Below are 60,948 nucleotides of genomic sequence, written 5' to 3'. Positions count from 1 at the left end.
CAAATAATCTCCTAGAAGTCATATATCATAGTATTGAGCTATTAAAAGTGTTCTAAGCATCTTATACTATTCATCTTTTCAAAACATTTTTAACATTTTTTCACACACATTGAGCCAAATTTGTGTTTATCTTCATAAGGGTGTCTGCATCTCTCTTTAGGTTCTTACATTGTATTTCGTAATCTAAGAGAGAGTTTGCTTTGTTGTTACACTTTCATAATCATTTTCATTGTAATGAGGTGAGGTTGGTACCGGTATTGTAAACAACCCAGTAAATGTGAGATTGGCACTTCAACAATCCGAGTGAAGTTGATAGTCCTTGTGAGAGGTTTGGTTATGACCTTGGTGAAAATTCCCCGAATGTACAATGGATTGATCAAGTCCATAACTTGATTCGATAGTAGAACTCAAAGCTCGCTCTAGTTTTGAAGACCAAGGACGTAGGTGACTTTAGTTTCACCAATCCTTGTAAATTCGAGAGTTTGATATTTCAATCCCTTAACTCATTGCATTACAATTATCTACTTTGATTTTACATTTGCTTCTTTATTTACTTGTCCTAAATTTCAATATTTGCATAAATAGATAACTTGAGTTTTAAATTTCCAAAATTAGTTTAAATTTCCAATTCACCCCCTGTTGAAAACATATCTTGGGCTAACACTTATTTGGCTGTTTCTCTTATCATTGGCAAGTTAGGCTTCAACCCATCCTTAGTACACACATATTCAAAATCTTTTGATATGTTTGGTCACCTTTATCATTCTCATAATCAAATCATTGAATTCGAAAATAAAGAGTCTTAGTAGCTGCACTTTTGTTGTAGGGTTCACTTTTAAAACAACTAGCCATAGCAAACAAGAGCATTGGTGGTGGTGTAGTGGTTGTACTTGCTGAAAAAAACAAGGAAGAAATGGAGATGGATGTATCAAAGCTCGAATTTAATTTTATGGGGACATCTGTTATATGAAGAAGTGGTAGTCCTCTTATATTGGCTGATTTAAAAAAGGTGCATAGACTTTTTACTGCTACGTTGTCTCTTTACTTGCTGTCAGTTTATCTAAGTATGTTTCTGCTTGAAGACTTTGCAAGTCATGATTGGGAAAAATAGGAAAACTAGCCATTGAGAAGATTGTTAGATATCATATGTTTATAATTTTCGAATCTTTTTAAATTATCATGGTTAGATATATGACCTACATGATGTAGTAACAGTGATATTTGTTCATGTGTATTTGTTGATTGTAAATCATTAGCTAAACCAGCTACTTTTGTAACCTTCAGTAAATGTTTAATCAATTTTGTTCCAAGTGTTTCTCATGTTATTTATACTGGTTAGTGTAAGCTCTTGGTTAGTAGATTTTTTTGCAAATTATTTTTCTCTAAAGCCAGTCTTATGTTATTTTTACAGCTGCATCAACAAATGGAAAAATGCTAACTTTCATTTCGAGGTATCAATTTTTTAAGCAGAGGAGGCTCAAACTATGTTTCAGCTAATAATTTTTTATTGGAATGTTTAGTGCTTCAGCAGAACTTTCAAAATGTTTGTCCTAAGTACCTTTTTTACATATATGAAGAGAGGTAACACAAGTAACCGGTTACTTTAGTCAGGCTTGGAAAAAAAAGTACAATCTAAAAAAATAAAAAAAATATTTATAATAAATAAAAAAAATTAATAACCACAATTCATATTACAAAAATAAATAAACTTTGCAAAATAACCACAGCAAAATTTAATATAAAAATAGTTATATAATATTAATATAAACAAAATCAATTCAGCTAAAAAATAATAATCAAATTACAAAAATACCTTTCTAATTTAATAAAAATTAATTAAGAGTAAAACTATAACATAATCCAATTTTTATATAAAAATATGGAAAACTAAATCCATAAAATTGAAAATTCTTAAAAAAACCCATAAAATAAGTTTTATTTTTAAAAAGAAAAACCATATTTTTGTAAACTTGATTCAAAGCATGTAATTTCCACATATATAAAAGACTGCTTAATATATATAAAATAACATATCCTATTTATATATATTAAAGATTGCTAGCAAGTTTTAATTTACATGATCTCATACCAGCACAACACAAGTTCCATAACCATGCCCAGTACAGTAGGTGCTAGTTCAGTCAATTTCAGTTTCTTTCTTTGGCTTACTAGAACTAGCTCCATAATCACCTGCTAAACAATTAGAAGTTAAATTCATATTATGGTAACCAAGCAAATTACATTTAGTCACATGAACTGAACACATGTGCTGCATCACTACTAGAGTTGTACACATTCACAACTAACCTTCACACCATTGGAGACCTTCATAATTAGTGCGGTGGACAATGTGAACTTGAAATGAAATTTGAGTCCCATTACGAAGCTCGAAAATGCAGACGTCACCAACTTCTAAATTATTGCCATTCACAAATTTGTGCCAACCACTACAGAGTCTAGCCACAGAATACCCACAATTTTGAATACTCATTTTAAGTTGCACAGACCAAACTTTACCATTTGGAACCGAAAGAACAGCATCACCTTGATCTTTAATGTATCTATAAGCAAATTTTCGTGGTATACTCTGCTCAAAAAAGACAGTGATAATTAGATTTTTCTAATCAACTCCATAAGTATGGTGAGAAGTAAAGTAGATCATATAGCGAGGCGCTTACAAAAAACTCAGCTCTGACATATGTTGGTTGCATAACAGTCTTGAAAAAAGGCCTTTCAGATTCAAAGGAAACTCTTGCAAAAATTCTAGCTTTTTCAATGGAAGTTATGTAAGGACTTTTTCTTCCCTTGCGAGCTAAAAAAAAGTGTAAAAAAACAAGTGAGAAAACATGTAGTCATGAAGAAAAATAGAGCAATATGTAGCTCTCTAAGTGTTAGTTACCAGTAGGACTTGTTCTTCTTATTCTCTTGTTGTGAGGCTGAGAACAAGGTAGGAATGAAGATTTCTCCCTTTTTTTGAAATTGGAGGAAGGTGAAAAATCATACAAGGTTTCGACATAATCATCTTCAACAACTTCCTCCTTAGGTGCTCGGAGTTCCAAATCAATGTTTTTAGAAGGATAATCTATCTCAGCAGTACTAGTATCACATATGACAACATGAAACTCAGATTTCCCAACATATTTAAAAATTAGCATGCTGCCTCTTTTTATGGAGTAATGCTTTGCGAATTCTGGCCAACCCTTCTCTAACCAAATCTTGCCCTCCTTTTTTGTCAGCTTCATTTTCCATTTCGAACCACATGGAAGCTTTATAAACACCGAATCGGATAAAGTTTTCCCACATCTCCTTATAAATTTGTGAGGAATTTGCTGCAAGAAAAAATAATAAACAGACCCAGATCTCTAGTGAAGTACATTTCTCAATCCAAGCTTAAGCAAAGATAGGACTGATATTACACAAAGGACTTCCCAGTTACCACTAAACCAGTATAAGCCATGAGAAATGCATGCATGCATGTGTTATGTGTAGTAACCAATATCTTTTTGATCATACATACATAAAAAGTCTTTATAGAGTGATGATCTACAAACTTTTTAACACCCAACTGCCCAAGTCATATATAAAATATTTATTACAAATAATGTTAAAATAAGAAGGTCAATATATTCTCATATAATCTCTTCCAGTTTAAGTCTAAAACAACACAATCCTAAGTGTACCCTTATACCACTAATTTTTTTGGTTTTGAATGAATAATGACTTTCTTACTGTGGTATAGAAGCAAAGACAAACAGACTCAAACTACTAGTAAAATATATAATAAGCGTAGATAAGTGATATTACATAAGAGGACTTCTCAGTTACCACTAAACCAGAGCATAAGCCAAGAGAAATGCATACATGTGTATAACAAGACTTCATAAAGTAATGATCTACCAGCTTTTTAAGGCCCTACTGCTAAGTTATGCAGAAAATATTTATCACAAATAAAGTTAAAATGAGAAGGGTCATATATTTTCACATAAACATGTCCTAAGTGTACATAAACAAACACACTTCTACCACTATACCATAAAATTTTGGTTTAGAATGAATGGTGACTTTTTTACTAGTATAAATTTATATATAGAGAAACATGATGTGTTTATTAAGAGAAAAGGAGAGATGAGTGCTTACAAGCATGTTCCTTTGAAGAGTCTCTTCAAGAATTATGTTGAAAAAGTGGGGAGTCGCAGATGAATATGGTTGCTGGCTAGTGTTTCCAACAGGTCCGCGAGACATAGTAGATCGATTGTCAAAAGACTGGAAAAATGATGAGTGCCTGAGAGAACATGCAAGTCAAGTCAGAGTTTAAAACGACCCCATGAATGAAGAGCTTCATCAAAATTAAAACCAAAACCAAAACCAAAAACAAGATTAAGATATCTTTAGTAATGCTAAAAATTTCGTACCCTTTGTGCAGTTTTCTATGATTTTGCATGCAAAAGGAAAAAAGAGGAAAGAAAAACAGACCTTTATGTAGTAGTTCGTCAGGAAACACTATCCATATGTACAAGGAAAAAAAATCTGTCGTTTTTGGGGAAGATGGAAGAGAAGAAGCAGTCAAACCTCAAACTCAAACTTTATGAGAGGAAGAGAGTCCCGTCCCCGTTTACTCATTCCATGTCAGTGTGTTGTCGTGTAAAAGAATCTGCTGCACCATTCTACTACGTCAGTGTGCTGTGTAAAAGATTCCTGCACTAAAGCAAGATATGACTTGGGAAAAGACAAAAGTGAAGTACGATACAGATACATGGAATGGAAGATATTGGGATATGATAAATCTTTGTTTACTCAAAATAGATAAAATAAGATCTTTGCTTAGATTCGGTGTTGTTAATCACTAGCCATAGACTTTACCTCACAAATTATCTTGCTTTATTTATATATATACATATATGTGCGTGTATTGTGGCTCAGCAACCTCAATGACAACAAGGCATTCTTCCTCTGCCTCCTCAATCTGCTCTGGCCAATGGCGAGCAAGGCAGAGGAGGTGGTAACCGACGCCGCAGTCATGGTGGTGGTGGTCAGGGGCAAAGGCATGATGCTAATGTCCTTCGGCTACGTCAACCTGTTCTCCCGGATCTTCATGAAGCTGCACCTCGTCCAATACACCTAACCACTACATCACCAACTCCCGAGTTACGCGATCCTCTTGGCGTTGAACTTTACCCGGTGCCGAACATAAAGTATGTCTATTATGGTGCTGAAGGTTTGCCCACGATAGTTTCTGCCATCTACTCCTCTTATTCCACTGCTTCCAGTAGTTTCGCACAGAGTGTTTGAGAGTCGGCAATCGGTTACGACTGTGCCACATTGATTTGTAGCCGGATACTTTCGTTGCACATAAATAACGCTCTTGATGAGACTGGATGAGGTGCGGTGTGTGAAGCAAGTTGCTTCTTTACGGCTCTAGGCCCCTCTGATGTTTGCCCAATATCTTGGGTGGCTTCGGCAACACAAGGGCTCCTTATGGAAGAAATGATGGCATCCCTGGCTGGTTTGGCCGAGTTGGGAAAGACACAACTCAGCTTCTTCTTTATCAGAAGTACCCTCGTCTCGACTTCTACGTTGCTCGGATCTACGCATCCCTGTTCCAAGGAGATAATCGAGAAAGGTGGTGGTTGCCCGACGACGCTGCAATCATTCCTAATAATATACACGGCTCAGTAGATGGACCGTTTCTCTCTATGCTTGGTTATGGACCCCGGGAGAACTTGTACCCTCAGCAGACTGGTTTTCTCAATTCTTCTGGGATGGTTTATGATCAAGCCTTCGCTTCTTCCAACCCCTCTATCCCTTTAAAAATCTCTCTTTTGATGGCAGTCCACAATGAACTCAATGCTGTCAATATTATGGAGCTCAGTCCTGTTCCCACACAGGTCTTCTTGGTACTCATGCGTATCATTACTTCTCAAGACTAACTCGAAAAGAACCACCATCATCAGAGGCATATATATCTTAACATGATATTAGAACCTCCTGTACTACATCCCAATGAAGCCAACTACTACTTTGGTGATTTGTATTTGTTACCATTGTCTTCAATGAGGCCAACAACTACTTTCGTGAATTGTATTTGTATTTACTAGTTTAAATTGTTTCCCAATGGCATCTATTTATGGCGAGAAAGATGTCCCATTTGAAAATATTTCAGAAACATCCAAATATTAAATCTTAGTAATGACATCAATTTGATGAACTTTATAAGTTGTCACGACAAGATAACAAAACAATATATCTTACCAAACGACAAACATAACCTTACATGGGACAAATATATCAAACAACGACAATATTGATTTTACAGTATATACATCTAATATGAGAAACAGGTGTTCTTTATATCTAAGTAAGCTTACACATATATTCATTTCAAAGGTCAGTAGTTTCATTACATGTTCGCATCTCATGAATCTGTTCCAATTTTCACTCTCTCATCTTCCTTTGGCTTGTTCTCACCTTCTACAGAGTTACTGTCTGAACACAAAATAGCAGTTATATGCTTTAGTACTACAAGTTACAATAATACTCATAAACTAAACTAAATAGAGTACTACATCAATGTTTTAAAAAAGTTCATAACTGACCTTGAGACCTTTGGTGTTATAAATCATCAGAAACGCGGACAATCAAAACTTGAAGCCAAATTTCAGTTCCGTTAAGAAGCTCGAATATACAGACATCACCCACTTCCAAATTGTTGTCTGCCATGAATTCTTTCCAACCATTAAAGATAACAGCTGAGGAATTCCCAGTTATGTAGCTCTTCCTCTTCCTTAATTGAGCAGACCAATATTGTCTACTATTTGGAATTGAAAGAACGACATCACCTTCATTCCTAATGTGTTTCTCAACTATGTCGAATGGTACATGCTGCCAAGAAAAGACAAGAAGGAAGATAATTTGATGCAATGACAGATAGTTACAAGTTTCTTCTCAATTGGAGTATATAGCAAGTCATTTAGATTATACAAAACTTACCACATGACACTTATTTGATGGTTGTATAACAATCTTGAAGAAAGACTTTCCATGTTCAATAGCATCTTTCTCAAGAACTTTAACTCTTTCATCGAAAGTCAAGGGAAATTTCTTTTCAACCAGTCGCGGCTCTGTTCTCTGACTTGATTTGCTTATATGTTGATGCATTTCAGGAGAACTATTGAGAAAGCTGGGTATTCTAGCTTCATTATGAGATGAAAAGGAACACGGGGTATAAGAAAAAATGTTTTAATCATGGGAAGAAATAGAATAGTTGTTAAAAGAAAAGGGATCATAACTTACATGTGTTCACAGAACCTTTTGAGCTTTCTCCAGCACGAAAAATTACCACCTCAAATGAAACATTTGTCTCCTTAATCAAAACAAACACAAGGACATCACCTACTTCTAAATTATTGTCCTGAACAAATGTTTTCCAACCACCTAGGAGTCTGGGTTTTGCTCTCTTATGTTCTCTATAAGTGTACTTCACTGGCCAAGTTTTCTTCACAATTGGAACTTTGAGGGTTACATCATAACATCTGTTGTTGAGATATGTGTTTGCAAACATGCATGAAAATGTCTGAAACAAAACGAAATGAAATAAGGACGCTAAGCGATATGAGAAAACATTCTGGAGACAAAAAATATATAATTTGTTCTATTAATGGTATTTAGCAAATATTGTATTGGTATAGCACTTTAGCAAGTTTACAATGGGAGCTTACCAATTTCTTACCAACGAGATAGTATGGTTGCATGACCACCTTATAAAATGGGTGTTCAGATTTAAAACCACTAGCCCTCTGCAGAGCTGCAAGTCTTTCATTTTGATCCAATGCTTTAATAATTTTAGGAATCCCATATTTCATCTTTTTTGTGGTGGTAGTGGCAGATTTATCTCTATTACTTTTCGAAGGTGAATCGAATTTCCCTACATAGAATGAAACATTGAAATCATAACATAAATCACTTCACATAGAACTCTATAAATTATTATAAGAGTAATTTCCCAAGCCTTCTTGTCTATTTTAGAATTCTTTGAGCTCCCTTTGATCATTGAATTCTCAACTATTATAGCACTATAATTAGTCTACTACTTTCAAACAAGATATGTTGCTTTGAGTTTTACCTGTAGAACTAGTTTTCATTCTCTTAGGAGGCTGAGAACATGAGGATTTTAGTCCTGTTTTGTGGCATGGAGAGATATCATCCAAGTTATCAATGCTGTCATCAATAACTTCCCTCTTGGGAGCTCGGAGTTCACCATCGATGTTAGACTTACCAAAATGAATAGGGATAGGAGGATAATCTATCTCTACAGTATTTGTATCAAATATTACAGCATAAATCTCAGAATTCCCATCATATCTAAAAGTTAGCATATAGCCTCTTTTTATAGCATAATGCTTCATAAATTCTGGCCAACCCTTTTGTAGCCAAAATTTCCCATTGTAATTTTCTAACTTCATTGTCCATTTGGAACCACATGGAAGTTTAACAGACACTGATTCAGTTAAAGTTTCTCCACATTTTTTCACAAAATATTGTGGAACCTGCTGCAAAGAAAATAGAATTTCCTTGAATAGCTACTAAAATGATTTTCTAAATTGATCTTAAATGCGAGATAATTAATCACTATCATGTCAAAAAAAAATTTAGAAGTATGGGACAAGCTTGTTATATGTAAGTATTTGCTACCAGTATGAGTATTTAATAGCTTGATAACTTTTCTCTAACTAATTCTATCACAAACTACAATAGATTCTCCTCTGCATAAGATTCACATCCCTAAAATTTTCAAAAACATAAACGAAATGAAATTTACCACTATGAACAAACTGGACAATGTTGTTGACAAATAACTTCCTTTTGCTTGAACAAATAAAGACAATTCAGAAACATGAACAAATTCTAAGTCGTAGTGCTACTAACAGTTAATGTTCACTCGAATGTTCAGCACTCTATTTGGTCAAAAAAGTGGAAGTATCATGTATGCTTTTCTACGAGAAAGAAATATAGTGAGAGATGCATGCAAGCTTACAATTTTGTTCTCTTTCAGAGTTTCTGTCAGAATTATCTTGAAAAAATGTGGATTCCCGGATGAAAACATGGGCTTTTGACTTAGCATCTGTTGACGGTGAGAACTCGTCAACGAAGTTAAGTTGGAAAAATTATCAAATTAAGATCGCTAATCGGAAAGCTGTAAAAACTTGAACAAAAACTGAGGAACAATGATGGATCAATAATGGAGAACTTAGTCTTTCATTCACACTTAAGCTTCTGCTACAGTAAAATTTCCAACCCCCCTTCAGGTGGCCTTGGAGTTCATTTTATAGTAAGCTCTAATGGCCTTAGGTACATAGTGGTCCAGGGGACCAAGTGGTACATCCGTACTGTATTAGGGGAGTGGCTTCAGAGGTTGTGGTTGTACATCCCGTACAGGAGCAGGTGTCAGGAGGATGTCTCCACTACTTGTCTGTACCCATGTCTGATGCGTGGTGGCAGGCGTATTGGCGCAGGAGGTAGTGGTGTCGGCTCTGACCTATGGCCGTAGACGTACGGACCATGATCCTTACCCCAGCAATCTCACTGGCACTGGTATCCGTACTTAGTACTTGGTCGTACAAATATGTCTCATTCGACTCGTACTGGATCTCCTAAGCATAGGGATCTCGAGGTGTAAGGAATGGGACCCTTGGTGCCTGTACCGGCCGTGGCGTTGAGTAGGAATCTTGGGTCCTTAGCACGAGATGCCCGAAGCACCCTAAGGTCACCCACGGGCGCGGGCGATAAGCGCGTGGCCTCGCTCTACGTCTTAGCGTGCGAGGCAAGATGCCTTTGGGCCCATACGTGTCAAGTGACGGGGTGTCGGCCTCCTGAGAAGATGGTGGGCTGATGGACCTCCCAGGGCGCGCGCGCGTGGGACCTTGCGCGGCCTCGCGCATGGGGCGCCGTTGACGGCCTCGCAGCCTCCCTCGGCCTCGCATGGTGGGAGTGGTCCAAGGGCCTCGCAGCCTCCCTCGGCCTCGCATGGTGGGAGTGGCCCAAGGGCCTCGCAGCCTCCCTCGGCCTCGCATGGTGGGAGTGGCCCAAGGGCCTCGCGAGACGGGGTGGCTTCGCCCATGTGATGGCCTCGCGAGACGGGTGGCTTTGCTCATGTGATGGCCTCGCGAGATGGGATGGCTTCGCCCATGTGATGGCCTCGCGGAATGGTGGCCTCGCGAGTCGGGGTGGCTTCGCCCATGATTGGCCTCGCCCATGTGGTGGCCTCGCGAGACGGGGTGGCTTCGCCCATGGTTGGCCTCGCCCATGTGGCGGTCTCGCGAGATGGTGGCCTCGCGAGATGGGGGTTCACGAGGCTACTGAGTCTTGGCACCCGTGCCTTGCCAATGTGGGCCACCTGGCATCGACTCCACGAGGAGCGTACCCAGACTCGTGTCGGGATGGTGCGATGGCTTGCCGAGACGACGGTGGCCTTAGGGCCCTGCCTCGGCCTTACATTTTCTCTTGATGAGATTATGAGCATCAACACTTGCCCCCTAGTCTAGGAGAGGGCCTTTAGGTGCTCTTGTAGACTATTCATCTTGGTTCCTATAAATAGGCCTTCATGCATGGCTTAATATTTACACCTTACTTCCTTGGCTTAGTGGTAGTTAGACCCTTGCTCCTTTCAAGAGGTAAAGGGTTCAATCCCCCACAACCACACTTTTTCCATAGTTTCATCACTTTTTCATTTTTTCATTTTTTTTTTTTTTACATATGAGCTAATTTCTTGGTGTGTATATTTTAGGACTAACACACGTTTCTGGTTAATTCTTGCAGACGCGCATTTTCGACGCTTTGGTGCTTTTCGCTTCCCGACCTTCTTTGGACCCCGACCTCGTTCTTTTAATCGCTTGAGGTATATTTTCTTTCCTCCTCCTTTTTAATTATTTATTACTTTTTTTTTTTTTTTACATCGGGTCCAAACTAGCAGTACTCGGGGTGGGGTACATTAGTCCGAGCTTGTAGTGAGTTTGACCATATGCACGCCCCTCCTCCCTTTTTTTTTATATATACCCTGTAGTAGTCCATTTAGAGCGTTTGCATCTAGAGGTATTAAGCCTATTCCTTTGTGTTTTGTAACCTTCCCCTCGTTTATACGTGAGCCCCTTTTTGCTGTTGGGACATGGTTTCATGGCCAGTGACGGCCCGTCCGACATACCCCCAAGGGTTGAGTTTATTGACCTGTCCTCAGACTCAGAGTCCCCTGAGGGCAACCCTTACCAGGACTATGATTCTTTGAGGCAAGCCCGCATCCGCCACCTTGAGTGCATGGCTGATCTTAGGCGTAAAATTTGGGTGGTAGAGAGCGAAATTGATTCGGTGTCGAGGGGAGATGGAGGACCTTCACCCCTGGGCCTTAGTGACCATATAGCGCGTCTTAGGACGACCCTTTTCGAATTGCGGTGGGAGTTAGAATTTATGGAGGGACACATTCCGCCAGAACCTCCCACTCCTTCCTCGTCTAATGACAGTCATGGGGCCGCTAGCTCCTGTCCCCAGCCCCTAGTTTCAGTTTATCCTAGCTTAGCGCTTCCGCCATCGCTCCCTCGATGGAAAACTCTTGCTAGGAAGAAAAAATGGAGGGTTAAGTGTTCTGCCTCTTCCTCACATATTTCTTTTGATTTTGCAGATATGCCGAGAGCACGCAGACAGGTGTCTGTCCAGGAAGAGGACGACACCCCTCTACTGGCATCCAGCCTAGTGTCCCATGTGTCTTCGAACAAACTGAAGGGGATAGTGAAGCACTATCGCATTGCTCCGGAATACGCCCTATACGCTCCTAAGGAGACCTGCCGGGCCGACCGCCCTGAGATGGGTTTTGTGGCTTTGAGCGAGAAAATTTTGAAGGCGGGTGGCACCATTCATTTGCACCCGTTCTTTGTGGCGGTTCTTAACTACTTCGACTTGGCCTTTCTTCAACTGTCACCCAACAGTTGGTTGACTTTAAGTTGTCTTTTCATATGGTTCAAGCAGAATGTCGACCGCGCCCCGACGGCGCAAGAGGTGCATACCCTGTACAACCTCATGGCGGTGCACAAGTCCAAGGGCTTCTTCTACCTGCAGAAGGCCAACAACGATCTCCCCTTGATAGAGGGCTCAGTGTCCAACCCAGGGCTTTGGAAGCAAGACTTTTTCTGGGTAAAGGGCCCTCTCTCAGTTCATGAGGACTTTCGCTCCGGCCCTAGTAAGTACCTTGGTCCTTCTTTTTTTTTTTTCTTATTAGAACTTACTGTTTCGTACCTTTGCTTGTGCTGACATTGGCGTGGATCATGCAGAGCAATTCGCTAATCCTTCGGTCATTGGGACAGAGGCGGCGGCTATAAGCAACCTTATAGATGCAGATGCCGCCCTGAAGAAGGCGGCGGTCCTATTTACTGTGACGAACCTTACCCTCCACCAGCTGTCCCCGGTTTTTGACCCCAAGTTCCTGTGGTCAATTACTGTGCCTAAGAAGGCTACGGCTACGCCGGTTGAGCCGTCCCTACACGATGGTGAGGCCGAGGAGGAGATGGAGGATGCCCCCCCGTTCCCCGGGGGATGCCCTCCCTATGGCCCACATGACCAGGGCATGGCTTTTCAATCTCTGGACCCGCAGGCCGCAGCGGGATGTTACGCCCCTCCTGGCCTTGATGACATGGACGTCTTCCCTCAGGTCCCTCATGATATTGGCATACCAGACGCTGATTATGTCGACCTCGCGGAGCCCCCTTCTAAAGCACCAGAGTCCCAGTTTTTTCCCTTCTCTGCGCCTCCTCCTGCTTCGGCGAGTGGGTCATCCGTTCCTGTCCAACCAGATGTTCCTAGCGTGGAGGCAGAGCCTTGGGTGACTAGGATGGCCTCAGTTTATGGGCAGCGTTTCGTTCCAATAGCCGCGAGTCTCCCTGTCTCCGACTGGAGGGGCCTAGGGAACGTGACTCAACCAGACCTCGGGGAGATGCTAAGGCGCGTCGCAGCTTGGTTGAGACCTTGCACCTTGCGTTGATTAGTATTATGCATAGATGCACATGTGTTTTTCTTTTTGTTACTTATCGCTGATGCCATTAATTTTCTTGTGCAGGTCTACATCGTGTCTCTTCGGCATGCTGACTCGTCCGGCGTCCTCTCCGCATCTACCACTGAGAGGGACGACCTCATAGTCCAGGTCCAGGAGCTCGAAAATGAGCTTAGCGCAACCAAGGTCCAATTGTCAAAGGCCCGGACTAAGTATGCCAAGTTGGACTCGAAGAATGAGAAGCTGAAGGCCAAGATCAAGGAGCTGAAGGGCAAAGCTAAATGCTTGGAGCGCGAGCTCCGGGGGGCCAAGGCCGCTGCGTCCGGGTCGCAGGAGATGGTTACTCAAATGGGGACTGAAGTTGAGGCCCTTAGGGCTGAACTACAGTCGGCTCAGGAGAAGGTCGCTTCCTTGGAGGCGGAGAGGGTCATAACCAAGCGCAAGTCTATAGACCGGGCTCTTTACAATGTGTGGAAGCAGGATCCCAACTTCGACTTCTCCTCTTTTGGCGAGCAGGCCGTTGCCCGAGCGGCCTGGTGGAGTGCCCACTACGGGAGGCCTTGAAATAGTCTCGCTCCTATTTGTATGAGACCGTTTATTATGAATATGATGAATGGAACTACATGTTGTGGGTAAAACTGTTCAACCTCATGTATTATTTTCCTTCACTACGTGGGCATCAGCCAAAGTGCCTGCCGAAATAAATTTTACTAGACACTTGGGGGGCAGGATAGGAGACGACAGCAGGCAGCTAGCAAAGGGAACCTAAAAAGGGCCCTATATCAAAGGATCCTAAAAAGGGACCCCTTGCCCTCCTAAAAACGAGGCCCCTAAAAGGGACCCCCTACCAAGAAGATCCCTTGCCCTCCTAAAAACGAGGCCCCTAAAAGGGACCCTCTACCAAGAGGACCCCTGGCCTTCCTAAAAAAAAAAAGGGGCCCTCTATCAAGAGGAAGTGACCCAAAACCAAAAAGACCCCCTATACTAGGGCCTTCAACGAAGTCCTTACAAGGCACCCCTTGGGATCGTAAGGATTAGCTACCCTTATGAACACCAAGGGAGGCCATAGAGACTTACAAAAAAAAACGCATGGTGACGACAATAATAATAAGTCTAGAGCAGCCACCAAGCTGCCTAGCCAAAAAGGGTCCCAAAGGAGACCCTTGCAAAAATAGTACTATGAATAACGACGAGAAGGACGCTTCTCGCAAAGAAATAATAAGCGCGCGCAAGAAAAACATAAAAGGATAACTACGACCCAAGGGGTCAAAATATCCTTATGAAAGCAACTAAGAGGCACCAAAAGAAGTCCCAGTGAACCCTTTCACATGGGCTCCAAATGACCTCCAGCCTGATAGATAAAAGAGGGGAACCAACTAAACCCCGGGCTTAAAAGGGCCTCGAATGCAATAGAACAAGAGATAAACAGCAACATATGTATTTATACATTAAAAAAAAAAAAGAGTTATCGAGATAATACAAGAGTTACTAACAGAAAAGTAGCACTGGTAATGATGTTACAAAATAAAAAGAAAAAGAAAACAAAAAAGGAGCGAGACTATTTCAAGGCCTCCCGTAGTGGGCACTCCACCAGGCCGCTCGGGCAACGGCCTGCTCGCCAAAAGAGGAGAAGTCGAAGTTGGGATCCTGCTTCCACACATTGTAAAGAGCCCGGTCTATAGACTTGCGCTTGGTTATGACCCTCTCCGCCTCCAAGGAAGCGACCTTCTCCTGAGCCGACTGTAGTTCAGCCCTAAGGGCCTCAACTTCAGTCCCCATTTGAGTAACCATCTCCTGCGACCCGGACGCAGCGGCCTTGGCCCCCCGGAGCTCGCGCTCCAAGCATTTAGCTTTGTCCTTCAGCTCCTTGATCTTGGCCTTCAGCTTCTCATTCTTCTAGTCCAACTTGGCATACTTAGTCCGGGCCTTTGACAATTGGACCTTGGTTGCGCTAAGCTCATTTTCAAGCTCCTGGACCTGGACTATGAGGTCGTCCCTCTCAGTGGTAGATGCGGAGAGGACGCCGGACGAGTCAGCATGCCGAAGAGACACGATGTAGACCTGCACAAGAAAATCAATGGCATCAGCGATAAGTAACAAAAAGAAAAACACATGTGCATCTATGCATAATACTAATCAACGCAAGGTGCAAGGTCTCACCCAAGCTGCGGCGCGCCTTAGCATCTCCCCGAGGTCTGGTTGAGTCACGTTCCCTAGGCCCCTCCAGTCGGAGACAGGGAGACTCGCGGCTATTGGAACGAAACGCTGCCCATAAACTGAGGCCATCCTAGTCACCCAAGGCTCTGCCTCCACGCTAGGAACATCTGGTTGGACAGGAACGGATGACCCACTCGCCGAAGCAGGAGGAGGCGCAGAGAAGGGAAAAAACTGGGACTCTGGTGCTTTAGAAGGGGGCTCCGCGAGGTCGACATAATCAGCGTCTGGTATGCCAATATCATGAGGGACCTGAGGGAAGATGTCCATGCCATCAAGGCCAGGAGGGGCGTAACATCCCGCTGCGGCCTGCGGGTCCAGAGATTGAAAAGCCATGCCCTGGTCATGTGGGCCATAGGGAGGGCATCCCCCGGGGAACGGGGGGGCATCCTCCATCTCCTCCTCGGTCTCACCATCGTGTAGGGACGACTCAACCGGCGTAGCCGTAGCCTTCTTAGGCACAGTAATTGACCACAGGAACTTGGGGTCAGAAACCGGGGACAGCTGGTGGAGGGTAAGGTTCGTCACAGTAAATAGGACCGCCGCCTTCTTCAGGGCGGCATCTGCATCTATAAGGTTGTTTATAGCCGCCGCCTCTGTCCCAATGACCGAAGGATTAGCGAATTGCTCTGCATGATCCACGCCAATGTCAGCACAAGCAAAGGTACGAAACAGTAAGTTCTAATAAGAAAAAAAAAAAAAAAGGACCAAGGTACTTACTAGGGCCGGAGCGAAAGTCCTCATGAACTGAGAGAGGGCCCTTTACCCAGAAAAAGTCTTGCTTCCAAAGCCCTGGGTTGGACACTGAGCCCTCTATCAAGGGGAGATCGTTGTTGGCCTTCTGCAGGTAGAAGAAGCCCTTGGACTTGTGCACCGCCATGAGGTTGTACAGGGTATGCACCTCTTGCGCCGTCGGGGCGCGGTCGACATTCTGCCTGAACCATATGAAAAGACAACTTAAAGTCAACCAACTGTTGGGTGACAGTTGAAGAGGGGCCAAGTCGAAGTAGTTAAGAACCGCCACAAAGAACGAGTGCAAAGGAATGGTGCCACCCGCCTTCAAAATTTGCTCGCTCAAAGCCACAAAACCCATCTCAGGGCGGTCGGCCCGGCAGGTCTCCTTAGGAGCGTATAGGGCGTATTCCGGAGCAATGCGATAGTGCTTCACTATCCCCTTCAGTTTGTTCGAAGACACATGGGACACTAGGCTGGATGCCAGTAGAGGGGTGTCGTCCTCTTCCTGGACAGACACCTGTCTGCGTGCTCTCGGCATATCTGCAAAATCAAAAGAAATATGTGAGGAAGAGGCAGAACACTTAACCCTCCATTTTTTCTTCCTAGCAAGAGTTTTCCATCGAGGGAGCGATGGCGGAAGCGCTAAGCTAGGATAAACTGAAACTAGGGGCTGGGGACAGGAGCTAGCGGCCCCATGACTGTCATTAGACGAGGAAGGAGTGGGAGGTTCTGGCGGAATGTGTCCCTCCATAAATTCTAACTCCCACCGCAATTCGAAAAGGGTCGTCCTAAGACGCGCTATATGGTCACTAAGGCCCAGGGGTGAAGGTCCTCCATCTCCCCTCGACACCGAGTCAATTTCGCTCTCTACCACCCAAATTTTACGCCTAAGATCAGCCATGCACTCAAGGTGGCGGATGCGGGCTTGCCTCAATGAATCATAGTCCTGGTAAGGGTTGCCCTCAGGGGACTCTGAGTCTGAGGACAGGTCAATAAACTCAACCCTTGGGGGTATGTCGGACGGGCCGTCACTGGCCATGAAACCACGTCCCAACAGCAAAAAGGGGCTCACGTATAAACGAGGGGAAGGCTACAAAACACAAAGGAATAGGCTTAATACCTCTAGATGCAAACGCCCTAAATGGACTACTACAGGGTATATATAAAAAAAAAAAGGGAGGAGGGGCGTGCATATGGTCAAACTCACTACAAGCTCGGACTAATGTACCCCACCCCGAGTACTGCTAGTTTGGACCCGATGTAAAAAAAAAAAAAAAGTAATAAATAATTAAAAAGGAGGAGGAAAGAAAATATACCTCAAGCGATTAAAAGAACGAGGTCGGGGTCCAAAGAAGGTCGGGAAGCGAAAAGCACCAAAGCGTCGAAAATGCGCGTCTGCAAGAATTAACCAGAAACGTGTGTTAGTCCTAAAATATACACACCAATAAATTAGCTCATATGTAAAAAAAAAAAAATGAAAAAATGAAAAAGTGATGAAACTATGGAAAAAGTGTGGTTGTGGGGGATTGAACCCTTTACCTCTTGAAAGGAGCAAGGGTCTAACTACCACTAAGCCAAGGAAGTAAGGTGTAAATATTAAGCCATGCATGAAGGCCTATTTATAGGAACCAAGATGAATAGTCTACAAGAGCACCTAAAGACCCTCTCCTAGACTAGGGGGGCGAGTGTTGATGATCATAATCTCATCAAGAGAAAATGTAAGGCCGAGGCAGGGCCCTAAGGCCACCGTCGTCTCGGCAAGCCATCGCACCATCCCGACACGAGTCTGGGTACGCTCCTCGTGGAGTCGATGCCAGGTGGCCCACATTGGCAAGGCACGGGTGCCAAGACTCAGTAGCCTCGTGAACCCCCATCTCGCGAGGCCACCATCTCGCGAGACCGCCACATGGGCGAGGCCAACCATGGGCGAAGCCACCCCGTCTCGTGAGGCCACCATCTCGCGAGGCCAATCATGGGCGAAGCCACCCCGTCTCGCGAGGCCATCACATGGGCGAAGCCATCCCATCTCGCGAGGCCATCACATGAGCAAAGCCACCCGTCTCGCGAGGCCACCATTCCGCGAGGCCATCACATGGGCGAAGCCACCCCGTCTCGCGAGGCCATCACATGGGCGAAGCCACCCCATCTCGCGAGGCCACCATTCCGCGAGGCCATCACATGGGCGAAGCCATCCCATCTCGCGAGGCCATCACATGAGCAAAGCCATCCCATCTCGCGAGGCCATCACATGAGCAAAGCCACCCGTCTCGCGAGGCCACCATCTCGCGAGGCCATCACATGGGCGAAGCCACCCCGTCTCGCGAGGCCCTTGGGTCACTCCCACCATGCGAGGCCGAGGGAGGCTGCGAGGCCCTTGGACCACTCCCACCATGCGAGGCCGAGGGAGGCTGCGAGGCCGTCAACGGCGCCCCATGTGCGAGGCCGCGCAAGGTCCCACGCGCGCGCGCCCCGGGAGGTCCATCAGCCCACCATCTTCTCAGGAGGCCGACACCCCGTCACTTGACACGTATGGGCCCAAAGGCATCTTGCCTCGCACGCTAAGACGTAGAGCGAGGCCACGCGCTTATCGCCCGCGCCCGTGGGTGACCTTAGGGTGCTTCGGGCATCTCGTGCTAAGGACCCAAGATTCCTACTCAACGCCACGGCCGGTACAAGCACCAAGGGTCCCATTCCTTACACCTCGAGATCCCTATGCTTAGGAGATCCAGTACGAGTCGAATGAGACATATTTGTACGACCAAGTACTAAGTACGGATACCAGTGCCAGTGAGATTGCTGGGGTAAGGATCATGGTCCGTACGTCTACGGCCATAGGTCAGAGCCGACACCTCTACCTCCTGCGCCAATACGCCTGCCACCACGCATCAGACATGGGTACAGACAAGTAGTGGAGACATCCTCCTGACACCTGCTCCTGTACGGGATGTACAACCACAACCTCTGAAGCCACTCCCCTAATACAGTACGTATGTACCACTTGGTCCCCTGGACCACTATGTACCTAAGGCCATTAGAGCCTACTATAAAATGAACTCCAAGGCCACCTGAAGGGGGGTTGGAAATTTTACTGTAGCAGAAGCTTAAGTGTGAATGAAAGACTAAGTTCTCCATTATTGATCCATCATTGTTCCTGAGTTTTTGTTCAAGTTTTTACAGCTTTCCGATTAGCGATCTTCATTTGATAATTTTTCCAACTTAACTTCGTTGACGAGTTCTCACCGTCAACAGCATCTTTGACCTTCAAAATCAAAAGCTTTGGCTTGAGGTTGAGGTGACGATTATGTATCAAGACTATGAACAGTTAGTCAGACACAAACAAAATGTAGCCATATCCATGTAGGAGCAGTGCTGAAGAGAGGCTCTTCCTTCCGATGACTAAAATGATTCCTTAATCAAAGCTATTAAAACAATTGAAAATCAAAGTTATCTTTAGTGCTAAAATGAAGCTACATTCAGACTAGTATGGTAAGGAACAGAACAGGAAAAACAAAACAGTACGGTTTCAAATTTTAATGGAGAAGGGAGCCTTTGGTAAACCTTTATCTAATGTTGGACATCTGGACATTGGTAAGAGAACCAGTAGTGTCTTTGTGCATTGGAATTTATTCTGTATAATAAAAGAATGTCCACACTAGACATAGTAACTAATACAAATACAAGTGTGCGCTATATGATAATTTGTTTCGTTCACATTTTATGTATCTCAAAAGTTTCCCCACATTTTCTATAAATTTATGGGGAATTTGCTGCAAAACGAAAAGATAATGATACACACTAACAGAGAGAATAGCTAGATTGAATTTTTATTGATACCAAAACCAGGTTACAAAGCTCTCCAAGCCTTTGAGACACTTGGATATCTCCCAAAGAGTCTTCACTCTCCATAACAATACAAATAATCAGATGACTAATTCAGAGAGATTAACTACTATATAGACTAGGTCTCTCTCCTACTAGAACTTAACCAAATAACTACTCCACTGATTAAAAATACAACTCAGCCAATTAGGAAAATACAACTCAGCAACAACTTCTAATTACTTGTGACCTATTGTGCCTGAATGTGTTAGCCATATTAGGCACATATTTGAGGCCTAACAGATAAACAGCAAAGATAAGACTGATATATGTAAAGATTATATAAGCAAAAGTAGTAGTTTATCCTTTTTTTTTTTAGGCTTGCATAACTCAGTTAGTTAGGTTTCCAACTGTTTTGTATTCTTTCTAATTGTATTTATGTTAGTTTGTTATGAGCTGATTTCTTTAAGTGTTAGTCTATAAATACAAGTCTATGAATATGATCACAATATACAAAGATCATACTTTTGCTTCAAATCTCTCTGCTTCTCTTCTTACAGTTCTTCAAGGTTTCTTGCTCTAGTTCCAGTTTCCCTTCCACATAAAATGAAAGGGATTCATTCCCAGCTACCAGTAAACCAAGCCATGAGAAATGTATACATGACAACCCAATATCTTGTATGATAATACATAAAAGAACTTTCATAGACTAATGATATACAAGTTTTTCAAGGCCCAGCTACCAGGTCATATAGAAAGTATTTGTCACAGATAAAGTTAAATGACTAGGTCGATAAGTGTACATGAACAAACACATTCCCTCCACTTTTTGGCTTAAAATGAATGATGACTTTCTTAATGGTATAGAATCATATATAGAGAAACATGATGTGATAATACACGTATTTTTTTTTCTTGACTAAAAGAAAAAGAGAGATGAATGCTTACAAGCAAGTTCCCTTGAAGAATCTGTTCAAGAATAATCTTGAAAAAGTGAGGAGTCCCAGACGAAAATGTTTGCTTGCTAGTGTCTCCAACAGGTCCACGAGACATATATAGTTGATAAACTTCAAAAAGATTAGAAAATGAAGAGTGGCTGAGAGAAAATGCTAGTCAAATGACTCAAATCAAAGAGTTTAAAACGATCTCATGAATGAAGCTTCATCAAAATAAAAAAACAAATCCAAAAACAAGAGTGATATATCTTTAATGCTAAAATTAACATACCTTTTATGTAGTTCGTAAATACAGTAAGGCCGGTCACCAAACTCATTTCTTTTCGAAAGAAAAAGAAAAAGAAAAACTGTCGTTTTTGGTGCAGATGAGAGAGAAGAAACCAGTCAATAAACTTTATAGGGAAGAGAGCTACCGTTTACTCATTCTATGTCAGTGTGTTGTCTTAAAGATTTGCACTAAAGTTGCTTTGGCTTGAGCTTAGGTGAGGATTATAGGCAGAAACAAAGTGTAGCCAAATTCATATAGCAGTGCAAAAGAGAGGCTCTTCTTTCCGATAACTAAACTGACCCCTAATCAAAGCTATACATAAAAAACGTATGAAAAATATAAAAAGTGAAGCTACATTGAAATTAGCTGGTAAAGGTACAGGAAAAACAGTGGTTTCAATTTTATAGAGAAAATAGTATTTGGTAAAAGTGTCTTTGTGCATTGGACTTTATGCAGACTAAAATAATGTCTCAGTGGACGTGGTAACTTGTACAATTACACATGTGGGGTTACATGATATTTTGTTTTTGAAAGATTCTAATAATTTAATAAATCTTTTTGTATTTTGTATTAATGTGTAGTATTATTAGTGTATTAGTAGATAAATAGTGCTGGTTAATGTTGTTGTGTTGTTTCTCACTTTACAGTTGTGTAAAATAATTTTATAAATATAAATGCTCTGCAAAATCTAGATAATATACCAATGTGATTCTACATAAACAAATAATAAACTATAGTAACACAAACTTTCCATGGAAGAGAGCCTCGTCTATATCTTAGTATGTAAAAAGATAATATATTACAAAACAACATATATCTTACGAAATGACTTTATATAACTTTACATACAACAAATATACTAGAAAACGACAATGTTAACTTTACAGTTTACACATCTAATATAGGAAACAAGTCTTCTTCACATCTAAACAAGCTTAAACATATACTGATAGTCCAGTTTCTTTACATATTGGCATCTCATGAGTCTGTTTCAATTTTCACTCTCTCATCTCCCTTTGGCTTGTTCTCACCTTCTGGAGAGCTAATGGCTGAACACAAAGTAGTAGTTCAATGGTTTAGTACTACAAGTTACAATATCGCACATAAACTAAACACAGTACAGTACTACATCAATGTTTAAAAAAAAAATCAGAACTGACCTTGATACCTTTGTTGTTTTAAAAAATCAGAAACTCGGACAATCAAAACTTGAAACACAAGTTCTGTTTTGTCAAGAAGCTCGAACATACAGATATCACCCACTTTCAAATTGTTATTGGTCATGAATTCTTTCCAACCATCAAAGATTACAGCTGCAGACTTCCCAGTTACAGGGCTCTTCCTCCTTTTGAATTGAGCAGGCCATTGTTCACCATTTGGATTTGCAAGAACGATACCACCATCATTCTTAATGTGTTTCTCAGCTATGTCTAACGGTACACGCTGCCAAGAAAAATTAGGAATATTAATTGAGGCAATAGCAAATGATTATATGTTTCTTCTTAAGTAAAATGCATGCAGGTCATTGAGCTCATAGAGATTCTTACCACATGCCACTTATTTGATGGCTGTATAACAATCTTGAAGAAGGGTTTTTCATGTTCAATAGCATCTTTTTCAAGAATTTTAACTCTTTCATCCAAAGTCAAAGGAAGTTGCTTCCCAATTTCTTGTTTTTTAGAACTATTGAGCAAGCAACGTGTTCCAGCTTCATTATGAACTGAACATGAACACAAGAAACGCATGAAGAAAAGAGTTTTAATCCTGGGGAGAAATAGAATAGCAGCCAGAAGAAAAGAGATCATAACTTACTCGTGCCTACGGAACCTTTCAAGCTTTCTCCAGCACGGAAAATTACAACTTCAAATGAAACAATGTTTATGGCCTTAAGCAAAACAAATACACACACATCACCTACTTTCAAATTATTTTCCTGAACAAATGTTGTCCAACCACCTTGGAACCTGGGTGCTGCACTCTTATGTTCTCTATAAGTGTACTTCACAGGCCAAGTTTTGTTCTCATTTGGAACTTTGAGGGTTACATCATAAGATCTATTATTGAGATGTATCTTTGCAAATAAATGTGGAAAGGTCTGTAACAAAGCGAAATGCAACAAGGAAACTAAGGCCATATGAGAACACATTCTGAAGAAAGACAGACAAAAAAAAAGTAAACAATTTGTTCTAAGGAAGCATAGGATTTAACAAACATTGTATTGGTATAGTACTCTAACAAGTTTACAAAGGAAGCCTACCATGTTTTTACCAAGGATATAATATGGTTGCATGACCATCTTGAAATATGGGTGTTCAGATTTGAAACCAACAGTCCTCTGAAGAGCTGCAATTCTTTCACTTTTATCCAATGTTTTCATAGTTTTAGGAATCCCATAATTAATCTTTTTTGCGGTTTTAGTGTCAGAATTATCTGTACTTTTAGAAGGTGAATCAAGTTTTCCTGGATTGTATAAAACAAATATATCATAACATAAATATTTGTACTTAGAATTCTATAAATATTTATAAGAGTTAGTCCACAAGCCTTCTAGTCTAGCTTAGAATTCTTTGAGCTCCATTTGATCATTGAATTCTCAACTACTATTGCACTGTAATGAGTATGCAACTTTCAATCAAGATAAGTTGCTTTGAATTTTACCTGGAGGATATGCTTTCATTCTCTTAGAAGGCTGAGAACATGAAGATTTTACTCCGATTTCATCCAAGATTTCAATACTGTCATCAATAACTTCTCTCTTGGGAACTCGGAGTTTGACATCGATGTTAGGCATACCAAAATGAACAGGGGTAGCAGGATAATCTATCTCAACAGTATTTGTATTAAATATGACAACATAAATCTCAGAGTTCCCATCATATCTAAAAGTTAGCATATGACCTCTTCCTATGGAATAATGCTTCACAAATTCTGGCCAACCCTTTTGTAACCAAAACTTTCCATTATCACTTTCTAACTTCATTTTCCATTTGGAACCACATGGAAGCTTAAGAAACACTGATTCGGTTAAAGTTTCTCCACATTTTTTCACAAAACATTGTGGAACCCGCTGCAAAGAAAATATAATTTAGTAAAAGGGTTTTCAGAATTGATCTTAAATGCCACGATAAATAACCACTATCATGTAAATTTACTATATTTTTAAAAAAAAAAAAAAGGAACTTAACAGCGTTTAACAACTTGATATCTTTCATCCACTATATCAATAACAAACTACAACAAATTTTCCTTTGCATAATATTCACAATCCCTAAAATTTTCATAAAAGAAAAAGAAATGAAACTTACCACCATGCACAAATTGGGCAATCTTTTTGAAAGATAACTTTTTTTTTGCTTGTACAAAAGTTATCACTCTATTACTAAAGTTTAATGTTCAATTAAAGGTTCATTACTCTATTTAGTCAAATATATCATACATGTTTGCATATGAGAAAGAAATACAATGAGATATGCATGCAAGCTTACAAGTTTGTTCTCTTTAAGAGTCTCTGCCAAAATTATCTTGAAAAACTGTGGATTCGTAGATGAAAACGTGGGATTTTCACTTGGCATCTTTGATCTATAAAATCAAAAGCTTAGGCTTGAGGCTGGGTGAGGAGGCTTATATCTAAGACTATGAACCGTAAGCGAGGCAGAAACAGAATGCAGCCAAATCCATATATCAGTGCTCAAGACCAAAATGAATCCATAGTCAAAGCTGTAAAAATCAAAATCAAAATCAAAATCCAGGCTAAAATGAAGGTAACATTCAGAGTAGTATGGTAAAGGTACATGAAAAACAAAACAACAGTGGTATCAGTTTTTATGGAGAAGGGAGCGTTTGGTAAACCTTTGTCCTCATTGTGCATTGGAATTTCTGTAATATAAATAAGAGTATTCTGTTCGGCACAACACCCTATTTACTGAGTTGGCAATAAGTGTCACCAGTTTTGTTAATATTAAAATTAATAGTGGGAGTGGGACCCATATCACATGTAAGTTTAGTATTTCACGCACTTTTTCAAAACCAAAAACAAGTGTAACCATTTTCAAGCAACATTCCCTTTTGTGCATATTTATATAAATATGCGTGCTCATTTCTTTCTTGCCAGTAACATGAAACAATGGAAAAACAAAAAAAAGTGTCGTTTTTGGTGAAGATGAAGTGTATATGGAAGAGAGAGTGTTTGTCAGTGTGTTGTCTTGTAAGATTTGCACTAAAGTTTCTTGGCTTCAGCTGGGGTGACACAGGTAGCCAAATTCATTTAAGAGAGAGGCTCCTAAAATGGCTGATAATGGAAGCTACATTGAGAGTAGTTGGTAAAGGTAGAGGAAAAGCAGTGGTTTCAGTTTTATAGGGAGAAGAGAGTGTTTGGTAAAAGGTAAAACTTTTATCCAATGCTGGACATCTGGCCTTCGGTAAAAGAACAAGTCAGAAAGTATCTTTTTGCATACTAAAATACAAATACAAAATTACAAAGTGAAATTTTACATAATATAGTTAAATTTTTTAACCAGCCATCATAAAAATTCTTCTACTAATGTACTCTTTTTTTTTTATTTTGGACAAAAATACATTCATCAGTAAAATTTAACACTTCACATATTTTTCTCTTTATCTCTCTCTCATCCATCATTTACAGCTATTTTTACAGCAACCCATTGTCGATTTTCACAGCCAAATCGATGAAAAAATTTGACTGCTCGGATCTGGAAGTTTCATTTCAAGTGAAGAAATTGTCATTCTTGGCGTTTTTTAAGAGAAAAAATCATGGGTAAGTATCATTTCATTCTATCTACTTGTGAATATGAAATGTCATGGTTAGATATTAGATTCGAATTGTTCCGCAGTTGAGTGTGGTATTTTTTCTATATTTTTTGATCTGTTCTTCGAATCTAGAATTATGTGGGTGTCATTCCAAAATCGATGGCATTTCGATGGTATATCGATTGCATTTCGATGGTACATCGATGGAATGTCGATGCTGGGGTGAACATCTAATTTAGATGTTATTTTTGATATAATATCGATGGTATATCGATGTTGAATCGATGCCATATATATTGATTTTGTTCAGCGTCGATATGGCATCGATATACCATCGAAATTGAATCGCGTATAGATGGAAACCATTAGCATCGATTATACATCGATGACATTTCGATGGTATATCGATGCCATATCGATGGTACATCGATGAAATTTCAATGTTGGGGCGAACATATAATTTAGATGTTATGTTCGATATAATATCGATGGTATATCGATGTTGAATCGATGTCATATATGTTGATTTGGTTCAGCATCGATATACCATCGAAATGGAATCACGTACATATGGCAACCATCAGCATCGATTATGCATCGAAATGTCATTGATGTTGAACTGCAATACATATTTTCATAGGCATCGATTCATCATCGATTTACCATCGATTAAACTTTATTTTTATAATTTTCTTTTTTTTTTTGTAAATTTGCAGGTTCCAGAGTTAATATAATTGTTTCTTACAACGGTGTTTGGGAACAGAAATGAGAGAAATGGAATTTCAAAGCTGGTTTGAACACTATAATACACGTACCAATTGATGTTGGTTACATAGAATTATTGGAGAAGTTGTATTCAAAGCTGAAAGTGGATAGGTTATTGTTTGACTTAAAGTTGGAAGTGTCGTTTACATACAATGATTTTAGCGTAGATCCCATTGAAATCCCAGATGATGAAGGATTTAGTGCTCTTATTCTTGACAATTTGAAGTCCTTAAGACATCGGGTTCCTCTATGCGTTAGTTCGATTGCCAAGAACATTTCTCTTATTGATCCATCTCCTAGAGCGAGTGTTAATATGGAAAATCATAATCAATCCTGTACGCCTGTTCCACAAACAGCCCCTGGGCCAAGTGTATGCATGGGAGGTCCTAGTCATAATGAAACTTTTTTTTCCCCAACAAATCTCTCGCATGATGATGGGTATGAGTATGAGCCTTATGTCAATGACGATCCAGTTGCCCATTTTGGTGATGATGATGAAAGAGTTGAGGGGTGCAGTAGTTCTGATGATAACTCAGAGGATCGGTTGTCGATGCTACCTGTGGTTTGAGTAGATAGTTTAAATGTATGACCCTTGCCAAGACGTCAAGAAAGCCAAGGACGGAGGACTGTTGGCTTAGAGAGCAGTTGTTAGGACTAGTTTTGGTATGTTTTTAGGGCGTGTTTTAAGATGCATTTTAATCTTTTATTTGGTTTTGTGCGATATTATGCCGGTGTTTATTGTGTTTTCAGGATTAAGTGTGGTTATGAAAGAAATAGCTTGAAACTGGAGGAAAAGCGCTTAATTCTTGAAGAAACGGTGTTAAACGGGTTAAGGAATGGAAACTAGGCGAAACCGGGGGTCAAATTGATGTTTGGTGAAAAGTTGGAATTAGAGCTGCAGCTCTATGGTGTAGAGCTGTAGCCCTAAGAGTTTCAGAGAAGAGAAAAAAAATATGTCAGCATTAGAGCTGCAGCTCTATCAGACAGAGCTAAGGCTCTATTAAAATCTGTCAGCATTAGAGCTGCAGCTTTATCAGATAGAGCTGAGGCTCTATTAAAATCTGAATTAGAGCCGCGGCTCTATCAAGTAGAGCTGCGGCGCTACAAGAAGTCAGAGAGGAAATCCGGATCGCGAAATGTACTAGAGCTGCGGCTCTATCAAATGGAGCCGCGGCAGTAGTCCGTACGGAAGCCGAAGTTAGGGCATTTTTCAAGGGCAATTTTGTCCTTTCGCACATAATTAATTAGGGATTATAAAAAGCTTTCTTAATGACGTTTTTAAGAGGATAAAAAAACCTAGGAGACGGCTGAAGGCACATTGTGGAGGATTGCAAGTGGATTAAAAGAATTCATTACAGTTTTCTTCTTTTCTACTTTGAATTTCTGTATTTTGGATGCTTTTTATTTCTTCTATGGTTATTATGAATTTAATCATGAACTAAACTCTTTTTCTAGGGTGTTAATGGATTCTCCTGAACCTTTATTTTAAATTAATGCAAGTTTTATGATTTCAATTTTATCTTGTGATTTATTCAATTTGAATTTAATGCTTGTGAATGATTGATCACCATTGACATGAAATATATGATTTTGATTCGAAATCTGAGAAGTGAGAATTGAATATGCTATAATTGAATAAACATAAATTTCATATTAGGACGAGAGTACTTGTGTGGTCTGTGTAGTTTTAGGGTTGTTAATCTTAATGCATATCTTATGTTTATTTATCACAGAGATGTAGAAAATTTGCATAAGATTGAGACTTATATATCCTAGTACGAATATAAGTTATTATTGTTGACCTGCTATCACAAGAGAAAAATTGAATAGTAAGATTTGTGTTAATAAGAATTAAAGAGGATGGTTGATGAAATTGATTGCCCTAGTTTTTAATCAATTGAATTTTCTTAACGTTGTTTATTTTCAGTTCTTGAAGTTAATTTTAGATTTTTGATTTTACAATTTTAGTTAATTCTTGAGACTCAATTATCGTAAGCCAAATAGAAATAGGAATTAAGTTTTGGTACTTAATATATAGTCCTCGTGGGAACGATCTCACTTACTCTTTATTACTTGTTACGATTACGTGCACTTGCGTATCGATTTTACACAACAATTTTTTGGCGCCGTTGCCGGGGACTGTTTTTACTAATATCAATAAATTAATTCTTTTTCTAATTTGGTTGCTTTTCTTTTATACCGTTCTCATTCTGGTTTCCTTTTGTAATTTGTGATTTCAGGTATTCATATAGTTTATGCGACGACAGGGGTCTGAATCAAGGGTGCCTGTTGATCTTGAAATTGAGAAAACCTGTAGAAGAAATCGGAAACAGAAAAGGGTAGAAAGAATGGCTCAGAACAGAGGTAACAGAGGGGTTGACAACATTGCCCATGACAACGCTGAGAATAGAAATGTTGGGATAGCAGCGGGTAATGTTGGAGGAATAGGAGTTGTTGAACGAGTTGCACCAGTTCAACAACCAATGCAAAGAAGTTTGAGGGACTATGTGCTACCTACTGTAACAAGGGCACAGTCATGCATTAGACCTCCAACGGTTGAGGCTAATAATTTTGAAATTAAGCCTGCTATTTTGCAAATGGTACAATCATCAGTTCAGTTTGGGGGATCACCAACGGAAGACCCAAATTTACATTTGGCTAATTTCCTAGAGCTCTGCGCTACATTCAAGATGAACGGAGTGACAAATGATGCAGTGAGGTTGAGACATTTCCCATTTTCATTGAGGGACCGAGCAAAGAGTTGGCTTATTTCTCTGGAAGCCAATTCTATCACAACATGGGAGGAGCTAACTCAGAAATTTTTAGCAAAATTTTTCCCACCATCGCTGTCTGCAAGGTATAGAGGTGAAATCAACAATTTTCACCAAAACGATGGTGAATCGCTGTATGATGCGTGGGAAAGGTTCAAGGAGCTGCTGAGAAAATGTCCCCATCATGGAATCGAAAAATGGATGTTAGTCCATATTTTTTACAATGGTTTATGTGGTACAACTCGCACAATCATAGATGCAGCGTCTGGAGGAGCGTTCATGAGTAAGAGCGCTAATGAAGCTTATGATATGTTGGAAGAAATGGCTATGAATAACTATCAATGGCCATCAGAAAGAGAAATCACTAAGAAGGTGGCTGGAGTGCATGAATTGGATGCCATCTCAATGTTGTCCGCTCAAGTGGCAACATTAACCAAACAGTTACAACAGAACAACATTCAAGCTTAAGCTCCAGTTATGCAGATGCAGATTATATGTGAGTTATGTGGGGGACCTCATTTATTTGAACAATGCACAATGAGGGATCTTAACAGTATGCCTCTGGAGCAAGTGCAAACAATAGGTAATTTTCAAAGGCCCTCAAATAACCCATACTCAATGAACTACAATCAAGGGTGGAGGAATCACCCTAATTTCTCATGGACAAGTGGTCAAGATAGTCAACAGCAGTTTCAACAGAGCCAACCTCAGTACTCAAGGCCTCCTCCTGGATTTTATCAATCACAAAATAGGCCCCCACAACAGCAAATACCTATGAGGCAACCTGAAGCACAACCTGATGCACTTAATCAATTTATGACAGAAACGAGGGCATCTATTCGAAGCTTGGAAACTCAGATTAGACAGTTGGCCACGTTAATGGCAAACCGAGCTCAAGGGAACTTGCCAAGCACTACTGAAGTGAATCCGAAGGGAAATCTTAATGAACAGTGTCAAGATATTACCTTGAGGAGCGGAACAGTGTATGAGGGACCAAGTATAGAGAAGAAAGTTGAGCAGAAGCAGGATCAACAGGCACCTATCACAGAGAACAAGCAGAATAGGGGTAAAGTTGAAGAAGAGGCTAATGAGAACCTTGAGAAAAAGCAGCCAGAAATAAGCATAGATCACCATATAAAGATCCCATATCCTCAGAGGCTTCAAAAGAATAAGCTTGACAAGCAGTTTTCTAAATTTTTGGATATCTTTCGAAAGCTACACATCAACATTCCTTTTGTCGAAGCACTTGAACAGATGCCGAGTTATGTGAAGTTTATGAAAGAAATTTTGACTAAGAAAAGGAAACTAGAGGATTATGAGACAGTGGCACTTACTAAGGAGTGCAGTGCGATACTTCAAAAGAAGCTACCTCCCAAGCTTAAAGATCCGGGTAGTTTCAACATTCCATGCTCTATAGGGGGTTCAATGGTGACAAAGGCTTTATGTGATTTAGGGGCTAGTATAAATCTAATGCCTCTATCTATTTTTCGAAAGTTAAAATTGGGAGAAGCTCGGCCTACTACCGTGTCTTTACAAATGGCAGATCGATCACTGGCTCATCTGAGGGGGATCATAGAAGATGTGTTAGTAAAGGTCGATAAATTCATCTTTCCTGCAAATTTTATTATTCTTGATATGGACGAAGATGAAAATATTCCAATTATTCTTGGAAGGCCATTTTTAGCAACTGGTAGGGCCTTAATAGATGTGTAGAAAGGCGAGTTGAAGTTGCGGGTACAAAAAGAAGAGGTAACATTTAATGTTTTTGCAGCAACGGAGGTTCCAACTTGTTGTAGAGTTGATGTGGTGAAAAGTAAGGGTGATAAGCTGAATTTTACTAAGAAGAAATCTATGGTTGAAGGTGGCAAGCGAACAATTCGTCATAAAGTGAAAAAGATCTTTAGTGAGAAAGCTCGATTGTTTCATGAGCGGTGAAAAGTTCCAAAAATGTGCAATATCAAGAAACGGGCATCTTCTCATGATATTATGGCTCTTAAGGACATGAGGGGTGGTTTGGATCCGAGTTGAATTTAAGAAAGTGGTCAGCGTCCGGCTAAATGACGTTAACGATAGCGCCCTGAGAGGCATCTCAAGTTTATGTTTTCGTTTTTATTTTTTATTTTTATTCTATTTATACTTGAACAATTCTATTTTATTTTATTTTATTTTTGTTTAGTTTTTTTTTAATATTTTATGTAATTAGAACTGTGAAAAATGTGAAAAAAGCAGCAAAATAGCACAAAAGTTGAATTAGAGCTGCAACTCTAATGTGATCAAAAGGGGAAGTGCCAAAAAATTTGAATTAGAGCCACAGCTCTACACACCAGCGCCGCGACGCCAATTGGGCCTAGAAACGCAATTTAAGGGTTTCCATCAGAATTTTTTAGCACGACTCCCATTCCACCTCCTCCTCCATTTTAATGTTATACAATGGGGTCTCAGGTAAGTCTCTTCTTTTTATTTGAGTTTAACATTGGGGACAATGTTAGTCTTAAGTTTGGGGGAAGGGATTTATTTTTTTTAGCTTTGCTATTATTTGTTGTTTTTCAAGTTTAGTATTAGTTGATATTGTGTTTGAGTCTAGTTTTCACGGGGTTGTTAGAGTGTAAACCAAGTTGATAATTTGTTGCTGATGAGATTGAATGATTGTTGTGTTGTATAATCCAAAGGAAGAGTTGTGCATATATAAAAAATCTGTGTGCTTGATTGAAATACTTTGTCACTTCACTGTGGTTAATTAGATACTTGTTTGAACTATTGCTCATAGTTGTAAATGTGGGAATTGAACTTTGTATATGCATGTTGAATTTGGATTGTGGATTGTACAAGTTGAAATTTTTCTAGAACTTACTTGCTTGCTATGTGAGACGAAATCCTAAACAATACACACTTAAGAAGAGGATATAGGCCATCTTTGGAACATTTGAGCCTTTCAAGCTAACCCTTATATATTTTTATCCTTAGTTACCCTATTTGAGCCTTACAATTGACCTTTTTCATTGCTTAACACATGTTTTGAGCCTATACTTGTATCCGTATATTCATTATTCCCTTTGTCCTATACCATGAGCATAAAACATATCTTTTGATTGGAAGGGGGAGTGAATGTTTAAGGGACATATGTAGAAATATGTGGTTACTCAGTGCAATTAAAAAAAAAAGATTGAAGAAGAAAGAAACAAAAGGAGAAAATAAATTATAAATTCAGAATAAACTACATTCCTTAAGTTATCTACTGAAAAATCTAAGTTTGGGGGAATGTAGTTTGAAAGAGAAAAAAAATGTGATGAATAAATAGTCAACTCTTCTCAATCTTGAAAAAAACAAAAAAAAGAGTAACAATGGGATGTGAGTTGAGTTAAAGGGATAGGTTGCTTGGTTTGAATGCTTATGGTATACTTGAGCCTAAAATGTCTTCTTATCCACCTTTACCTAAGCCACCTATTACAAGCTTTGTAAAGTCCTATTGATTTTTTAAGTGTGTATTTGTTTACATTAGTGGAGAATAGTAAGTATAGCAAGCATATGGAATAATCGTGTTAAGTGGATTGATGGTGAGAATTTGGCATGCATAGACTGGTTCAATTCTTTACATTTATTGGTTATGGGTGAATGAGCATGAGTATCGATGAATTACAGTGAATAGGTGAAGTATTTTGATTGAAATTCTGGATTAATTGTTGAAGTGGCACGTTACTTTTCTTTAGAATTATATGCATATGGTATTTATGATTTTTGAGGCTATTTTAATGGTTGTCAATTTGGTTTGTTTAGGTTTATAGAGTCTTAGTTGTCTTTTTTACTCGAGGGCGAGTAAATGATAAGTTTGGGGGAATTTTTTAGGACTAGTTTTGGTATGTTTTTAGGGCGTGTTTTAAGATGCAATTTTAATCTTTTATTTGGTTTTGTGCGATATTATATCGGTGTTTATTGTGTTTTCAGGATTAAGTGTGGTTATGAAGGAAATAGCTTGAAACTGGAGGAAAATCGCTTAATTCTTGAAGAAACGGTGTTAAACGGGTTAAGGAATGGAAACTAGGCGAAACCGGGGGTCAAATTGATGATTTGGTGAAAAGTTGGAATTAGAGCTGCAGCTCTATGGTGTAGAGCTGTAGCCCTAAGAGTTTCAGAGAAGAGAAAAAAAATATGTCAGCATTAGAGCTGCAGCTCTATCAGACAGAGCTAAGGCTCTATTAAAATCTGTCAGCATTAGAGCTGCAGCTTTATCAGATAGAGCTGAGGCTCTATTAAAATCTGAATTAGAGCTGCGGCTCTATCAAGTAGAGCTGTAGCGCTACAAGAAGTCAGAGAGGAAATCCGGATCGCGAAATGCACTAGAGCTGCGGCTCTATCAAATGGAGCCGCAGCACTAGTCCGTACGAAAGTCGAAGTTAGGGCATTTTTCAAGGGCAATTTTGTCCTTTTGCACATAATTAATTAGGGATTATAAAAGCTTTCTTAATGACATTTTTAAGAGGAGAATAAAACCTAGGAGACGGCTGAAGGCACATTGTGGAGGATTGCAAGTGGATTAAAAGAATTCATTACAATTTTCTTCTTTTCTACTTTGAATTTCTGTATTTTGGATGCTTTTTATTTCTTCTATGGTTATTATGAATTTAATCATGAACTAAACTATTTTTCTAGGGTGTTAATGGATTCTCCTGTACTTTTATTTTAAATTAATGCAAGTTTTATGATTTCAATTTTATCTTGTGATTTATTCAATTTGAATTTAATGCTTGTGAATGATTGATCACCATTGACATGAAATATATGATTTTGATTCGAAATCTGAGAAGTGAGAATTGAATATGCTATAATTGAATAAACATAAATTTCATATTAGGATGAGAGTACCTGTGTGGCCTGTGTAGTTTTAGGGTTGTTATTCTTAATGCCTATCTTATGTTAATTTATCACAGAGATGTAGAAAATTTGCATAAGATTAAGACTTATATCTCCTAGTACGAATATAAGTTATTATTGTTGACCTGCTATCACAAGAGAAAAATTGAATAGTAAGATTTGTGTTAATAAGAATTAAAGAGGATGGTTGATGAAATTGATTGCCCTAGTTTTTAATCAATTGAATTTTCTTAACGTTGTTTATTTTCAGTTCTTGAAGTTAATTTTAGATTTTTGATTTTACAATTTTAGTTAATTCTTGAGACTCAATTATCGTAAGCCAAATAGAAATAGGAATTAAGTTTTGGTACTTAATATATAGTCCTCGTGGGAACGATCTCACTTACTCTTTATTACTTGTTACGATTACGTGCACTTGCGTATCGATTTTACACAACAGCAGTCATCCAACTACACAAGACGATAGAAATAGATGGAGTTCTCCAGCATATACTGCTGAAGATATCTCATGCCCCTCTTATGTTATCCCCACGTTATCTGGAGTGAGTTGTGGAGTAATAGAAGTTGGGAAGGTTTTTGAGAACAAGTTAGAGTTGAAGACGAAGGCACACTTGTATGCAATGAAGCAGAACTTCGAGTTTGTGGTGAAGAAATCAGGTACTGAAGTTTGGTATATCACTTGCAAGGATCCTGATTGTGGGTGGAGATTGAGGGGGAAGAGAATGCCTAAATCTGATATGTTCGAGATAACTCGTTTCACCAATAAACACACTTGTTCACTTGACCTCCAACATAAAGGCCATCGCCAAGCTGCACCTTGGGTTATTAGTCATTGCATAGAGAAAAATTATCAGACTGGATCGAATACGTACATGGCAAACAACATAAGAGAAGACATTAAGAATGATTATGGCATTGAGTTGTCATATAAAAAAGCTTGGAGATGTCGAGAGAAGGCTCTTTCTTATGTCAGAGGGACACTGGAAGCATCCTACCAGAAGTTACCATTGTACCTGTTCATGCTTCAACAGAAAAATCCCAGGACGTTGACAGATTTTGTCACTGAGGAAGATCGATTAAAATATTGCTTTTTCTCACTCGGAGTTAGTAGAAGAGGGTTTCGTACATGTTTTCCTGTGTTATGTGTGGATGACACTTTTATAAAGACAAAATAAGTGGGCAGATGTTATGTGAAGTCGCGCTGGATGCAATCTCCGCCGAAACCAAGAAATCGCATTTGTGAGTGTATTGAAAATTAAAGGAGAATACTATTATGAAAATCTGAAGTTAGTACGTCTAAATGTTATATTATTTTATAATATAATGTAATATTATATTATAGTATAATATAATGTTTTAGATTAAATAAATGTGACAAAGTGTGTCACATATTATAACATATAATAGAGAGTTATATGAAATATATCCAAATAATGTAACATATTTGGTGTTACAAATTTGTAACTTCCAAATATTACCATTTATTGTGTAAAATTGTTGTTACACAATATTGAGATGAATTTCATAAAGCCATATGTGATATGGTTGTTAGAGATATGATTTTAACCCCAATAATGTATTTTGGGAGTTACAAAATCATTTGGGAGGGTTTGGAACCGTTTGGAAAAACAACACATTTTTTGTGCTGAAATTGGTCGGTGGCCGCGGCCTGTGGGACAAAGACCAGTGGCCGCAACCATAAGCCAAAACTGACCAATTTTTCAGTTTTTTCAATCTTTGTTGAACGGCTCAAAAAACCCAAATAACTCCCAAATCTCATTTTTAATTCCATATTAATCCAATTAAACATTGGTAACAGCCATGGGGGTTGGTGGAATTTGAAATTCAAAGGGTGTCTCTAAACTCTATAAATAGGAGCATATAGCTCACTTGTAAGACACAACATTTCTATCCATTAGAGCACTTGGCTAGAAACACCTTGAGGCTTGATAATTCCATAAAGCTTTTCCAATATCTAAGAGAGATCCCTTAGTGCTTGAGTTAGGGGGAAATAAGCTTTTGGACAAAGGTTTTAAACCTTGTTCAAGTTGGTGATCCCCAACACTCTTCACTTAGGTTGTGTAAGTGGGAGTTTTCTTTGTTTTGTTCTTACAATTTCCTCTATTTTTTTTCTTCTCATTCTTCTTGTTTTATTTACTTGTAATTTTGTTTAGAGTTGTAATCATCTTTTCTTGTGTTCCAAACACTTTTACTTTATTTGTAATCTTTTGCTTAGAGTTGTATTTTTCACTATTCCATTCTTCTTCTCTTCTTCTTCTTCTTCTATTTTGTTTATTTGTACTTTCAGTTATAGAGTTGTAACCTTATTTAATCAATCTATATTTATTTGTAATATTATTGCATAGAGTTGTAATATTATTATTATCAATTTCCATTGAGGTAAAACATTTTTTCCTAACACTAAATACATGGTTCTAGCCTGTGGGACAATATCAGTGGACATGCGCCGCCAATCAAAGTTTGGAACGGTGATCTTCGGTCTAGCTATTTTCAACCTGGGGTGTCCTTTAAACATACCAGAAGCGTTGAGTAAAGATGGAAGCATCCTAGTCCAAGGCTCGATCAACTCAGACAACTTATTATGGCTAAAGTTGGAATGATTTGAGTCAAATACAGTGATCATCCAATTAGTGAAATTTATTTCGCAAAGGACCCAATGACGATTTTCCAAGCACCAGTGAAAGTAGACCTCGTTGCAATCACCCCAAGGCTTCTTGTATTTTTTAGCGACTCCTTTCACGAAATTAAGAATGTCCTCATCCCATTGGTAAGTCCTGCTTTTGTTCTTGAAGTCCTCATATCTAGGAGGAATATACTGTGCAAATGATGAATCAAGTACAGTGGCTTTCACGGGGTACGTCCTCGGCAACTCAAAAAGACGTCTTTGTATAAGATAATTCGTAGCGTCGAGATGCTGCAAATAAATAGAGTATCGTTAAGGAAGAGTGGATTGTTAAAATGAGATAAATGTTCTAACAAATATAAAAGACTTACAGTTTCTGCCAACCATTCTTTTGCCACCTTCAACTTCAAGAACCAAACAGGGGTCCCATCACAACATTCCAACTTCCTCAGTCTGCTGTTGTCAATCTCACCGAGTACCCATCGGTTAAAAGTTGTCAACATATCTTGATCAAACACCTTTAAAGGAAGGATCGCAATTGGGTCCTTGAACTTTGGTTTCTTAGCTGCTGGAGTATAGTCCTCGTACCTTACTGATCTCTATCTAGTGTGCTTACCTGTAACGGGAGCAATTAGTATCTAATCTCTTTAAAACATGTAAAAACTCATGGATTAATCGTACCTAAGACCGTCTGCACTGGCTAAGAAGGTGTGGCTTCTCCAACAGGAGGCTCGTAACATGTGGGGAGAATGTCGTACTCTACATCCTCTGTTGGAGTAGGTGCAGGAGCAGTTATACCACCAAGTGTTGCTAGCTTCTCTAATATGACTTCTTGATTCTTAAGGATGATGCCTAGAGTGGCCTTAACCTTGTCCACTACACCTGATAGTTTGGCCATCTCACCCAACACAACCTCATAAGCCCCAGGAGCAGGATCAGAAGTAGGTTCTACACTAGTATCTGGAGCAGTCTCCATCGGGGCATCCTCCACAAATATGCCAGCCTCCATGGCTATCTCAGCCACCACAGCAGCCTCTGCCTCAGGATTGTAAGGTCTTCCATCCTTTAGTGCAGGCTGGATCATATCCTGCAGCATCGCATACCTAGGAGCATCCCCCTCTGTCCTCTGATATATGGTGTCGAAGAAGTCTCGCTCGTTTGGTCGAGGCCTTAGGATAGAAATGCACGACAATTGTAATGGAAACAAAACAAGAAAATTAAAAATGACATAAGTTGATTAGTATAATTCAAAAGTTCTTGAATTATTTAAATTTAATATAACTTACATGTCTTCTCGCAAGTACATCCTTCAAATGCAAATGCTTCGGCTGGCCTGTGCTCTCCCACTATAGCATCCTAGGGAACTTGAATCCACAGGGCTTTGCGTATTCCTTCTGTAAATCAAGAATCATCTCGTATGCCCCATATTGCAAGGCTAGTGGATATCCCTTGCAGGTGTACTTTGCCTCCACCTGAACACCCTTAGAAGACTCCACCTTACTGATCTTCTTCGCCTTCTTACCAGGTATTGTAGCACCAATCACTTTCATATCTCTATTGAATTGTTTCACAGTTGTATCGAATGAAAGGGATCCCCACGGATACTTCTCAAAATAATCTAAATCCTCAACCATCGACAATGAATCTCGCCAAATATCATTGTCGTTCTCAGCGGCCAATAGTATCCCCTCCACAAAATAAACCAAACCGAGCTTGTACAAATCATCAGGTACATCGCACATACTAAAAGCTCCTCGTTCCAACATATTGAACCTAATGTCTTTCTCGAGTTCCACACTGAAATATGTATCAACTAGGCAGGAGGAAGTAAGGTGAGGTTGAATGTCAACGGCAAGTGGTGGACATGAGCAGCTCAGGCCAGTGATAATGGCAAACTCGTGCACCCCAAACTTACAGAAGTTTGGGCCCATCAAGAAGTGCACCTCATCGCCACGCGGAGACTTGACCTTCCGCAAAAGCAATGTGTGCACCAATGCCCCAGAGAATGAAAAGGCAGGGGCTGTGAAGAATGGTCCAAAAACAGACTCATTCACCCTCCCCAACAATCCATGCTCCTCAAACCTTTTCTTTAATTTTGGAAATAACGATATGGTTTGGTGCACACACACAAAACTCTTGAATTACAACTTTGATAGTTTTAAATAGCATTTTCTAAATTCTTACTAAACAATTTTGTTAAATGATTTTGCATAATTTAGTTCACTAATTCATCTTGGTATTAATTTTTATCCGCTTGAATTGCTAGGGACTAGCAATAAGCTAGTTGGGGGTTGTGATTAGTGGTGAAAAATACACATTTATTGATTTTAATAGTCAAAATAAATTAAGTTTTAATTACTATTTTCATGGAATTAATATGATTTATTTTATAAATGAAAATATTTGATTGTGATTTAATTTATTGTTATTTTGTAGGAATTAAAGTTGTATTTTGACACTTTGAAATGAAGAGAAAAAAAGAGAGCAAGAAGGGAAGAAGTAGAACTGAAAATATAGTGGAATTGTGGCATTTTTGAAGTAATTTTGCCCAGGCCCGTTTGGCCCAGGCCCAACGATCTCCCACTGCCAGCGCGCCAAGTGGCACTTCCTCCTCGCGCCATACGTCCTTCACCAAGCCCAGCCGCCAGCTGTCTGAGCTCCTCGTGCGCCACCTGTCAGCTTCCTTCAGTAGTCTCTTGACCCACATGCAAGCTGACCTATTGATCCTCATCAATAGCCGAAGGCCCTTCTTAGCATCCCCAAACGCAAGCTCCCAAAGGCCCAAACTCAGCTTCCAGGCCCAAAGCCAGCTTCTCCCTTCCTTTCCTCCTTCAGCCGAAGGCCCAACTTGAGTCCAAGCCAAATGCACGCCCAAAGTACCAAGCCCACCAGACCCAACTTTCTCCTCTCCTAGCCAGTGCCTACGTGGCACCCCTTCATTGGCTGGGAATGGGTCAAAACCTATATTTGCCACCAGCCACTTTCAACCCATATTTTGTGGGGTATTGGGCCTTGCAAAATTGCTATTTTGAGCTTTAAAGCTCATCTTTTTTTGTGCTTTAAAAAAAGGGTATTTTGACCATACACCAAAACAACTAGGTTAAATTTATTATAAGATTTGATTTTTCAAAATCATATTTTATTATTAATATTTCAGATTTATTTTGTAAACCCCATTTTGTTGTTTCATTTCTTTTTAGTCATTTTCTCCCTCTATAAATAGAGACTCTCACTTCACAATTCCTATGTAATTTTTAGGTAGCAAAACTCTACCAAATTTTAGTCTCATTTCTCATATTTTCTCTCTAGAATTTCATGGAATGTCTAGCATAATAGGCTAACCCTCTTAGGAAGGTTAGGATGATCCTATATGCACTATGACTTTGTTTGGTATTTTTGATTCACCATGTGCTTAAAGTTTATATATTTTAGTGATTTATTTTCTTTCATCTCTACTTCTTCATCTTATTACCTATATTTATGTTTACTAATAGTATATAGATTTTGTCATGCACTTTTTATGTATTATCAAATTAGTGAAAATAATATAGATAATATCTTTATCGTTTTCTCCATCTCGCTCATATATATGTACTTTTGCTAAAATCTATATAGAATTAGTCATGCCCTTTCTATGTATTTTATAAATAGTAAAAGTAATATTTGTGTTAGGTTTTATGTCCAATTTTTTATTGCATTATTGCCAATGGTATAATGCCATTTTTAGATTTCTCATAAGATTTATCTTATCTTTCCATGGTAAAGAATAATAATCACTTGAATACATTTTTATAAAATATATTTGTGCATCAATGTTAAATCTTCCAAATGAATAATTTGGATGTGAACTATCCATTTGTGTAATTTTTGTGAATCAAAGTTCCAAATAAATAAGTATGCATATTGGTGACTCTTTATCCTTCCTAATTGTTACCTATTGTTACATCACACTTTAATCTATCTTTATTTCTAATCTTTAAATCTCAAAAACAACAAAAATATCACTTGTTCTATTTTCTTCATATTATTTATCTCTAACATTTATTTATTGATTAACTTATTTCTTTACCTCCTAGTGGAATTGACCGCCCATCTATACTATAACTAGCGCTAAGTAGAAGTCACGTTTGAGCGTTAAACAAACCCCTATAGGTCATACGACCGACATAATGATCCTCTATAGGGATCTCAAGCGGTGGGGTACGTTTGGGTGGCATCTGCAAAATATCCACACAAAAAAGAGAATTAGTTGAATTTATAAAAAATACTCAGCCTGTTGTTGTCATCGATGTTCCATCGAAATGCTATCAATATACCATCGAATTCCATCGAAATGTCATCGATATACCATCAAAATGCCATCGATATACCATCTAAATTCCATTGAAATGCCATCGATATACCATCGATATACAACTAACTAAGCCACCCTCGATGGTATCGATATACCATCGAAACTGAATTTACAAATAAATAAACAAACTATCGATGTGCCATCGAAATGGAATCGAAATACTATCGATATACCATCGAAATAGCATCGATGAAGCATCGAATATCTTTCGAGTAAATAACATATAAAAGCCATCGACATCGCATTGACATAGCTTCGAATAAACATCGATGCATCACCATCAAATTAATGTGCTCGAACAACCATCGAAATAACATCGACATAGCATCAAAATTAATAGATTTACCAAAATATAACTAAAACCAAGAAAGCATTGAAATACCATCGAAAGTGCATCGAAATCAGCATCGACATATCATCGAAATTTCATCGATTTTATACAAAAAAATGAAAACCATGCAAGCATCGAAATGACATCGATATACCATCGATTGCGCATCGATGGACTATCGCCTTCATTTACTGGTCCATCGAAATACTATCGATGGAGCATCGATTGCGCATCGATGAACTACTTTTCAATAATTTGAAAATATGCACATGCACTGTATGTCATCGAATTACCATCGATGAAGCATCGAAATGGCATCGATGTGGAATCGAATGAACATCGACCCACAAATTTTTTGCAGAATTTAAACATAATCTTCCAAAAGGATGCACATAGAATCAAACCCATTTTAAGCTACATTTTTGCAAAATAAAGAATAAAAATCAAACCCATTTCATCGATTTTATACATTACGATTCAATTTTTTTTTTTTTAAAAACCCACAAAAACTGACTTACCGTTGTCGGCGATGGAGAAGAAGGTGGCGACGGCGGCTGTGACGAGAGAGAGAGCTTCGCCTGAGAGAGATAGTGAGAATGTGAGGGGTCTGAGAGGTTGAGACAATATTCTACTAAGAGAGAAATGAGAGAGTTCGGCTGGGATGGGAGTGTTTAATGCTAGGGGTGTTTTTGTCCAAAAAATTAGAAATGGCATATGTTTGGAAGAGTAATTTATGTTGCCATTTTAAAAAAATTAAGTATGTTATAGGACATATAGTGTAAAATTTCCCATTACAAATGTGGGGTTATATGATATTTTGTTTTTAGCAGCGCTGGTCCCTTAGAGCTATAAAAGTGTTATATAGTTATTTTTTAGTCAAATCTTTGTAAAATAAAAATCCAATGTTGGTGTAAAATGTGCACATACTAAAAATTGTGTCAAATTTAATATAAAATATTAATTGAAAATGCTTTTTTAATTTTTAATTTATCTTTTAATAAAAAAAAATAATTGTTTTGTATATTTTCAATAAGTATTAATAGGTGTATTGACATGTTTTAGCTAGTTTGTACCTTGTGCATTGGAGTACAAATACAAAAGAGAAGTTTACATGTAAAGACCCGACTAATTTAAAGACCTTGGACCTTTAAAACTACTAAGATATAACTACTATCTTTTGGATATATACATAAAATAATCAAATTTTATTATAGAAAATCCAAAAAAAATGTGGGATCTCATTGTTTATACCTAAAATAATAAAGAGAACAAAATCTTTAATTAACATTTAAATATTCAAAGTAATAAATGCGGAAACTTTAAAGACATAATTCAAAACACTTAAAAATAACAATGTCATCCTTGATCGAACCCATCGGTTCACTCTTTTAGTTCCTCGCCCAACACACAAGCCAAAGCCACATCGGATCTCTCCCGCCTTTCATGTTCATTTACCTGCACAATCTAAATAAAAAGGAATAAGCATAATGACCAATAAGGAAAACTACTAAAACATAAAATCGACTACAATATCAATGGTCATTAACTCATTATTGTAGTATGTGATAAAAACTGTTATAGTCCTCTTAACTACTATTTTAGAGGTAGGTTTAGACACAACTATAGTCTAAGATAACAATAAAAATCTCGGGATTTGCTATCTAAGCAACCATATTTCCCAAGCGACTAAAGACATAAAGCAAACATACAAACACATAGCACATAAAATCTAACTTATTTTCCTTACCAAAATTGAGATATTGGAGACAAGTGCGGGACCAGAAACTCTTAAAATCAAACACTAAAACCATAGGTTTCCTAGAGAAAAGAAGATGAAGAGAAGATCTAAACTGTTGGAATAAAGACTTACCGAAAATCTTAAGTTTCAAAAAAATTGAGCACCTAACCAAAAGCCATTATAACGAGTTAGGATTTGAATTAAAAGAAAAGAATAAGAAGAATAGAAATAGGCTAGATCTGAGGATTAAAAGTACCTTAAATGGCTAGAGCTTTGATCTATACCTCAAACACCGAAATCACACTATAGCTTACTTCCCAAGTGTTTAGAAAAGCTTAGATTTGAAAGCTTTAACTCCAAAACCCTAGTGTTTCTCTCTAGAACGAAAATGGCAGCTTGGAGGCTCTGAGAAGTGTTTGAAAGATTATGGAAATGACTGAGTGAAGGGTCCTATTTATAGAGTTCAAGAAGTGAAACTAACTCCAATTAAAATGAATAAATAAATGAATAAAAGTGGCACTTTCTGCTCAACAAATGCCCAGAACTCGGTCAAAATCGTTCAAGAACAAGTCCAAGCTGTTGAGGATTGTTTCTAGCTTCGGATTCCATGAAGTTTCAAATAAGGCACATACAACCGATATATCGCCCACTATAGGTGATATATCGCCTATCCTGTTTTGTCGCAGTAGTAAACGGGCTATATCGTATCCACAGAGAGGCAAACATAATTAAATATTAGATTAGTAAAGTTAAAGATAAAAATAAAGTAGAATTGAAGAGTTGGATTCTGTGAAATTATAATGATAGATTAGAGAAATTGATCAGATAAAGAGCATGGCAATGTAGAGATACAATGTTGTAAATCATATTCTAATATTGATATTAATTCAAAACACAGTTGCAATTCTACACCATTAATTGCAACTGGAAGATGTATATGTTAAAAGCACGAATTAATTAATCTAGATTAAATTGAATCTAGCTCCTAATTTCATAGCATATCATATTATATATCCAAGAGCGACAAAATACCACTGACAGAATGCAGTAAAAGACATACAATATAACAAATATACTAAAATAAATTAACAATCTAAGTTACATAAGAAAAGCATGACTGAATTTATGTAAAAGATGCTAAATAATTTTAGAAAAGAAATTAGAGATGAGAAACAAAATAATTAATGAGATATGGAGATGAAGCATAAGAAGAATCAATATCAATATTAGGAGTGAGAAGTACAAAATTTACACTCTAACCTCTCCAATATTTCTAAAATAGTTCACTCATTTTTGTCACCTAAAACAAGTAAAACTAAGCTATAAATAAGAAAAGCGACAAAACAAAGTGTATTTTTTTTTCTCCAAAATCTGATTTTTTTTCTACATTTGGCTCTCTATTTATAGTGGAAATAAGACCCAACATGTATAAAATCATGTGCAAAATAGTAGGAAAAATGGCTACAAAAACTTATGGAAGTGGGAGACATGCTACAGTGATGAGGGAGACACGTTTGACACGTGTCGTGTGGTGAGTGGCTCGGCAAAGATGGTGTTGGGGCGTGGGAGACAGCGAGGCGACATGGCGCACACTGGTTGGCTCAGCATGCAGGCGTGGTAGCAGCTGGCAGGCGCGCGTCAGGCGGTGGGACAGCTGCGCGTGGCCACGAGTCTCGCCTGGATGTCTCGGTCAGGGAGTGGCAGCAGCGTGGCAAGCTGGAGTGGCTCTGCTTGGCTTTGCTGGGTGAATGACAAGCTGCCATGTGGCAGCGTGGGCACTTGCTGAAGGCTTGGGCCTGGGCTATTTGGGCTTGGTTTTGGGCCTAAGTTGCTCCACAAATGTCTTTTAAAAATGTCATTTGTTTCTATTATTCGTTCTTCCTTTTTCTTTGTGTCAAAATACATTTTATTTCCTGAAAATTGAACCCAAATTAAATTAAGATTAATATTTTCAAATATAATATATATTACAATAAATCAATGAAAATATTAATTAAAACTTAATTTATTTTAAACTTTAAAATTAATAAAATGATATTTTTAAGCACTAATCATCGAGGGCTCGTGGTTTCGTTCATGCAAAGCCGACGTTATTTTCCGTATTAGCATAAGCGATATATTGCCCCTATAGCTGCGATATATCGGCTTACGCTTATGTACTAAAACACGATTTTACACATTTTAAGCACACTTATAGCTGTTTAAACCACTTTGACTGAGTAATACGAGATCCTAACATCTGATGGAATGTTCTAGACTTCCTAGGCTTATCCTTGATTATTTTTATTCATCTAAAATCCTTAAAAAACATAAATGTGACAAATGTCATATTCTTAGTTATTCTATTTAAACCTTAGGCTATAATAAATAATATTTCTAGGACCAACTTCGATAATTAAACCTTATGATAAAATTAATATTTCTAAACTATAGGCTAAACTTATAAAATTCATAACTATCTCTACGAGTTTCCAAATAATTCTCAGCTTGGATCAATATCCACGAAAACTAAAATACTACAGCATAAGATAATACTATCTAACTAAGTAAAATTCTGAGGCACTAGATTACATAAATATGGGAAAAAGTAGATGAGTTTTTATATTTATGGGCAAAAAAGAAATGCTACAAAATATGGTGAATTTTTCAAAAGAAAATTTTAAAACATGGGAATCCCATAAAATATAAAAAATTAAATTACCATATTTTTTATACAAAACTCTCTCACACTTTCTCATCTTCTCTTTTCTCTCTCACATTTATCTCTCTTCATTTTCTCTCTCAATCTCTCCTTCCTCACTTGGTTCTTTCTTCTCAGCCCTCCGTCGGAGACACCACCTCCGCTGGAGACACAACACCCTACCCCCCAACGATGATGCAGCTCCAGCGCCCTTTGGTTCTTCTTCTTCTTCTTCTTCTGGTTTTAATGTTTTTTCATTTGTTCTTGTTGCTCTTCTTCTTTTTCACTTTTGATTTTGCATTTTAAATTGATTTTTCACTTTAGATATGATTTTTTTTCTTCCAGCCTTAACTGTAACCACTTACCATCACAATTTATTTAGGTTTTTTTTGTTCAAATCTGATTTTTTTTTCAGACATGTTTAAGTAACCAGGTACTATGGTGACTAATTCTTTTTATTTATATTTGATTTTTTTTCAGACTTAGCTGTAACTAGTTACAATAATGATCAATTTCATTTTTTTTTTAGATCTGATTTTCTTTCCATGTCTAAATAAGTAATGAGTTACCATCGTAACTGCTTTTTTTTTTAAATCTAATTTTTTTTTCAAACCTAACTGTAACCAGTTACGATTATGATCATTTTAGATTTTTTGTTTGGATCCTATTTGTTTTCAGTTCTGGCTAGGTAATCAATTACCATCACAACTAGTTTTTTTTATATATTTTTTTCAAACCTAATTGTAACCAATTACCTTCATGATCAATTTAATTTATTTTTTTTCATATCAGATTTTTTTCTCCAAATCTCACTAAATAACCAGTTACAATTCACTTGGTATTTTGATAATATTACATTACTAAAAAATCAAAATTATTTTTATAGTTGTAACCAGTTACTACAACACCACTTAAAATATAAAATTGATTTTGATAGATATAACTAGTTACCACACATCACTAAAAAAATTGACGATGACAAATGATCACAACCTCAAAAAAAAAATCAAAATTGTTCTGATAGTAGTAACCAGTTACAGCGGAGGAAATGTTGATTGAAGAAGATAAAAAAATATAAGAAAATAAGAAAAAAAACATTTTTCAATGTGTGAACAAAAAAAAATTAAAAATAATACCTACAGTTAATGAAATACCCTCACAAAAATTTAAAATTAGCCAAAATAATCTTATATAATACTAATAAATTAATCTTATATATAATTAAATATGGTAAAACTAATAAATTATTACACAAATATGGGAAAATAAAAAGAAAACATAAAATACCATATAAAATGCACACAAAAAATGTCATATTTATCAAAGTTTAGAAAATTTTCTCATATTTCATGTAAATTCCTCAATGAAAAAAGTGGATCAAATATAGCTTTGGCACATATTTTGGGTCAAATTTGGCACAAAATATACTGTTATATTATTTCATATAATATAATATTAGATTAAATAATGTGACAAAATGTGATTTGTCACACAAATGTGATTTGTCACACCTTGTAACATATTATTGAGAGTCACAAAATTGGACACATGTGTGTGTGTCCAAATGTGACATATTTTGGAGTTACAAAATCAGTTACAAATTTGTAACTCCCAAATATTACCCAATAATGTGTATATTATATGTTACACATTTGAGATTGGATTTCATAAAGCCATATGAGAAATGGATGATAGAGATATGATTTTAACTCCCATATTGTGTATGGAAGTTACAAAATCAAGTAGGAATAAATTGGAACGTTTTGGAAAAAACTGAAAAAATTTGTTGCTGAAATTGACTGAGCGCCGCGGCACCTGGAACAAGCGCCGCGACCCTAGTGTCTGAACTTGACTGAGCGCCGCGGCGCCTAGAACAAGCGCCGCGGCCCTAGTGGCTGACAGCTTCTTTGAATTTCGGTTTTTATCCAATTTTGAACGTTTCCAACAACCAAGTAACTCCCAAATCTCTATTTTAATTCCATAAAACACCCAATTAATCATTGGTAACAGCCATGGGGGTTGGAGGAATTTCAAATTCAAAGGGGTATCTCAAACTCTATAAATAGGAGCCTAATGCTCACTTGTAAGACACACAATTTTTCATCCAAAAAGCACTTGGCTGAAAAATACACCAAAAGGCTTGATAATTCCAGAGAGTTATTTCCTAGAGAGATCCCTTAGTGCTTAGAGAATAGGGGGAAATAAGCTTTTGGACAAAGGTCTTGAACCTTGTTCAAGTTGGTGATCCCCACTACTCTACACTTTGGTTGTGTGAGAGTTTGTTTGTGTTTTTCATCCTTGTGTTCTTCTTATTTACTTGTATTGTTATAGTATTGAGTTTGTAATCTTCTTCTTCTACATCTTTTTATTTACTTGTATTTTGAGCAATTGAGTTGTAATACTTATTTAATAAATATTATCTTGTCCATTGTATTTTTGCATAGAGTTGTAATTGGTTTTTCCATATTTCCATTGAGCAATAAAATAATATTCTCTAACATATACATCATCCAATAGAGATGGTCTAATGTTCTTAATTGCTTATCTTTTTTCTCACTTTTTAAAAGTATTAGTGTAAAATAAATTAATGGTATGTATTTCTTGGGTCCCAAACTTCTTCACTTATATTAGGTCATTAACTTTTTTTTGCATAGGTCTTCAATATTATATTTTATTCAATAAAGACTAATTTATAAAAGTTTTTATAATATGAGATTTTTAACCCAAAAAATATATCACTCGTTTTTTTTTACATTTTAACCCCTTTAATTAATTAATTATTACTAAATATATTATTTTGTTAAATTGACCTAAATATTTTTATCAAATATTAAAACATTTACTACTGTTAAAGACAACCTTATGCTTCCTGTGGGGGCCATACTGTTCCCAGTAAACCCATACAACAGCTGATGCATGGTTCCAAGTCTCTATTGCTTAAATTCATCCTCTCTAGAGTATTCTTGAATAGAATGTTGGCAGACAAGCCGTGATCAATCATCGTTTGGGCTACGATCATGTTAGCCATATGTGTTATATTATTTTAAATAATATAATGTAACATAATGTGATTTTTCACACAAATGTGATTTGTCACACCTTGTAACATATTATTGAGAGTCACAAAATTGGACACATGTATGTGCCCAAATGTGACATATTTTGGAGTTACAAAAATAGTTACAAATTTGTAACTCCCAAATATTACCCAATAATGTGTAGATTTGATATTACACATTTTGATTTGAATTTCTTAAAGCCATAAGAGATATGACTGTTAGAGATGTAATTTTAACTCTCATAATGTGTATGGAAGTTACAAAATCAAGTGTGAATGAATTTGGAACGTTTTGGCAAATTTGGAAAATTGGTTGCTGAAAAAACGTCTTGGGCCGCGGCCTGAGTTTTTCAGGCCGTGGCCCAAGAGGCAGAAAACATCGTGGGTCGTGGCACTTGTTTTTTAGGCCGCGGCCTGAGCGGCTGACAACATTTTCCAAACTTTGGTTTTATCCAATTTCGAACGTTTCCAAAAGCCAAGTAACTCCCAAATCTCTATTTTAATTCCATAAACATCCAATTAATCATTGGTAACAACCATGGGGGTTGGTGGAATTTGAAATTCAAAGGGTGTCTCAAAACTCTATAAATAGAGCCTAATGCTCACTTGTAAGATACACCATTTTCCATCCACAAAGCACTTGGCTGGAAAATACACCATAGAGGCTTGATAATTCCAGAGAGTTATTTCCTAGAGAGATCCCTTAGTGCTTAGAGAATATGGGGGAAATAAGCTTTTGGACAAAGGTTTTGAACTTTGTTCAAGTTGGTGATCCCCACTACTCTACACTTTGGTTGTGTGAGAGTTTGTTTTCCATTGATCTTTTCATTTTTGTTGTTCTTCTTGTATTATTATTGTATTGAGTTTGTAATCCTCTTCTTCTATTTCTATTTACATATGTACGCCCTAATTTTCCAACGGGCTATTAGCGAGCTGAGATATGGCCTAATTATATCAGCCACGTGGATCCCCCATGACCGGAGCTGCTGTCGTCAGGTCCTACCACGTTAGCTCGGGGTATCCAAAGGTTCGCCAAGATTACTTAAGGATCGAGTCAGGACTGTGAAGGCCGCAGGTCAAGGGGGCATCCAGCTCGTGGTACTAGCTGGAGTTGGAAACTATGACTTTTTATAAAGTCAACCACGCAAGGTAAATGTGCATATATCAGATATCACGTGTCTGATATATCCCTGACTTCTCAGACACGCAGCATGAACGTGCGTATTTAGGCGCCCACGACTGGGTTGGGCCGTGCGGCCCATTACCCCCTTACCTATTGACTAGACCACACTTCATTTGTCAGGTTTTAGGAATTAATCATGAATGTCACAGAAGTGACATGATAGGTAAGAGGGTCACGGGATAACCCCCCTTTACCAATTCTCAGGTGCCCTCTCCTATAAATATGGAGACCCTGAGAGTTGGAGGGGTTGGATTCGATTATGTAAGGAAATACCCTGTAAAGAATACCAGGATATAGCAATACTATCGGCTGGTGGAGTAGAAGGATTTTAACTTTTGAACCACCTAAAAACGTAATTGTGTCACCAGTCCTTCAAAAGATCATTCATCTATTTCGGTTCATTGTTAAGCACTAATCTCATCCTCTTATTCTCTTAATTACCTGTTGGCGAAGAACCGCGTCAACAACATATTTATTGGTATCTTTTGTTTTAGAGTTTTAGTTCTAATAATTATCTTCTTTCTCTCATTTCTACATTTACTTGTATTGTTGGTCATTGAGTTGTAAACCTATTTATCTATCATCTTGTCCATTGTATTTTTTGCATAGAGTTGTATTTTGGTTTTACCATTTCCATTGAGCAATAACATATATTCTCTAACAATATGTACTTCTACCACCAAGGGATCATTGTGCAGATGATGTACATGACTTGTGTCTTCCTCATTGAACGTGATAGGCTCATACTTGTAGCGAGGTTGTTTGGGAGTACGCTCTTGGACAGCCAGTACATCTTCCTCATGCTCGTACCTAAGGGAATGAGCGTACCTTTCTCGAGCTTTACTGGAGTTGCCGGCCAAATGTGGTCCACCGCAGATCATATCTAGTCGACCAATAACTGGTGGTGGTAGGATAAGCTGATTACTCTGATACTGCTGAGACTGTTGCTAATGAGGCTGTTGAGGATGTTGGTTAGCAGCCGGTCGTACATACCTCTTCAGATGAGCATTGTTTTGTCTAATGAGGAATTTTATTTCCTCCTTCAAGTGGTTACATTCATTGGTTTCGTGACCATAATTATGGTGGTGGTCTCCTGTAAGGTACTACTGCCTGGGTGGCATTGAAAACATCTGCTCGGGACTCCATTAGGATAGTGTAAGTAGTAAATTTGGGTACGTATTCTCGTGATTTTGATTGCTCGGTGGTCTTAGGCTTCTTGTTGCCATTCTGGTTACCACTGCTTCCAGCCCCGTTACCGCGTTTGCCGTTCTTGCCCCCATTTTTACTTCTTTCTACAAGGTTGGTGGTGTTCCCAACACTTGTTTTCTCCTGCTCAGTCGTTGCCTAGGTAGGATTATCCACCTTCCATTCAGCTTCCTCTAACTTGATAAATTATTCTGCCCTATCAAGGAAATCTTGAGTGGTGCGCGCCGACTTCATCTTCAAGCTTCTCCAGAATAGACTTTTTACCTTGACTCTCGAATCGATGGCTATCAACTTACCATCATCACTAAGGGATTTCACCCTGGTGGCTTCCCGCATAAAACGTTGAATGTACTCCTTCAAAGGTTCATTATCGTTCTGTTTTATGTCCACCAGGTCATTTGGCTCGGCGGGAAGGGGCATTACTGAGGAGAATTGGGAATAGAATGTGTGTACAAATCCATCCCACGATGTAATCGATCCTGGTGGTAACTTAACAAACCACTGTTGGGCAATTTTGGATAGGGTGGCTGGGAAGATCCTGCACCTGGCATCATCCCTAACTCCCTGTAAATCAGTCTGTAGTTCAAAGTGATGGACATGAGATACTGGGTCCTCCAGGCCATTACACATTTTCCATGTTGGCATTTTGAATTTGACAGGTATGGGCAGCTGATTAATACGTTCTAAAAAGGTGGAACCTCTCTGCCTTTCCATTTCAATATCTGTTAACTTAGGGGCTGTAAGTCCCTTACCAGCCGGGTTAACAGATCCAGCTAGGCTTGGATGTTAGGTTCTACAGATGCCCGGGGCTGTGCTGCATTGCGGACCTCATCCATTCTCAGGTCATGAACAAGCTCAGACGGAGCTACATTGTTTGAGTCCTGATTTTCCTTGCTATGATTAAGAGTGTCTCGAAGGTCTTCACCTCCCATGGGACCCATTCGATTGAAAAAAGAGTTTGGCTTAGGCCTACCCCCAACATTTTGACTGTCTGCTCTTCCTGGTACTGGAGGTACTCCCTGGAACCCTCCACCTTGGGGTGGTTGGTTGTCAGGGATTTCCTGCCCTTGTGGGACAAACGGTCATTCGGGCTGGTTAACCCCCTGACCTTGGTTATTATGCTGGCGAACTTGGCTAGCTGCCTCATCCTGATCATACCCATCAGCATAATAGGGTATGAATGCACTACTAACTTCTGGCTCCTCCCTTCTGGGTCTTGGTCGGTACTATTTCTGTTGTCTGTATCGACCAAGTTGTTGTTGGTAGTTCTGGGGTTGACCGCTCCTGTAACGTCCTACTACCTTAGAGCCGTTACTAAGTGAGTTTAAAATGTGCAATTAACTCGCTCAGCGAGGTTTTTAGAACAAAAGTGTGATTAAACAAAAAGACAATGCTGTAATCTTTAAAAGTACTCCATTTCACTAAAAGTTCCAATAGTTTAACATTTGGGATCCCAAAACGAGGTTTGTAAACTATTTACAACTCAAAATAGATACACAGTTGACAAATTATCAAAAACAGAGTTTAGTACAGCCATTTCTCAAAAATGCCCCCAACCAAAGCAGTCGGGTAGGCCAAACATGTACGCGCCGCCCCCACGCTCTCCGTACTCATGGCTGGTTGAATTTCTCTTTGCCCTTACCTGCAACACAGAGCACCCATGAGCCGAAGCCCAGCAAGAAAACTCATACAACACATAACATATGCATATCATATAATCACTATAGCAGATAACTCATATCTAATCAGACAGTCCATAAGATTTAAACACATATACGGCCATGCCGTCCTAGAAGCGTTACCAAAGCATGGGATCTCGGTATACACCGTAAGGATATCCCATGTATCCATCGGGGTCTAACCCTAACCATAAGCACTCCATGTGCTAAGTGGTATTTCCAGCCCCACTGCCGTTCTCGGCCCTTCGCTGTTCCCGACCCCTTTGCCGTTCACTCTTCCATTACCACATTTAGCATTCTCAATTAGCAATCAAATATATATAATCATTCATTTAAAGCTACATTCTAGCAATGATACAAACTAGGGCCGCGCCCTGCAACAATACTATGGGCCCAAGCCCTGCTCTACGGGTGCTACAGTTTTCTTACCTGTATCCCGAGCTTTCCGATGCACCAAGGCCGCGAGCACGGTCCTCTAACCCGAGCCTCTCCGAAGACCTAGTCACAACACATATAAAACACCCTTTAATACTAACCAATCCAAAACCACTTCCCGGGACCAATCCCACACTTTCGGAATCCCCAAATTCCTAAAACAATACACCGGGAACATCCCTCGAACCCCTGGAACAAAAGCTCAAAATTGCAAAATTCCTTGTTCTGAAAATAGCCTAGCACCGCGGCGCTGCCCTAGAGGGCCGCGACGCCCAGCAAGTCAGAGAGCATTCCCCAACCCTGAAGTAGCCTCGCGCCGCGGCGCTCCTTCGCGAACCCAGAAATCTGGGTTTTCCCCTGCATTTTCCCCGAGTCAAAACACTCCCAATTCAACGCAAACACATACCTAAGCCCCAAAATCAATTTAAAACCCCATATAAACCATTTAACAACCTATAAACATCATAACCCAGCTCAATTACACAATCACTCTCATAAATCACACTTTGGTTTCATGCCTCAATAGTTCAAACCAAAAAGTTAGAAACTTAGACCCAAACCTAAACCATACTTCAAATTCCTTAAACCATAACAGTAATAAACCTTATAATTGCACAGAATCCTTACCTTAAGTGGAGAATTCAACCTTAAGCTCCCTTGCTTCCAGCTCCAAGCTAAGCCTTTTAATTTCACAAGCTGAATTCCCAAGCAAACCAGCCACAAACCATCTTTCAATTTCAACCTAAATTCTATAGAAACTTACTAAACACAGAAATTCAGAGATGAAACTTACCTCTGACCAAATCTTGATCCCTGCTTGGCTTTAATTACTTCAACCCACCTTGATTCCTCCTTCTAAGTTTCAAACTCAGCTTCCTTCCTTTTCTTCTCTTTTCCTCTAGGTTTCTCCCAATTTTCAGCATAAACAAAACATGCCTAAGTGAAATAACGTAAATGATCCTTTTCCCTCAGCTGAAGTGATCTAAATACCTGCCAAATTACTACTCTATCCTCCCATAATCATCCTCTCCTAACTAAACCTCAAGGGCACTCGTCCTTTCACCTATATTACATTTCTACCATTTTTCCATCTAAACTTGTTACTCTCAGCAGTTACTAATGGTTACCCAGGTTACTCAATCACCAATAACCATTAACCACAAACTCTCAACTCAACTCACGAATTCCCCCAAAGTACCCCTAGGCTCCTCCCGAGCCAGGTATGAAATCCCGTTGTGACTTTTAAGTTAACTGGCTCTCTAGGACCGTCTCGGCACATGCATCACAATAATATCACCACACTCACGTGGTACAAATCATATAACGCAATTATCACATTTGTAACGACCCAAATTCGCTAATAAGGCTTAAGGGCCTTGATTAGTGTGCCAGAAGGGCATTGATGGAATAATTGTGATTAAATGAGTAATTATATGTTTATTAAAGTTTATATGATAATTGATTATATTATGTGGTAATATGATATGAAATAAATATGTGATATATGTGAGAACCACATTATTATGTGGACAGGTTCGCAGAGCACGACTCAAGACGATTCTAGGGTCAGATAGTGGGGAAAGTCACAACGGGGCTTAAGATATGACTTTGGATAAGGCGGGGGTACTTTTAGATAGCGGGTAGTGATTTGGACTATCGAGTCATGAAAATAAATATATGGAGATATATTTGAGGTTAGGATGTCTAGGCGGGAATATTGGGGGATTTTACCATTTTAGCCTCGGGGACGGTTCCGGCACCCCGAGCCTCGGGATTGACTTAACAGATAAGTTAGACATAAAGAAGCTCTTAGAAGAAAAAAAACACAAACTGACTTAAACTTAGTCTCAGCTGTCTTTCACGCTTAGGGGAAAACCAAGGAAAGGAAACACAGAAAAACTAAGGGGAACAAGCTGAAATTTCTGGAATTTGTGGTGAGGATTTGGAGGTTTAGCTCAGGAGTACATCAAGAACCAAAACAGGGATTAAGGTAAGCATCTAACTCTACTTTCTGTGGTTGAATTCTGAGTTCTAGCTGGGTTTTGGTTAAGTGCTAAAACAAGTATAGTTTTGGTGTTTTAAGGCAGAATTAAGAAGGAAGCTTGGGAATTTAGCTTGGTTATGGCTTGGTGAAGTGATTCAACAGCAAAGGTAAGTCTCAACTCCTGGTTTAGAGGTTTTGAATTGGGTTTGTGTGGCTGGTTTAAGTGTTTATAGCACTTGGGTTTCAGAAATTGAAAGGAGGAGATTAGAGTATGCTAGGCTGTGTTTTCTTGGGAGTTATGTTGTTTAGATCATGCTAAAGAAGTTGGGAATTAATTGGTTAGTGTTATACCCAAATTTCGAGCCATGTTAAATGTGACCTCGAAAGCTGGATTCGCAGCGAATGAACTCGTAAAGTCTGAAGTATGTTTCAAGACTAGACATCGAGCCTGTAAAGCTGAGACGACTTCGAATATGGTGGCCTCGAAATCCACACGATCTGGAAGGGTAGCACCCGAGATGCATCTATCCTCAGGGATGACCTCGGATCAGGGGTTCCGAGCCTGATGCGAGTACGATCTCGAAAGCCATGTGACCTCGGGAGATGTCATTAGCTCGAAAGTTGATGCAAGACCTGGGAGAATAAGGCCCTGGAGATATATGATAATAACCTTGAACATCTTCAAGTGTTGTCCATAAGAGACGTGGTCTACATTTATTAATGTAAATCCCCTGAAATCATGGGATATTATTTGATTAGTTATACGCTCCCTGGTTTTCAGGAGACATTTCCTTTTATATCGGATTACAGGCATTTAAAGCCATTTGATTTATTTGCAAATAAAGAGTAACTACCCAAAATATGTGGGATAGTATTCTGCATATTTCTCTATAAATAGAGAAGTCATGCACCATTGTAAAGGACCGATTTTCTGAACCTTGAGAGAAAACTCTGAAGAATTCATCCTTGAAGAATTTTCAGAGATCATCTTGAGCTTAATAAAAAAGACTCGTGGACTAGGCAGATTTAACTGCTGAACCACGTAAAAATCGTGTTTTGTATTATCATATTTATATTGGGCATCACTGTTCATTGTTTACGTGCTCTTCTTTCACTGTTGATGAAAATCGGCGTCAACAGTTTGGTGCTTTCATTGAGAGCCTTAAGCATTCATCCCTGAGTAAGTCATGGCCACTAATAATCAGAATACACCTGAAGAGAATTATCCAAGACATCCTGGGAAACAGCCGATGGAGAACCCAGATGTCGAGGAAAGAAGTGGATCTTCCGATTCCCGGGGACCACCTACTCCACCAAGGGATGAGGATATGTATTACAATCTTGAGCGATATGTTCCCATTGTGGAACTTGAAAACCGGCAGTTGAAACAGCAGTTGGCAGAGGCCAACAAACGGAATGAGGAGTTGACAAGGATAGCCGCAGATGCGCAGGTGGCTCAGCCCCCGCCTCCGCGTGAAAACCAAGTCCCTCCTCCGAGGGACGTACACGTTCCTCCCCATAGAGCCTGTGGGCGTCCACGAAAAGATGCAGCCACAAGGAGGCCGGCTCAACCTTCGGTGCCAGCAGAGCCATCTGCTCCACCTAGGCCTCAGAGGAGTACTCGGGCTCGGACCTCGGCTAACCCGCCTGTGTAAGTACCTGTAGGAACTGAGAACAACCGAACCCCTGCAGAGGCTCGGACTCAGATACCTGGGAGCACACCAAATGCGACCGACCCATCTCGGGCAAATTCTGGACCATCTAGGCCGCGACATGGATGGCAGCCACCGTCGCCTATACGGTTTCCTCCATCACCTATAAGATATCCTTCGCCTACCCGCAGGAATGCTCAACCCGTTCGGGATCAGGGCGAAAAGAGTGCGGGGGGAGAACAAGGAAACGGGGAGGCTTTTCAGGAGTGGAGAGGCGCCCCATCTGAAAAAAGTCAAACATCTCGGTCTCGCACGGCGGAGACGAGGCGACATGGAAAGAATCCATCACGAAATAACCAGGCAACGAGTTTTACCAGTGATAAATCTGGAGATACCAGGTCGGTCAGCAAGCATGACCGAGGTCGTAAGAATACTGGAAACCGCAGAAATCGTCCCTACCTGCGAGAGCACCTAAACCAAAGTCGAGGTAATGATGACCCAATAAATCCGGACCTGAGGGATCGCTTGAATAAGCGTAGAGATCCCTTGCGGAGACGCGAGCCTAGGATTATGATCGATGACAACCGATTCCAGACAGTGCCTCTTGAGGACCCAGTCCAAGAAAGAATCGACCAGCTTGAAAAGGCTTTTAGGCTTTTGAAAAACGAGCAAAGGAATGATCGATATGAAGACTCTGACGAGGAGCTCGAACCGTTTGCTCCCCATATTTCCAATACTCCATTTCCCCAAGGGTTTCGAATCCCTCACGTCTCGACGTTTGAAGGAAAGACCGACCCGTGTAGTCATCTGAGCACGTTCAACACTATAATGAGAGCCAGTAACGTGGGTTACGAGCTCAGATGCATGTTGTTTCCAGCATCATTGGTAGGACCTGCCAAAAGTTGGTTCGAAAAATATAAGAGACACTCAATAACTTCTTGGGAGCAGTTGTCTAAAGACTTTAAGAAGCAGTTCAGAGCAATGATGGGGGTCAGACCAGAGGCATCAACCTTAACTAACGTTCGACAACAGCCGGGCGAAACACTAAAAAGTTACTTAACAAGGTTTAATTTGGAAGTCGCTCGATCTCAGGACGTGGATGACAGTGGGCACCTAATGGCTGTCCAAGCCGGCGTAATGCCGGGAAGTGCCCTTTGGGACGACATGCAAAGAAAACCAGTAAGGTCCATAACCGAGTTTAACAGATGAGCGCAGAGGTTTGTCAATGTAGAGGAAGCGAGGTCGACACTTAATGCGACTTCCCAGCCCGAAACTACAACGATAAACGTCAACTCTGCCTCAACCTCGGCGGACCCAGCAGCTCCAAAGCCTGTCGCGGAAAACCCCTCCAAGAGGAAAAAGAACGAAGGGAGTAACCCCGAAGCCGAAGGAGGAAAGAAAAAGAAGGGGGAGAGATATTTCTCCGTGTATAGAGTATACACCGAGCTCAATGAGTCTCGGGAGAACATATACCTGGCTAATGAAAACCAGGTCCCCTTTAGGCGTCCGGACCCGATGAGAATTCAAAAATCCAAGAGGGACTCCAGTAAGTATTGCCGATTTCACAGAGACACAAGGCATACAACCGATGAATGTCGACAACTGAAGGACGAGATCGAAGGATTGATCTCGAGAGGTTACTTCCGGAAATATGTCAAAAACCAGAGTACTAGTCAGGCAGCCGCGAGCCAGAGAGTAGCCGCGCCTCCGACGGCACAAAACAATAATTCCCGAGCTCAGGAAGAAGACAGGCCCCCGCTGATAGATGGAGAGGATGTAATAACCATCTCGGGAGGGCCTCATCCTGCAGGAGTAGGCAGGAATTCCCAAAAGAGATACGTTAACGAGCTGAAAACTGGGGATGGGTCTCCTTATGAACCCGAACCTAGGGCTCCAAAAAGCCAGAGGATTGAAAACAACCAATAACCTTCACTGAGGAAGACGCGTCCCATGTCCAGTTTCCTCACCATGACCCACTGGTCATCACCCTCCAGCTGGCCAATAAAAGGGTCCACCGAGTTCTCATAGACAATCGGAGCTCAGTCAACATTCTCTATAAAGCTACCCTCGAAAAGATGGGACTCTCCCTTCGCGACCTGAAAGCGTGTGCAACTACTTTGTACGGATTTTTAGGAGAAGGGACCGCCTGCATGGGATCCATCAAGCTCCCTGTGACCTTGGGAGACTACCTAGTCTCGGCAACCAAGATGATGGAGTTCGTGGTAGTAGACTTACCATCAGCCTACAATGTGCTGCTCGGGAGACCCGCCCTGGTCGGGCTGGGGGTAGTTTCATCAGTAAGGCATCTGGCCCTTAAGTTCCCGACCCCTAGCGGGGTCGGAACATTGAAGGGAGACCAATTAGCAGGGAGGGAATGCTACAGCATCTCCTTGAGAGGAAAGAAACATACGAGCGCACAAGCACTCGCCATCATTCAAAACAAAGACGGAACGGTCTTAGAGATTGACGAAGTGATTGATCCAAGGATTGAGGAGAAAGTTGACCTCGAACCTTTAGAGGAGCTCAAAGAAATTCAGCTCGAGGAAACCGATCCCTCGAAAAAGGTGAAGGTCGGAAAACACCTCCAAGATGAGACAAAATAGCAATTAATTTGCTTTTTGAAGAAAAACCAGGATGTCTTCGCGTGGTCGCACTCGGAAATGGTGGGAAATAGTCCAAATATAGCAAGCCACGCACTGAATATAGACAAGAGCTTCCCCCCGAAGCAACAAAAGCGAAGACAGCTGGACGAAGATAGAAAGAAAGCTCTAAAGGAGGAGGTTGACAGGTTAAAGGCAAACCGATTCATTAGGGATGCCTTTTACCCTAACTGGGTAGCCAATCCGGTGTTGGTCCCAAAGCCCAATGGGACGTGGCGAACCTGTATTGACTACTCAGATCTCAACAAAGCTTGCCCGAAAGACTGTTTTCCGTTGCCAAGGATTGACCAGCTCGTGAATGCCACGGCGGGGCATGGCCTGATGTCCTTCATGGATGCTTATTCTGGATATAACCAGATTCCTATGCATGCCCCCGACCAAGAACATACGAGCTTCATCACGGATAAGGGGCTATACTGCTATAATGTCATGCCATTCGGGCTCAAGAATGCTGGGGCCACATACCAGCGGCTCGTGAACATGATGTTTTCATAACAAATAGGGAACAACATGGAGGTTTATGTTGATGACATGCTTGTCAAGTCTTAACTCAACAAGAACCATGTTGATGACCTCGAAGAGTGATTCGGCATGCTCCGAAAGTTTAACATGAAGCTAAATCCTCAGAAGTGCACTTTTGGGGTATCTTCAGGAAAATTTCTGGGCTTTATTGTGAACTCTCATGGAATCGAGGCTAACCCCGACAAGATCAAGGCCCTGATTGACATGCTCTCACCTCGAAGGCACAAAGATGTCCAAAGTTTGACTGGCAGGATGGCATCCCTAAGCAGATTCATCTTGAAATCTTCGGACCGTGGTCTTCCATTTTTCAACTTATTGAGAGGAGGTAAGAAATTCGAATGGACGGAGGAGTGCGAGCTGGCCTTTCAGGAGCTCAAAAATCTCCTTGCAGAACCACCCATCCTGTCAAAACCTGAAATGGGAGAAATTTTGTACCTATACCTTTCAACCACCGAACACGCAATAAGCGCAGTGCTTGTTCGAGAAGAAGAGAAGGTGCAAAGACCCGTTTATTACATCAGTAAAAGATTACTGGGGGCAGAGTCAAGATATCCATTGATGGAGAAACTCGCACTCAGTTTAATTCATTCGTCTCGAAAACTCCGCCCCTACTTTCAGGCGCATCCCATCC

The 60,948-nt window shown here is 39.5% G+C and overlaps 3 protein-coding genes and 1 non-coding gene across 7 annotated transcripts; all 4 read right to left on the bottom strand.

Annotated features, from left to right (window-relative positions):
* Positions 1-1,959: 1,959 nt before the first annotated feature.
* LOC133811928 (B3 domain-containing transcription factor VRN1-like) lies at positions 1,960-6,134 on the bottom strand. The gene is made up of 7 exons (XM_062246232.1): positions 4,861-6,134; positions 4,474-4,700; positions 4,138-4,282; positions 2,900-3,329; positions 2,679-2,812; positions 2,308-2,587; positions 1,960-2,190 (listed from the first exon to the last, which is right to left on the bottom strand). The coding sequence occupies exons 3-7, from the start codon at positions 4,240-4,242 to the stop codon at positions 2,138-2,140; spliced, it is 1,002 nt and encodes a 333-aa protein (XP_062102216.1). The 5' UTR covers positions 4,243-4,282; positions 4,474-4,700; positions 4,861-6,134; the 3' UTR covers positions 1,960-2,137.
* A 94-nt stretch (positions 6,135-6,228) lies between these two features.
* On the bottom strand, positions 6,229-21,311 carry LOC133811866 (B3 domain-containing transcription factor VRN1-like). Of its 3 annotated transcripts, XM_062246227.1 has the most exons (8): positions 21,023-21,311; positions 20,744-20,862; positions 8,120-8,546; positions 7,716-7,921; positions 7,291-7,570; positions 6,988-7,190; positions 6,594-6,879; positions 6,229-6,483 (listed from the first exon to the last, which is right to left on the bottom strand). In XM_062246227.1, exons 1-7 carry the CDS (start codon positions 21,066-21,068, stop codon positions 6,610-6,612), a joined length of 1,551 nt encoding a protein of 516 aa, XP_062102211.1. In that variant the 5' UTR covers positions 21,069-21,311; the 3' UTR covers positions 6,229-6,483; positions 6,594-6,609. The 3 variants fall into 3 exon arrangements, with proteins under 3 accessions (XP_062102211.1, XP_062102212.1, XP_062102213.1); XM_062246228.1 differs by lacking the exons at positions 20,744-20,862; positions 21,023-21,311 and adding an exon at positions 9,032-9,158; XM_062246229.1 differs by lacking the exons at positions 20,744-20,862; positions 21,023-21,311 and adding an exon at positions 9,032-9,158 and having other exon boundaries at positions 8,120-8,543.
* Positions 21,312-21,791: 480 nt separating this feature from the next.
* Positions 21,792-24,924, bottom strand: LOC133811902 (B3 domain-containing transcription factor VRN1-like). Of its 2 annotated transcripts, none has more exons than XM_062246231.1 (8): positions 24,869-24,924; positions 24,505-24,736; positions 23,678-24,086; positions 23,277-23,479; positions 22,832-23,114; positions 22,567-22,739; positions 22,180-22,462; positions 21,792-22,068 (listed from the first exon to the last, which is right to left on the bottom strand). In XM_062246231.1, exons 2-8 carry the CDS (start codon positions 24,589-24,591, stop codon positions 21,998-22,000), a joined length of 1,509 nt encoding a protein of 502 aa, XP_062102215.1. In that variant the 5' UTR covers positions 24,592-24,736; positions 24,869-24,924; the 3' UTR covers positions 21,792-21,997. The 2 variants fall into 2 exon arrangements, with proteins under 2 accessions (XP_062102215.1, XP_062102214.1); XM_062246230.1 differs by having other exon boundaries at positions 24,811-24,885.
* A 4,482-nt stretch (positions 24,925-29,406) lies between these two features.
* LOC133813007 (small nucleolar RNA R71) lies at positions 29,407-29,513 on the bottom strand. Its single transcript, XR_009884059.1, has one exon. It is a non-coding gene; the product is annotated as a small nucleolar RNA R71 (small nucleolar RNA).
* Positions 29,514-60,948: the final 31,435 nt, after the last annotated feature.

The sequence above is a fragment of the Humulus lupulus genome, chromosome 1, assembly GCF_963169125.1.
Source record: "Humulus lupulus chromosome 1, drHumLupu1.1, whole genome shotgun sequence".
In the NCBI taxonomy this organism is placed as follows: Eukaryota; Viridiplantae; Streptophyta; class Magnoliopsida; order Rosales; family Cannabaceae; genus Humulus; species Humulus lupulus.
This window is presented reverse-complemented; position numbering and strand designations above follow the sequence as displayed.

Bases quoted from the DNA above. Each gene is read 5' to 3' on its own strand.
- LOC133811902 (XM_062246231.1), bottom strand. From the start codon at position 24,591: ATGCCAAGTGAAAATCCCACGTTTTCATCTACGAATCCACAGTTTTTC. The intron at 24,087-24,504 runs GTAAGCTTGCAT...TTTTCTTTGCAG, and splicing joins CTCTTAAAGAGAACAAACTT to CGGGTTCCACAATGTTTTGT. The intron at 22,463-22,566 runs GTAAGAATCTCT...TTTTCTTGGCAG, and splicing joins CATCAAATAAGTGGCATGTG to CGTGTACCGTTAGACATAGC.
- LOC133811866 (XM_062246227.1), bottom strand. From the start codon at position 21,068: ATGAGTTTGGTGACCGGCCTTACTGTATTTACGAACTACATAAAAG. The intron at 7,191-7,290 runs GTAAGTTATGAT...CTCATAATGAAG, and splicing joins AAAAGGTTCTGTGAACACAT to CTAGAATACCCAGCTTTCTC. The intron at 6,880-6,987 runs GTAAGTTTTGTA...TTTTCTTGGCAG, and splicing joins CATCAAATAAGTGTCATGTG to CATGTACCATTCGACATAGT.
- LOC133811928 (XM_062246232.1), bottom strand. From the start codon at position 4,242: ATGTCTCGCGGACCTGTTGGAAACACTAGCCAGCAACCATATTCATCT. The intron at 2,588-2,678 runs GTAAGCGCCTCG...TTTTTTGAGCAG, and splicing joins ATGTCAGAGCTGAGTTTTTT to AGTATACCACGAAAATTTGC. The intron at 2,191-2,307 runs GTTAGTTGTGAA...ATTGTTTAGCAG, and splicing joins AGGTCTCCAATGGTGTGAAG to GTGATTATGGAGCTAGTTCT.